The 70935-nt window shown below is 37.9% G+C and overlaps 5 protein-coding genes across 16 annotated transcripts; 2 read left to right on the top strand and 3 right to left on the bottom strand.

Annotated features, from left to right (window-relative positions):
• Positions 1–12776: 12776 nt before the first annotated feature.
• Positions 12777–16765, top strand: LOC142172765 (glutathione S-transferase T1-like). Of its 3 annotated transcripts, none has more exons than XM_075236489.1 (7): positions 12777–12934; positions 13590–13663; positions 13775–13835; positions 14167–14220; positions 14790–14869; positions 15339–15544; positions 16139–16379. In XM_075236489.1, the coding sequence occupies exons 1-7, from the start codon at positions 12870–12872 to the stop codon at positions 16244–16246; spliced, it is 648 nt and encodes a 215-aa protein (XP_075092590.1). In that variant the 5' UTR covers positions 12777–12869; the 3' UTR covers positions 16247–16379. The 3 variants fall into 3 exon arrangements, with proteins under 3 accessions (XP_075092590.1, XP_075092564.1, XP_075092599.1); XM_075236463.1 differs by having other exon boundaries at positions 12778–12934; positions 16236–16765; XM_075236498.1 differs by having other exon boundaries at positions 12846–12934; positions 14790–14909; positions 16236–16765.
• A 223-nt stretch (positions 16766–16988) lies between these two features.
• Positions 16989–27548, bottom strand: LOC142172673 (putative copper-transporting ATPase HMA5). Of its 4 annotated transcripts, none has more exons than XM_075236427.1 (7): positions 21269–21406; positions 20980–21146; positions 19340–20863; positions 18977–19231; positions 18774–18896; positions 18079–18564; positions 16989–17493 (listed from the first exon to the last, which is right to left on the bottom strand). In XM_075236427.1, exons 3-7 carry the CDS (start codon positions 20333–20335, stop codon positions 17482–17484), a joined length of 1872 nt encoding a protein of 623 aa, XP_075092528.1. In that variant the 5' UTR covers positions 20336–20863; positions 20980–21146; positions 21269–21406; the 3' UTR covers positions 16989–17481. The 4 variants fall into 4 exon arrangements, with proteins under 4 accessions (XP_075092528.1, XP_075092456.1, XP_075092504.1 ...); XM_075236355.1 differs by having other exon boundaries at positions 16989–17584; XM_075236403.1 differs by having other exon boundaries at positions 16989–17592.
• On the bottom strand, positions 20570–21601 carry LOC142161925 (phosphopantothenoylcysteine decarboxylase HAL3-like). Its single transcript, XM_075218042.1, has 3 exons — positions 21269–21601; positions 21063–21122; positions 20570–20863 (listed from the first exon to the last, which is right to left on the bottom strand). The coding sequence occupies exons 1-3, from the start codon at positions 21599–21601 to the stop codon at positions 20570–20572; spliced, it is 687 nt and encodes a 228-aa protein (XP_075074143.1).
• Positions 27549–32510: 4962 nt separating the features above from the next.
• LOC142161662 (glutathione S-transferase T1-like) lies at positions 32511–36378 on the top strand. 5 transcript variants are annotated; one of them, XM_075236620.1, is made up of 7 exons: positions 32511–32571; positions 33227–33300; positions 33412–33472; positions 33804–33857; positions 34427–34546; positions 34974–35179; positions 35871–36378. In XM_075236620.1, the coding sequence occupies exons 3-7, from the start codon at positions 33448–33450 to the stop codon at positions 36081–36083; spliced, it is 618 nt and encodes a 205-aa protein (XP_075092721.1). In that variant the 5' UTR covers positions 32511–32571; positions 33227–33300; positions 33412–33447; the 3' UTR covers positions 36084–36378. The 5 variants fall into 5 exon arrangements, with proteins under 5 accessions (XP_075092721.1, XP_075092774.1, XP_075092866.1 ...); XM_075236673.1 differs by having other exon boundaries at positions 34427–34506; XM_075236765.1 differs by having other exon boundaries at positions 35774–36014.
• A 259-nt stretch (positions 36379–36637) lies between these two features.
• LOC142172855 (copper-transporting ATPase HMA5-like) lies at positions 36638–40488 on the bottom strand. Of its 3 annotated transcripts, none has more exons than XM_075236538.1 (5): positions 38953–40483; positions 38590–38844; positions 38387–38509; positions 37692–38177; positions 36638–37197 (listed from the first exon to the last, which is right to left on the bottom strand). In XM_075236538.1, exons 1-5 carry the CDS (start codon positions 40360–40362, stop codon positions 36781–36783), a joined length of 2691 nt encoding a protein of 896 aa, XP_075092639.1. In that variant the 5' UTR covers positions 40363–40483; the 3' UTR covers positions 36638–36780. The 3 variants fall into 3 exon arrangements, with proteins under 3 accessions (XP_075092639.1, XP_075092675.1, XP_075092659.1); XM_075236574.1 differs by having other exon boundaries at positions 36945–37106; positions 38953–40487; XM_075236558.1 differs by having other exon boundaries at positions 37055–37205; positions 38953–40488.
• Between the last annotated feature and the right edge of the window lie 30447 nt (positions 40489–70935).

Consider the following 70935-nt stretch of genomic DNA (forward strand, 5'->3'; position numbering starts at 1 on the left):
TAACCTTGCAGAAACAGCTGAAGGAACAAAATGAGCGAATAGAACAAATCCCTGGAGTTCCACCTGTAATAAAAGGAGTAGACATGGACAAATACTCACAACAGCCATGGAAGCCTAGTGCTGCTCCCCTTCCAATTCCGAAAAAATTCAAAATGTTTGACATCCCGAAATATGATGGTACTACAGACCCACGTGACTGCATTTACAACTGGCGTGAAAGGCAACGACTTGACCAAACAAGAAATTGAATCAGTGTTGGTCAAGAAATTTGGAGAAACACTCACCAAGGGTGCATTAACCTGGTATTCTCTTTTATCTGAAAATTCTATTAATTCGTTTGTTGAGCTTGCAGATTCTTTTATTAAAGCACATTCGGGAGCACAAAAAGTTGAGAAAAGGATGGAAGATATTTTCAAAATCAAACAAGGGGATTCGGAGTTGCTTAGAAACTTCGTTGATAGATTCCAACGTGAAAGAATGACTCTACCTCGTGTGCCAGACAATTGGGCTGCTATAGCTTTTGCAAGTAATTTAAATGACAAAAGTTCTGAAGCCACGAGACGACTCAAAGAAAGTCTTAGAGAATTTCCTGCAACTACATGGAATGATGTTTACAACAGGTATAGCACGAAGCTGCGAATCGAAGAAGATACCGTACCTAAGCTCCATCATGAAGAAAGGGGCGGTACCCGAAGGTCAGATTCCGAAAAAAGATCAGGTAAAAACAGGTACGATCCATATATGGGACCCGCAGGAAAGGACCCACGGTCGAGGCAAGATAACCAGCAATACGATCAAAAGTCAAGGAACCGGGATTCTGGCTCTTCTTCAAAGTTCAGGAATGATCGGAATAGACAGGAATCACGTGATGATGACAGGAGTTTAAAGGCACGATTCGGTGGATATAATTTTAACGTCTCTACCTCCGAGCTCGTAGCTGTTTTAAGAAGCATGGGAAATAAGGTACGGTGGCCGAAAGAAATGCGGTCAAATCCAAGTAGACGCAATCCGGATCATTGGTGCGAATTTCACAACGATCACGGGCACAAAACTTCAGAATGCAGATTCCTGCAAAGTGAAGTAGATCATTTATTGAAGCAAGGATACCTCACTGAGTTATTTAGTGAGAAAGGAAAACAAGCTTATATGAAAAACAGACAAGAACCACCACAACCTCCTTCACCCAAGAGGACAATGAATGTCATAAGCGGGGGAGAAGATATTCATGGCATAACTTACACAGCTTCCAACAAGGTTTCTAAGGTAACGATTACACACGGGAAACGGGTGCGGCAGGTCCTTGACAATGAAAGTATTTCGTTCGATGACGCAGATAACGAAGGAGTGACAACTCCACATAATGATGCACTGGTAATATCTTTACTTGTATATGATACTAATGTAAAGCGAGTTTTGATTGATCCAGGAAGTTCTGTAAATATTATATTACTAAGGGTATTGCAGGAAATGCAAGCTGAAGACAAAATGTTACCCAAGGCGCACACCTTGTCAGGCTTCGACAATTCAAGTGTAGTAACAAAAGGTGAGGTAATACTAACAACTTTTGCTATGGGTGTTGTGAAGGAAACTAAATTTCAGGTAGTTGATATGGAAATGGCCTACAATATGATCATGGGAAGGCCATGGATACACGATATGGATGTTGTCCCATCAACCCTGCATCAGGTTATCAAATTCCCATCACCATGGGGAATTTGTCAAATTCGTGGGGATCAGCAGATGGCCAGAAATGTCAACGCTGTAACAAGTACGAGCGCCGTAAATAAAGCAAAATAGCAATTACAGGAAACAGTTGAAAGTAAAAAAGATCAAACTTCAACTGAACAAGAGAAAACAGATTTTGACTCAATGCCTGACACAATTCAAGAACCTGAAGAGAATGAAAGCATCAAAACGACGATTGAAGAGCTTGATGCAGTGATGTTATTTGATCAACAGCCTGAACGGAAGGTTTATATCGGGGCTAATTTAAACACGAACATGCGAGGTATGATAATCGAATTTTTAAAAGCTAACTTAGATTGCTTTGCTTGGTCCCACGCTGATATGACAGGGATACCACCAAATGTGATGACTCACAAACTCAACGAGGACCCTTCTTTCACACCAATAAAGCAAAAGAAACGGAAACAAGGTGCTTTCAAGAACCGGGTGATTCAGGATGAAGTCCAAAAATTATTAAAAATCGGATCAATCCGTGAGGTAAAATATCCAACTTGGTTAGCTAATACGGTGGTTGTACCCAAGAAAAATGGTAAGTGGCGTGTTTGTGTAGATTATACTGATTTAAATAAAGCCTGTCCAAAAGATTCCTTTCCCTTACCACATATAGATCAACTAATTGATGCGACCGCAGGTCATGAACTTTTAAGTTTTTTAGATGCATACTCAGGATATAATCAAATCAAAATAGATCCTGGTGATGAAGAAAAAACTTCTTTCATCACAGACAGGGGGACTTATTGTTATAAAGTAATGCCCTTTGGTCTCAAAAATGCTGGGGCAACCTATCAAAGGTTGGTCACCAAAATATTCCAAGAACATTTAGGGAAAACAATGTAGGTATATATAGACGATATGCTCGTCAAAACCCAGCAATCTCGTGATCATATTTCTCATCTATCTATTACTTTTGAAATTTTGCGAAAATTTAATATGAAACTCAACCCAGAAAAATGTGTATTTGGAGTTGCATCAGGTAAGTTTTTGGGTTTTCTTGTTTCTAACCATGGTATTGAAGTGAATCTTTCTCAGATCAAAGCAATAGAAAAAATCCCGGATATCCTTACTAATAAAAAGGAAGTACAACGATTAACGGGAAGAATTGTAGCTTTGGGGAGATTTATTTCCAAATCCTCAGAAAGGTGTTTTAAGTTTTTCTCTGCACTTAAAAAGCAAGATCATTTTGAATGGAATGAAGATTGTCAGCAAGCCCTTAGAAATTTGAAAACTTATTTGTCAAAACCACCGTTGTTGGCAAAACCGAAGGTAGGGGAAAAACTTCTCATTTATCTGGCCGTATCTGAAGTCGCGGTAAGTGCTGTTTTAGTCCGCGAGGACCAAGGTAAACAATCTCCTATTTATTACGTAAGTAAGTCCTTATTGGAAGCTGAGACACGATACCCACAGTTAGAAAAATTAGCATTAGCTTTGGTCATGGCATCTAGAAAGTTAAGACTTTATTTTCAATGTCATCCCATTGTTGTAGTTATTGCTTTTCCGCTTCGAAATATTTTGCATAAACATGAACTTTCAGGAAGATTAGCAAAATGGGCTATAGAACTAAGTGAATATGAAGTTATTTATCAACCCAGGACCGCTATAAAGTCTCAAGTACTAGCTGATTTCGTGGCTGATTTTAGCCAGGGGATGCATTTAGAAGCAGAAAAAGAATTATTAGTTTTTAATGGTGCGAACCCGGGGACTTGGGTTTTATACACTGACGGTTCATCTAATGTAAAAGGGGCAGGCTTAGGAATAGTCCTCGTACCACCTGCGGGTGAGACCATTAGACAGGCTATAAAATGTCATTCTATAACTAACAATGAAGCAGAATATGAAGCTGTAATTGCAGGTTTAGAATTGGCACGAGAACTCGGCATAACACAGATTATAATCAAGAGTGATTCTCAACTCGTGGTTAATCAGATGCTGGGGACTTACACAGCCAGAGAGTCACGAATGCAAGAATACCTCGCAAAGGTACGGGAGTTAGTAAAGCAATTCCAAACTTGGAAAGTAGTGTAAGTCCCAAGAGATGAGAATGCAGAGGCAGATGCTTTAGCAAACCTTGCATCCACAGCAGACGTGGCAAACAATACAGATGCTTCAGTCATACATCTATTTCATTCCGTTCTTGAACCTGACAAAAACGAGGTAAATTTTAATCATCTAACATGGGATTGGAGAAATGAAATTGTTGCCTTTTTACAGCACGGAACCGTGCCTAATGACAAAGGAAAGGCTTACGCGCTTCACAAAAAAGCTGCACGATATTGTTTATATCAAGGTAATCTTTATCGAAAAATGTTCGGCGGACCACTAGCAAGGTGTCTCGGCCCTTCTCAAACTGAATATGTCATGAGAGAAGTACATGAAGGACATTGTGGGAATCACGCAGGAGGACGGTCACTGGTAAGAACGTTAATTCGCACAGGATATTATTGGCCTAAGATGGAAGAAGAGGCAACTAGTTTCGTGTCCAAATGTGATAAATGTCAAAGGTACGGCAATAATATGCACAGACCAGCTGAGTTACTACATACTGTTTTAGCCCCTTGGCCCTTTATGAAATGGGGAATGGATATCGTAGGTCCACTTCCACAAGCAAAAGGTCAGGTAAAATTTCTACTCGTACTTACAGATTATTTCACTAAATGGGTAGAAGCAGGGGCATTTAAATAGGTACGAGAAAAAGAAGTTAAAGACTTCATATGGTGAAATATAATATGCCGCTTTGGAGTACCAAAGGAGATCGTATGTGACAATGGACCACAATTCATTGGAGCACAAGTTACAGAATTTTTTCAAAGTTGGCAGATCAAAAGAATAACATCTACGCCATACCATCCGGTGGGGAATAGACAAGCGGAATCAACTAACAAAGTTATTATCAATAACTTGAAAAAGAGGTTACAAGATTCAAAAGGTAATTGGCCTGAGGTGTTACCCGGAGTATTATGGGCTTATCGTACAACGACCAAAACAGGCACTGGAGAAACACCATTTTCGATGGTTTATGGTACAGAAGCCTTAATACCAGTTGAAATAGGTGAGCCAAGCACACGGTACGATCAGGCAACGGAGGAATCTAATAATGAAGAGATGCGGGTTAGCCTAGATTTACTTGAAGGAAGAAGAGAAGCTGCTTTGATAAGGATGGCAGCACAAAAGCAAGTAATAGAACGATATTACAACAGGAAAGCACGCCTCAGATTTTTCAAAATTGGGGACTTCGTGCTTAAAAAGGTTTTCCAATCTACAAAAGCTGTTAACTCAGGAAAGCTAAGTCCAACATGGGAAGGACCATACAAAGTTCGTGGCATTGCGGGAAAAGGAGCATACCAGTTGGAAACAATGGATGGTAAAGTTTTACCCTCACATTGGAATGCTGTCCACTTAAAAAGATATTACTTTTAAGAAAGTACCTACGGTCAGGTATCATCATGTAAAAATTCTTCTCTTGGTTTATTAATATTTTACTAACGATTTTAGATGCTAGGCTAAATATCCTAACTCGTGCCAAATGATGAGTCACAACCTGCAAGGCAAAATGGAGTATGCTTAAATTCCTAGCCCAAGGTTACAATTAATCTGATGGAAATACACACGAGTTAGGCAGTCTTCATCTATAATCACACCGTCGAGTCCCGTATATCTTTCTGTTTCAGGAAAAGGGCCAAAGTAAAAGAAATAAACAAGTGCTCGAGGCTTCATACTTCACCGCTCAAACACTTGGGGGACTACATATTATACACAGATAGGTGCAAAGAAACAGATACGAGTATCGAATAAAAATCGGCCACAAAGAAGCAAGTGTTGAGAAGAAGTTACGAAGTCTTCAGCATTCATCAGAACAACAAAGTCATCTCTCAAACTCATAAACAAAGTCACCTATCAAACCCTTCTTAACATATAAAGATAGGGTCATGACTATGTACTGAAACAGGTTATAAAAAAAACCATTGTTTAGTTTATGTTATTTACAAATCTGTTACAAGAGAAACAGTTACGAGAAAAGTTGTAGATGTATTGTAATACATGTAACAGTCAAACACTTGTTAAAAGTTTATGAATGAAAACTTGCCAAAGTTGTTTCATACAAAACGTGTGTTTTCCTATTACTTTCATCGTATTTTAACACCATTATCAAGTTGAGACGTCTTCTTCATTAAGTATCGATAAAATAAAAGGGCCCTCTTTTATAAGCCTTATGTCAATAAGTCATGGGAAGAATCATAAAGCATTTTCAAAGGATAAAAATGCTAAACTATTCTATAAGTCCTAAATAAGTAAAGAAAAGGCAAGAGTAGAATACATTGAAGTACTAATAAAACTTCTTGATATAATTAAAAAGACTAAGTAGAAACTTAGTCAATAAAAGTTTATACAAGTGCCCCATTATGATAACTGGGGACTTTTACCAAAAAATCCTTTAAAAAAACTAAGGGATAAAACCATCATTCAATTGAGGGGGTTGTCACGGAAGCTTCAACTTCCACAGACTGAGTTGTAGAAGTTTCACCCTCTGAAGCTGGAATAGCAACATTTTCAGGAACTTCAAGGGCAGGAGAAGGAGTATCAGTAGACTGTTGGCTTTTCTCGATGGTATCTATGACCTTGGCCAGTTCAGACTGCAAGTCAAAACCCTCTTGAGCAGCTTCCGTCAAAGCATCACGACGAGAATTCAGAAAAGCCCAACTCACTTCTATGTTAAAGTTTTCCTCTAGAAGTCCATATTCCTTTTCCCACATAGCAAGATCGTTTCTTAAAATTTGATTTTCAGCTAAATGGGAATCAAGGGAAGCTTCAAGAGAAGCATGAGAACTCTTCAAGACTTGAATCTCGTCAGAAGAAGTCTGTAAGTCAGCATGAGCTTGAGTCAAGCTTTGCACTAACTCTCCTGCATATTCTTCCTTTTTAGCCAAAAGTGCCTTCAGCTCTCTAACTTCTTCACTAGCTCTGGATAATTGTTCTGACAAAGAGCATTCCAAAAGCTCTTTGTCTCTTTTCAATTGGCTTGAAGAGGCTTTGACTGTTGCCAGTTCAGAAGTTAAACCACGGTTTTGCTGCTCTAGGAGGTTTTTATCTTCTTGTAACTCTTCTATAGTCCCTTGAGCATTTTTGAACTGTTCCTTCCAGTTGGTTGCTTCAAGTTGGGCTCCCCTAGCTATTTCCTCAGCCTCGTGGACAGACTTTTCAGACTCACGAGCTTTTCTTTCCAGTAAGGAAATTCTTCTCATTAATTCCGTGCTAATAAGGTTAGCCTACAGAGGTAAGTCATGGAAATGAGAAATTGAAGATAATTTAAAAATAAAAAAAAACTTGTTGGTAGAAATACCTTCAAAGTAGAATGAACTACGTCGTTCATCAAAGTTAAGCAGCTATGGCTCTCCATCTTCTTCTTCTCGATATCTCCAATGAGAGGTTCGAGCGAAACATCGGCTCTGCCGGTCTTCCTCAGGAGGCTATGATTGGCAGGAACCTCCAAAGTAACACTTCTCATTGTCATATTTCCGCTGCTGGAACCTGTCTCTGTATGATGAACAGAGGGAAGAGGAGCGGCGGAGGGAATAGAAGGAATGGAGGGAAAAGATGTAGAAACCAACATCGAAGCAGAAGAAGGTGCGGTTGAAACAGCCAAGGGAACAGATATAGGAGCAGTAGAAATTGGCAAACAAACGGAAGTTGTTAAAGCTGGTAAAGAAACACTTACAGCAGGCAGAGGAATGGAGGAAATAGGAACAAATGAGGAAAGAGGAGCTTCATCAAAAACAGGTCCGAGCTCGCCACTCCCGAAACCACTGTCAAAAAGGTGCTGAATTGACTCATTATTATCTCTTGGTTCGGCATCCTCATCAGATTGAATCAAAACAGGCTCGGTGGTAGAGGTACGAGCAGGAGTGTTTTCAATTTCATTATCAATGATTATTCGTCTCCTGGCCCTTGGCCTGGTAATTAGGGAGGTACCCTCCTCTTCTTCTTCAGAACTTTCCTTTGTAGCTTTTCTTTTAGGCAGCAAGGCTCGAGCCTTATCTAAATCCAGAGCAGCATTCGCAGACATGCGAATGGCCATAGCTACTTCAGTTGTCATTCCTCTAATGCCAAATCCTGATTAAAGAATGGATATACATGATTAAAGTTGAGGAAAAAGTGTTTAACATGTAAAATAAAAAAAATAAAAAAAAGGGGGGATACCATGTGTTTTGACTTTCCAGCCATGTAAAGAAGAAATTGATTTCCAAGTTCTCTGCTCCCTAGTAGCAATCTTCAAAAGTGAGTCTACCCAACCACGAAAGTTGGGGATAGGTTCCACATCTCCCATGGTTGCTACAAAAAACCAAGAAGGGACGAGGTTAAAAACAACATTCTTTTGAAATTCTCAAAAGTAGGTATGGTAAACAAGAGGAAACTTACGTTCAAAATTCCACTTCTCAGGAAAGGAAATATTTGTTTCGCCAATCAAATCCACTGTACGGACAGCAACGTAACGGATATACCATCCACGATCTCTGTCATCCTCAGGGTTTACCAAAACTTTTTGCTCCTTGCAGTTAAGGTGAAAACCCCATGGCGTATTAAGTTGGGATGGTATAGATGAATGAGATGAGAAAAGGTGAAATTGACATTGGCCTTGGATGATAAATATCTCAAACAAGCCACTGTTCTCCACACCAATGGACCAATTTGGGCCAAACAAATGGTAAAGAAACGACAAAAATCGAGAATAACTGGATCAATCGGAGGATTAAAACCTAAAGTGAAGGGGTAAGTGTAAACAGAAGAATACCCATTTCTAAAAGAGGAAATTCTTTGATTTGGGGAAGGAATTGACATTCGAAGACTATCCTTCCAATTACAATCTCTTCTTATGGTGGGGATTATAAGCTCGGTTACTAATGTTGGGTAAGTATCGGCTCTTTCTAAATTTTTAATTTGTTTTTGAAGAGACGTTTTGTCACTTTCAAAAGACAAATCGCCGGGAACTATATCATCAACTGAGGGTTCTTGAGAAGTATCAAGAATTTCCCTACTTTTAGAAGAAGGGGCTTTTGGGATAAAACTCCTTGAAGAAGAACCAGAGGAACCGCCTCGCGTAAATTCTAACCCTGTTCGAGGCCTACTTCCTCCGCCTCTTCTGTGTCTAACAGGGGCGTTGGGGAATTGATCTAGAATTGGAATTTTTTTACGGTTAGGGTTTGAAGAAGACATTGTTAAGAAGAAAGTATGTGCTGAAGATTTGTGAAGAAGACAAAGGAAGACAAAGTTATGTGTAAAATGGGAACCGTCAACTTTTCAAGTATAATGATGAAAAGCCTATAATAAAGGCAGTTATCACTTCGTAAATAGTGAGAATGAAGAAGTCTCGAAGAAGGGTATGAATAGCGGAATCAATTATAAAATGACACATGGACAGAACATTAAATGGAAAAGACTGCTGAGACGTTAGTACTGTCATGAGCATTAATTATGGCAAAAGTTTTTTTTACATGAAGATCCACTTCCCAATTATTTAATTGATAAAAAAATGGAAAGTGGGGGGACTATCTGTATTGGAAAAAAACTGAATTTGTATTAAAAATGATGTGGCATGACACGTGGATTAGTTGAATGGTCAAAGAACAGCAATTGACTAAGAGGCACAGTGAAAACAGCCACGGGAAGAAGAATTTAAATAAGCACGAGACGACGTATAGATACGAGTCTCGTACCAATTTAAGTTATTTACAGCCAACGGATTAGAAGGCATTGAAAGCAAGGATCAGATGATAGAAAGGAGTCCAAATTCATTATTAAATGTCTGATACGTTATAAAGTTGGTATTTAATAGGAATGATTGTATAACGGCCTATTTAATGTCATTTATTGCTCATGATTATATCATTAAAGCTGAGGCTTTATTCCTTTACCTAGAATGATCTATAAAAGGAAGAAGTATCATCATTTGTAAGGACACGGAATACTATTGAGAATTCATTGAAATACTTATCTATTTACCTTCTACCATTGTTCTCAAAAGTATTTTATTTTTTGTCTCCTGATTATCAGTAACCCGAATTTCTCTTTTAGCTTTGACCAAGGACTCAGATTTTTGGTTAAACACCGCCATCATCCAAAAAAGAGAAAACTAGTGGGATAAGCTACATGAATTCTCTGTATCCATTGTGCTCTGCTTGAACCAGTCTCATTTTAACACTAAATAATTTATCTGTTAAGGTTAATTAGGGGTTCACAGAAACTAAATGTTCACCAAAACTCAAATACATCCCTATACAATATATAAGTTTCTGACCAAAAAACATCACTAAGCACGGTTCAATAAGACATACTAATAGAGATACTCCTATGAGGTATAATGTACAAATTAATCTTAACCCTGGCCAGTTCCAAATGAGTATTGGTTAACTATCAAAACCTTGAAATAGATAACTTTTCACTAAACAAATAACAAATTTTTACAATCACTACTTGAAACAGATAACTTCCCACTAGAAGTGGCAAAATGGTTAAAACAAAACAGTTATCCACCCATATTATCCATCCAAAAATGGGTTGGATAATGATCCATTTAAAAACGGGTCGAATATGGATAAAGAACCATATTATCCACTTAGAAAATGGTTAACCAAATGGATAACCAATGGATAACTAATGTGTTTAACTTTTACATTTGTAAAGCCTCAAATTGGGGTTCCTCAAGCTTGGAAGACTAGGAATTCTCTCATAAGTAAACATATTTAAGAAGTCATGGATAATATGGATATCTATATTATCCACCGGATAAACCCATTTTTATCCATCTCAATTATGGGTCGGGTCGGATTATTTATCCGTTTATTAAATTACCCATTTTGACTCGCTCATATCCGACCCGCCCATTTGCCACCCCTTCTTCCCACTAAACAACAACAACATCAACTATGTCTCAGTCCAAACAAATTGGTTCGACTATATGAATCCTCAGTCGTTACTTCTTCATTTAAGCTCAACTCATATAATAAAAGAGCAGCTTAGTGCACGAAGCATCCCGCGTTCACGCAAAATCTGGGGAATGGCCACACCCTAAGGGGTTTGATGAAGGCAGTCTACCTTGACACAAGCGCCCGTGGCTGATTTCATATGTCGAACCCGTGATACATAAATCACACTGAGATAACTTTAATGTTGTTCCAAGGCTCCCCTTCTCAACTAATATTATCATATACCAAATAAAATAAAAGTGAAAACTAAGTTAAATATTTATATATAAATTAATAATAATAATATTAGAGGTTCTCTAACAAGTCTAAATAAAGAATGAATCTTTACAATCACAATCTTGAAACATATAATATAATATTTCCCTAAACAAGGAAATGAACTTTTGCATAATCATAAGAGACCAGTTATCACCACCAATGCATAATTAAACATACCAATTACAAAATAAATAAATAAAAACAAAATCAACTCCCATAAAATTGGAAAACAACTACCAACGAAAAAAAGAATGAATCCAACAAAATTGAAGCACAAGAAGTGCAAGAAAAGAATCTTTAACAATTGAAGCTCAAGAAGAGTAAGATATAGAGAAGAAAATTTACCTAATTGAGCAAAGATTTTCAGCAAATTTAAACCCAGAAGATGAAAAACCAAGGGCGTAGCTCAATTGATTGAGATCTGGAAAATAGATCAACAGTAGCAAGAGCCAAGAATAATAGTTTTATGTTGAAAATGCCAAATTAGAGTAGCTAAGTGGAAGTACAAAAAGTTACCGAGACTTAAGCTTAAATATTTTTGAAACCCAACAAAGTATACTTTGTTATACTTGCTCCGGCATAGTCCGACAATGTCTTAGAAACACCGACGGTTATCGGAGTTGGAGTCCGGCGCCAATCAATTGTAGTCCTTCAAAGGGCGGGATACACAAAGAATAACTTTTGTGCTTTTAATAGCTTTTTGTAAGTGCTACTTATCATATACTTCAGTATTTTTAGCAAAATTAAAAAATAACCACATTTACAAGCGGTCATTCAAAAATAATCACAGTTTCAAAAGTAATTGCAATTTAATCACTTTTTATATAAAGAAAACCTGAACGAAAGAAATTCAAAAATAGCCAGATTTACAACTGGTCGTTCAAAAATAGCCCAGTTTTAAAAGTAATCGAATTTTAGCCACTTTTTATGTAAATAAATCTGAGCAAAAACACTATTCAAAACCCAGAAAATACGCCAGTATATTATACTGGAGTTCCAGCATAAGTATGCTGGAACTCTAGCATATTATGCTGGAGTTCAGAATAAGTATGCTGGAACTCCAACATAATATGATGGAGTTCCAGCATAAGTACACTAGAACTCCAGCATAATATACTGGATTTCCAGCAAGTATAATTGTCCAGTATAATATACTGGAGTTTGGAGCACCGGTGCTCCAGTCTCCAATATATTATACTAGAGTCAGCAAAGTATACCGGTCCAGAATAATATACTGGAGTTCATAAACAGGTGCACCTAACTCCAGTATATTATGCTGGACCGATCTCTGTTGTAACAAAATAGTGGTTATTTTTCATTGGCTTCGTAAACGCTGGCTATTTTTGAATGACCAGTCCGAAAACTGGTTATACCGTGCTATTTTTACCGAAAACACTGTTCAGAATCCGAAAAATACTCCAGCATATTATATTGGAGTTCCAGTATAACTATACCGGATTTTCAGCATAATATACTGGACTTTCAGCATAATATACTGGAGTTCTAGTATAATATATCGGTCCAGCATAATATGCTGGAAGTTTATAAATAGGTGCTCCAATCTCTAGTATATTATGCTGGATTTTTTGTGTTGCAGAAAAATAGTGGCTACTTTTTAATAACTTTGTAAACACTGACTATTTTTCAATTACAAATTCAAAAATTGGCTAGCCCGTGCTATTTTTACTGCATAAAGGTTGCCCAAGATAAATGGGCTTAGCAAGCCCCAACCAATATTGGACCTCAACCTTATCTGACCCGTAAAGGTGGATCCCACCTTAGCTACCAACGCCAACCGCAGCAAATTTAGCTGTGGCGCTAATTCCATTTCTCAACACTATAAATTTAGCAAACTTAGCAGTTGCAGCAATAAAACATTGATTGAAAAAGATGACGCTGAAATTATACGTAGATCGTATGTCCCAACCTTCTCGTGCACTTCTCATCTTCTGCAAGTAAGTATTTTTTCTTTAATAATTTCTCTCCTTGAAATCAAGATTCAATCTTTTCTTCTTTTCCTTGAATGCCCTTCATTTTTTGCTAGTTTTAAAGCTCAAAATGTAGTTGTAATGATTAATTCTCCAACAGGTTAGATGGGATAGTATTTTTTTCTCTGAACACACTTAATTTTATATGCAGTTTTGAAGCTCATAATGAGATTTTTTTAATTGGTTAAAAGGGACAGAAAGTTTTTATTTTTTTGAATAATCTTTATTTTGTTTCTAATTTCAAAACTCAAAATGGAGTTTTAATGAGTAATTCTCCAAAAAGTAAAATAGTATAATTTTTGTTTGAACACCCTTAGTTTTGTAAGTATTTTTGAATCTCAAGAAGGGGGTTTTTATTATTAATTTTCCTTGAATACTCTTAATTATGTTTCTAATTTCAAAGCTCAAAATGGAGTTTTTTAATGATTACCAGAGAGTTAAGTGGCGAGAAAATTTTCTTGTTTTCGTTGAATTCCCATAATTCTTTTTTCTAGCTTCAAAGCTTATAATGTGGTTGTTAATGATTAATTTTAATTTTTCTTGGTATTATTTTTTGGGGATACTCTTTATTCTTGTTTCTAGTTTTCAAAATAGAGTTTCTAAAGATTAGTTTTTTTAAAAGGTTAAATGGGATAGACTTTGAGGAGGTCTACATAAACCTCTCCAAACGCCAGCACTTGTCTCCTGAATTTAAAGGTTTGTCATTTTATTAACTCTACTTTTTCCTAAAAAAATGTTTCTAAATTATTATTTATTAGTACTTAATTTCAAGATAATTTCAATAGTTTCCTGTGAATTCATCTTCAGAAGTTAACCCCTTGAAGCAAGTACCAGCTATAATGGATGGAAGATTTAAGCTTTTTGAAAGGTAATTTTCAGCTTGAGCTGAAATTTTTTGCATTTTCCAATATTACAACTTTGTGGATGATTATTTTTCTTTGTATGTGTTGCATGCATCCTAAAGCTTAATATTTAGTGATTTATTCATGTAGAAGTTCATAGTTTGATGTGTTCACCTGTGCATATATCCTACAAGAAGCAAAAATTCTGTTAAGTTTAGAACGTTTTTGTGAAGATTGATATGTGGTGTGCTAGTACAATGCAGGCACAAGTAACTACTATGGAGACAGGACTGTGTTAAATTATCTTTTATGTTTGATACGTTTAAAAGCTAGCTAACTAATTTTGTCTGCTTGCAGTCATGCAATTCTTAGATATCTGGCTTGTGCATTTCCAGGAGTTGCAGATCATTGGTAAGTGCAGCAACTTCAGGTTTTCCACTAATACCTGAATCAAATGTTTTTTATCATGGAAATGAGTACCCTTTAAAGCTCTTCTTCTTGACATGGAACATGACCCGACCAGGTCCACGGTTTAAACTTGGTATTTCAATTTTTATGTTCTCATCGCTGGACCCATTGCACTTTTAAAGTTATGGATTCATAATTCAACACTCCCTCCGGTTCACAATAAGTGACCAATTTGCTTTTTCATTTTGGTTCAAAATAAGTGTCCAGTTATGTAATCAAGAAAGAATTCAATTTGTTTTTACAAAATAACGCATATGTACATATCCCTAAAAAGTTTTCTTACTCCTCACATTAAATGTTTAATTAGGGGTAGTTTAGCCATAGTAGGTATTTTTGTTTAGAATTTAGTATTTTCTTAATGGGCGTGCTAAAAGCAAATTGGTCACTTATTGTGAACCGGAGGGAGTAGTTATTAAAAATTTGGTATTTTTCTCATATATATCTAAGTTCCATATAAAAAATGCTGGGTTTAGCTGCTATTAAGTCTTGTGTCTTACTCCGTCCTATTGAAGGTACCCAGCTGACTTATACAAAAGAGCAAAGGTCGACTCTGTGTTGGATTGGCATCACTCTAACTTGCGTCGTGGTGCAGGTGCTTATATCAGAGATTGAGATTATTTTGTTTCCAGTTGGTAATTTTTTACTTTGCCTTAGCCTTACCTGAGCTAATTTAACGAGGAGGCTGGTTTTTTCGAGCCAAAATGAGATTAATCGGGGAATTTTGTTTGCATGATCACTTTGAAAGAAGAACAACTGGCTTGTTATAGTGCTTTTTACCAAGATTCTTGCTACTAACCTAATGTTAGACAGTTGCTGCAAGCCTGCAATTTTCGTGGACTATCTTAATAGTAGTTTCTTGTGATTGAAACAATTTACCTTTCTCAAACCTCTAATTGTGAGTCTATCCACTTAATCGTGGTGACTTTTGTATTCAACAATGGAGGTGACTAAAACACTATGATTAAGTAGTCATTTCCAAACGTTTTGTGATTACTACTTGTTGATATGCCAAACTTTTAGCTGTTTCCTACAGTGTTCTGAAGCAGTGCTTATGTTTTCAGCTGTATATGTCTTTAGTACTGTTCTTGCTCCTGCATTTGGGTTGCCTTTGAATCAACAAGCAGCAGCAGAAGCTGAGAAAGTCCTCTTAGCATCTCTTGCAAAGATCGAGTCTGTTTGGCTCCAGAAAAAAGGACGGTTTTTGCTTGGGAGTGGCCAACCTTCAATTGCAGATCTTAGCTTAGTTTGTGAGATTATGCAACTTCAGGTATAGAGATTTTCCCTTTTCCTGCTGTTGCTTTACATCTGTTGATCCAAAGCATAAATCATCAAGAGGAGTTTAGGATGTTATTTGAGCTCTCTATAAGCAGATATTTTCAATAAACTATCATGTCGAAACTTGCCCCTGGAGGAAAATGATGCGTACATGCAAAACCATGACTTAGTTGTTTTTTCTCAAAATGTGGTTATTGACATTCAGAACTGTGTTAACTGTTGCTTTCCCCTCCATCAGCTTATACAAACTTCCATTTAAATTCAATAATAATGCACATGGTGGTATAAGTGTTACCCTTTTAAGTCTGTATTCTAATAAACAAAGAGGTAATAATAATTCTATTTTCTTTAGATTGGGGTAAAGGGTTATAGTCTTATAGATACTGGTCATGGCCACCAATTTTTTCCTCCGCTCATCCTTTCCTTGGTTCTCTACTTGTTCTCTCACTTCCTCTATGAGTAGTTTCAGTCAACCAGTCGTTTTCATTTGAACAGGCAAAATCTTTTTATATAATGAAGTGTCTTATAGATGCTTCTGAATGGTCCTTACTAGTATAACTGATGACAACATGATGATTTTCTCTAGGTTGTGGTTCTTAGGATGAAAATCTATCCACTCGAGTGGACTTGGAGAAAGTCCTTGTTCTCACATTTTGTGGAATCTTTTTTTCTGCTGAGTTTAGGTTCTGGATGAGAAGGATCATAAGCGGATAATCGGCCCATACAAGAGAGTTTTGAAGTGGATTGATGACACAAAGAATGCCATGGAGCCTCATTTTGGAGAGGTACATTTAATCCTTTTCAAAGCTAAAGAGAAGTTCCAAAAGCAAAGAGATGCTGTAGGAAGTAGCATTCCTCAATCGAGCAGAAAACTTGACTTGCATTCAAAGATGTGAGACAGCAATTAGGAGTCAGGCGCTGCATTGTGCTCGCAGCATCACCGTGCAGCATGGCGGATAATGGGATAACTATTTCCTAAACATTGTGTATGTGAAAGCTCACACAGGAAGGAGAATTCTGATCCAAGCTTGCCTGATTCATTTTCTTTATGTATTTGTCCTTATAAAATAACTGTACAATGTGATAATCATAGTTCACAAAATATGTAATCACACAAGCTGAGAGTCCCTTAATCTTGGCTATACATCTGTTATTTCTTCACTGTATCAAATGTATGAATTTTGAACTTTATCTAAGAATGTCACTTGCAAGTGAACTATTTCTAGCGCCTCTCTGGTGCATCTTCGTTGTTTCCTATGGAGAAGGATCATAACGGAATATTTTGGGTCCAGAAAATAGTGTTGAGAGACCTGATTCTTGTCAATAAAATCTGTTATATTACTTTACTGTATCAGATGTATGAGTTTGGAATTGCATTCAAGATTATGACTTCTTATAGTGATTGATATAAGGGGTTTTTAAAAGAGCCCAACCAGTTGTTTCAATTGTCCTTTATTTGCTTTCCCAGTTTTTTCTTGTTGAACATAATACATAAAGAATATGACTTAACAGAAAATAATCCACTGGCTGTATTTGTTTTCTCCCATTGGCCAAAAATCTAAAGAGTTTGGCTTGCTACTAAGTTAGCAGCCAAGAATTACTCGACAATGATTTTGTATAAATCAAGAGTGTTCAGCTTCTTAGGTTTTCTGTACTTCTTCAGCAAAAGAGAGCTGCAAACAACACTCACTGAAGAAGCAGCCATTGCAGCCATTGCAGCCATTGCAGCCCCAGCAATCCATGGTGGTAAGCGAAAACCAGTAAATGGGAACAGAACCCCAGCAGCAATTGGGATGCTGAGGAGGTTATATCCCAAAGCCCAAAAGTAATTGAGGTGGATTCTCTTAAAGGTTTTCTTGGAAAGATCGATTGCTGTAATCACATCTTTCAAGCTGCTCTTCATAAGAACAATGTCAGCTGCCTCAATTGCTATATCTGTGCCTGCACCAATCGACATTCCTACATCAGCAGCTACGAGTGCTGGTGAGTCATTCACTCCATCTCCCACCATTGCCACAACTTTGCCTAAATGCTGGTCGACTAAAATGGAACATTTGAATCATGCGAAGAAGATATAGATTGAATGATGAAAAGCTCAGTAACTAAACATTAGGAGTTAGTTTCACGTATGGTCATTGAAAAATTACAAACTACTTTTTGTCATATTTAAGTCACTGAACTTACCCACTATAACAGTAAATTCACAAACTTTACTCACTATAACAGTGAAATCACCTTGATTGGTAGGTTTTGTCGTTATAGTGGGTAAAGTTAAGTGACTTTACCCCGTTGTATTGGGTAAGTTCAGTTACTTTAATGTGATAAATTTTGCGACTCTACTGTTACAGTGGGTAAAATCAAGTTACTTTAAAGTGACAAAAATAGTTTCATGACTATGCTGTTATAGCAGATAAAGTTCAATGACTATACACGAGATTAACCCCTTAACTGGAAGAGTTGAAGCATGTGAAGAAGATAGATGTTTGAATGATGAAAAGCTGAGAGTAACTAAACATCAGCTTCTACCTGTAGTTCCTTCACTTTTTCAGCTTTCTGCTCAGGTTTGGCTTCTGCAACAACATATTTTGAGTCAATTCCAACTTGCTTGGCTATGGCATTTGCTGTTCCCCAGTTGTCGCCTGTTACTATCATACTCTCAATGTTCATGGATTTTAGAATGAAGATGACTTCTGGAGCCTCTGGCTTCAATGGATCGGAAATGGCAAGAACACCTATCACCTCTTTATCGATAGATACAAGGACGCCGATTTGAGCCAGTCCTGTTGTTTCTGCTAATGCTTCTTCAGCTTCAACTGGAATGGCAATGCCCTGCTCCAACATCAAGCTCTTATTTCCCACAATCACTTCTTTGTTGCAGATGATAGCCTTCACACCTTGACCAGTTATGGACTCAAAGTTCAAGGCTTCAGGCCAGATAAGTTTCTCCTCACTTCCTCTCATTTTTTTCGCGTTCTCAACAATTGCCTTGGCTAAGGGGTGATCACTATTTACCTGTCAAGTCAAAATGCAGTAGAAGACACTTAAATTGTTGGCATTTTTGTAACTAAGCTATCTCCTTTTCTTGGCATTGTATCCTTTCAAATTCCAAAAGATAGCTACTACTAAACATTTATGTTAGTTTTACTATGAAGAGGCTAAGTTTTATTAAGGGTATGAATTGACCTTCCCAATGATGAATCGTAAACAAGACAATATCCTACCTCAGCAGCAGCTATAAGTTCATAGAATTCTTGAGGTACCATAGTTTTGAAAAGCCTAGTATTGACAACCATAGGCTTACCAATAGTAAGAGTGCCCGTCTTGTCAAAAACTATACAGTTCACCTGTAGAATGAAACAGTTTACAACAAAGTTCATTGACAAAATTAGGATTGTTATTAAGAAGAAAGAGTTTGAACTCAGACCTCTTGTGCACTTTGCAATGCTTGTCCACCTTTAATAAGGACACCAAGGGAAGCGCCAACTCCTGTACCGACCATAACGGCAGTGGGAGTAGCTAGTCCGAGTGCACAGGGGCAGGCTACCACCATTACAGAAATGCCGAACTGCAGGGAAAGCTCAAAGCTATCCATAGAAGAAGGAATCCAAGTTCTTGGATAAGCTTTAAACATTCCAGCTAAAAACCAAGAAACCCAAGTACAAAATGAGAGAGCAATGACCTGAGAAATTGGAATCAATCACTAGTTTTCAGCCAAACCTAGATATAATTGGTTAGTTATATAGTTATACGTAGACAACAATGACATGTAAGGGGTGCTTTATCTCACAAGAGGCACAAAGTACTTGGAAATGTGGTCTGCAAATCTCTGCACAGGAGCTTTAGCCATTTGTGCTGACTCAACCAACCGAACAATCTGTGAAAGAGCAGTCTCTGACCCAACCTTTGCTGCCTTGATATGTAACACCCCATTCTCATTCAAAGTCCCTCCTATCACTATGTCGCCAGTCCTTTTGGTGACCGGACGAGATTCTGCTGTTATCATGCTTTCATTTATAAGGCTTTGTCCCCAGATGACAAGACCATCACAAGCTACTTTTGAACCTGGAATGGTTTTAATCACATCATTCTTTTGTATCAATCTGCTATCAACTTCTTTTTCATTTACCACAATGCCTTTATCATCTATTGTTAACAGTGTTGCAGTCTTTGGGGCCAAATCCATGAGCTTGGCGATGGCCTCCGATGTCTTTCCTCTAGCCAAAACTTCCAGATATTTCCCAAGTAGAATGAACGAGATAAGCATCGAGCTAGTCTCAAAAAAGTCACTAGCGTTGAAAGCTGGAGAAGTAGCAGCTCTTAATACTGAATAGACTGAATAAAAGTAAGCTGCATTTGTTCCTAATGCAATAAGAACATCCATATTTGCATAACCATGGCTTAAGGCAATATAGGCACCGATATAGAATTTTTGACCAATGATGAACTGTACTGGTGTAGATAATGCCCATCTTAGAACCTCTCCAACACTTAGCATGTTGACAACCTTAGTTTCCAACACATTTTTCAAACCAGGAATATACATAAACACCATTGAAGTAAAAAAGACGGGAACTGAAAATACTAAACTCCAAAGAAAAGCTCTATGATAGTCCAAGAATGCAATCAAAAGAGTTATATGGCACCTATATTGGTAAAAGGTAACAAGTATCTGGTCAAATAGTCGAACTGCACGCAAATTGGCCCAAACATCTTTGTTATTGAATAATAAAATGAATGCAGACGAGGGAGGGGGAATAAATATATAACCAAATAACAGCTGCATCAATTTTCCCCATTACACACATTTGTTTTTTCATGATCATGATCACATCCATTAGTAACAGCAGTTACGTGATAATGTCATTTTATCGACAAAAATGAACATGAACCTTGATTGAAAGTAGCTAGGGAGGTGAAGAATTTAGGAGAAAAATAACACAGCTGGGCTCCTGGTCCTGAATTTCAACAACTTCTATCACTTGTACAAACCGATGAATGAAATTTCATGACCTGTGGATCACGACACGTTGCTGCCACCTGATCGTAATTGTGCGTCATAATAGATTCTTACAGCTTGATAGATCAGAGACGGTTCAGCCATTGCTCCATTCCCGTAATCTCCACAGGCTAGTCTCTTTGATACTGGTGGTATGAGAGATATCCCAAGCTCATCAATTACCATAAGGTGCTTTTCTGTGAATGGATTATTCCACATCAATGTATTCATTGCTGGTGCCACGAAAAGGGGTTTATCGTAGTCCCATGCTCGTACGATGCAGGTTAACAAGTTATCACATAGTCCACCAGCAATCTACAGTACAGAAGGCATATATCAGTTTATCTGCAAAGTAGAAAACAATATAATCTATCGACACCAAACAAATCAAGAACTATAAGATGGGAAATTGTATCGATATCTCTTAACACCTTCCATCATGGAAGTATTCACATTGGCAATATCTGACAATTCTGCAAGTCCGTATCACAGAGAATTTCGCAACTCATGCTACAAAACTCTTCTCAGCCAAACCCAATTTCGTTGCATCTTCAATAAATTGTCCTTTTACTGCCTATATTAAGCTTTAAAGCATTACCTGAACTAAGCAGTAATACTGTTGTCAATTAGAATAAGGGAATAAATTGCGTCTTTGCGGCAGAACGTGCGTTATCATGAAAGAAGATTTGAGCATCTAAAAAATGTAGAAAGATACATCACCTTCCCAAGTGTGTTTGCTGACAAAGGGGCAATAATCATAATATCGGCCCACCTCCGGAGCTCGATGTGTAGCACACTGTCACCTATCTTCGTCCAAGTTGACCATTCATCCTCATCAGTATAAAGAATGACATCTTCTGGAAGTGAAGCTTTGTCTATAAAATGAAGAGAAGCTTTTGTAGCAACCGCTTTAACTTCAGCCCATTCAGTAAAGGAACGGCATAGATTGGCAAACTTTATAGCAGCCACACTTCCACTTGCTGCAAGCAGAATACGAGGTCTCCTCGGTGCATTGTTCTGAACCGGCTTCATCTCTGAAGTCATAGGCTCCATATCTACCCTAATCTGTGAAACATCGAAAAGGATTCTTTACTGCACCAAGAGAAAGATGCAAGTAATTGTACATGAGTGCAACTAAGGGGAATGGCAGAAGTAGAAAAGAAAGAGATATCCCCTGGTAACTTCTTCACAATCGTAACTCTTTGGACATAGCTCACCCTAGGTGTGGTCAAATCCATGCTTATCTGAATTATTCAAACACATTTAACCCTAACTCATCTTCATGAAGAACCAAACAGTTGCCCACCAGCTGCAGCAGATGTAGAGTCAAGGATTTGAATTTTGACTTACTTAAAGGTCATTTTGCTCACCTGAACTATACATCAGCTCAATTAAACTAACCTCAGCTCGACTAATCTTTTTCGCCTAGGGTCAGATCGGCTCGTTTTATTGGATGTTCCAACTGATGTCCATACATTCTTATTCTTGTAGAGAACTAGTTGCTGACAGAGTCACTGACTATAATAACCTTCATTTTTTTATAAGGATCACAAAAACCTTCTTGTTGAAAATGCGAAATCAAAGACATTATGTTCAAAGGTACTATATTAATGACCTTAGCATTATTTTCAAGTAGACTTGATCTAAGGTTGTAACTCTCCTTCCACCATGGTAATTCTAGATTTCTCATCTTTAAAGTTGAGGTACGTGCAAGCTAGCCCGGGCACCGCCATCATCCAAAAAAGAGAAAGCTAGTGGGATAAGCTACATGAATTCTCTGTATCCATTGTGCTCTGCTTGAACCAGTCTCATTTTAACACTAAATAATTTATCTGTTAAGGTTAATTAGGGGTTCACAGAAATTAAATGTTCACCAAAACTCAAATACATCCCTATACAATATATAAGTTTCTGACCAAAAAACATCACTAAGCACAGTTCAATAAGACATACTAATAGAGATACTCCTATGAGGTACAATGTACAAATTAATCTTAACCCTGGCCAGTTCCAAATGAGTATTGGTTAACTATCAAAACCTTGAAATAGATAACATTTCACTAAACAAATAACAAATTTTTACAATCACTACTTGAAACAGATAACTTCCCACTAGAAGTGGCAAAATGGTTAAAACAAAACAGTTATCCACCCATATTATCCATCCAAAAATGGGTTGGATAATGATCCATTTAAAAACGGGTCGAATATGGATAAAGAACCATATTATCCACTTAGAAAATGGTTAACCAATGGATAACTAATGTGTTTAACTTATATGAGCGAGTCAAAATGGGTAATTTAAAAAACTGATAAATAATCCGACCCGACCCATAGTTGAGACGGATAAAAACGGGTTTATCCTGCGGATAATATGGATATCCATATTATCCATGACTTCTTAAATATGTTTACTTATGAGAGAATTCCTAGTCTTCCAAGCTTGAGGAACCTCAATTTGAGGCTTTACAAATGTAAAAGTTAAACACATTAGTTATCCATTGGTTATCCATTTGGTTAACCATTTTCTAAGTGGATAATATGGTTCTTTATCCATATTCGACCCGTTTTTAAATGGATCATTATCCAACCCATTTTTGGATGGATAATATGGGTGGATAACTGTTTTGTTTTAACCATTTTGCCACTTCTAGTGGGAAGTTATCTGTTTCAAGTAGCGATTGTAAAAATTTGTTATTTATTTAGTGAAATGTTATCTATTTCAAGGTTTTGATAGTTAACCAATACTCATTTGGAACTGGCCAGGGTTAAGATTAATTTGTACATTGTACCTCATAGGAGTATCTTTATTAGTATGTCTTATTGAACTGTGCTTAGTGATGTTTTTTGGTCAGAAACTTATATATTGTATAGGGATGTATTTGAGTTTTGGTGAACATTTAGTTTTTGTGAACCCCTAATTAACCTTAACAGATAAATTATTTAGTGTTAAAATGAGACTGGTTCAAGCAGAGCACAATGGATACAGAGAATTCATGTAGCTTATCCCACTAGCTTTCTCTTTTTTCGATGATGGCGGTGCCCGGGCTAGCTTGCACGTACCTCAACTATTCCACCGGGCACCTTCTAGCTCCCACCTGTACAGGGCCTATCCCACTAGTTTGGGATTGAGATCTAGTTGATTATTGATCACTTTTTTCTTTCTCTTTTCTTTTTTTGGCGGGTGGGGATTACGAGCTCTCTCTTCTCCCCACCACCTTTTTAAAATTTTAAGATAAAGAAGTAAAAGATTTTGGCAATATAGACTCTTTTGTATCTCCCCACCCTGGGTTGGTGAATCATCGGCGCAGACCTTTGACATTTATTGCATTTTCAAATGAACTCTTTTGTATCTTTATCCATATTGGTCCAGTAGTACCCTGCTCTGATGACTTTGTCAACCAATGCTTCGGCATCGGAGTGTTTCCCACAAGTGCCTTCGTAAATTTCCCGTAGGACGTAGTCGGTGTCTCCTGGTCCGAAACATATTGCCAATGGCCCATCGAACATCCTCCTGAATAAAGTTCCATCCTCGGCCAAAGTGAACGGAGTTGCCTCGGTGCGTAGAGTCCTTGACTCCTTCGGATCTATTGGGAGTTTCTCGTTCTTTAAATACTCAATTTACTTGTTCCTCCAATCCCAGGTCAGACTCATAGAGTTTATTTCGGTGTGGCCTTCTTCATTTATTGGTCTCGAGAGTTGTACAACAGCCCCCGAGCTAAGTTCGTCATCCTCGATCAATGACCCCAAGTTTGCAAGGGCATCGGCATCACTGTTCTATTCCTGAGGTATGTGTTGTAAGGTCCATTCTTTAAATCGATGTAAAGTTACCTGTAGTTTGTCCAAGTATCTCTGCATTCGATCTTCTCGGACTTCGAAAGTTTTGTTGACTTGATTTACCACAAGTAGGGAATCACATTTGGCCTCGATGACGTCTGCTCCCAAACTTTTAGCCAGCTCGAGACCTGCAATCATGGCCTTATACTCGGCCTCATTGTTAGTTAACTTCAAAGTTTTGATAGACTACCTAATTACGTTACCCGTGGGTGGCTTCAAAATGATGCCCAGCCCGGACCCTTTCACGTTCGAACAACCGTCCGTGAAGAGGGTTCGCACCCCCGATGATGTACCCGATTTTGATAGAGTTCCTTTTCGACCTCGGGTACGAGGGCTAGCATAAAGTCAGCCACGAAATCTGCCAAGATTTGGGATTTGATATCTGTTCGGGGTTGATACTCAGTATCGTACCCGCTGAGTTCCACAACCCATTTGCCCAATCTCCCCGAAAGTTTAGGTTTATGCAAAATATTACGAAGGGGATAGGTAGTTACAACACATATTGGGTGACACTGGAAATATGGTTTTAATTTCCTAGAGGCGCTTATTAAAGCAAGCACTAATTTCTCTAAGTGTGGGTATCGGGTCTCGGCATCACCTAAGGTCCAACTAATATAGTAAACAGGGAATTGCGTACCTTGCTCTTCTCGAACTAGGACCCCACTTACCGCTATTTCCGAGATCGCCAAGTATAAGTAGAGGTTCTCGTCCGCTTTCAAGGTACGAAGTAGTGGAGGGCTAGACAGGTATCATTTTAGTTCTTCTAAAGCTTGTTGGCATTCCGGGGTCCATGTAAAATTGCTCTTCTTCTTAAGTAGTGAGAAGAACCGGTGACTTATATCTGAGGACCTCGAGATGAATCACCCTAGGGCGGCTATGTGCACGGTCAGCCTCTGCACGGTCTTCACATTATCCACGGCTTTGATATCCTCGATAACTTTGATTTTATCGGGGTTGATCTTGATCCTCCAATTGGACACCATGAAGCCGAGAAATTTACCCGAGCCAACCCCGAATGCACACTTTTCTGGGTTGAGTTTCATGTTGTACCTCCTTAGAATGTCGAAAGTCTCCTGTAAATGTTTCAAATGGTCCTCTGCTCGTAGGGGCTTAACTAGCATGTCATCAATATAAACTTCCATAGATTTCCCTATTTGTTCTTCGAACATTCGATTTAGTAGGCATTGATAAGTTGCACCAGCATTTTTTAGTCCGAATGACATTACATTATAACAATATGTGATGTATTTGGTAATAAACAAAGTCTTTTCCCGATCCTCCAGGTTCATTCGTATTTGATTGCATCCAGAGTATGTCACACCTCCTTTTTACCTACACCTCCGGAAGGGGAGTATAAGGGAGTTTTTTCCAACTTAAAATGACAATCGAAACGGGATTATTTTTATGTAAAATTCAGAGTCGCCACTTGGGATAATTTATGATGTCCCAAGTCACCGGTTCAAATCCCGAATCGAGGAAAAGATTGACTTTGTATTACAGTCCGCGAACACAGAAATCAGGGTAAGGAATTCTGTTAACCCGGGAGAAGGTATTAGGCATTCCCGAGTTTCATGATTCTAGCACGGTCACTCAACTGTTATAATTGGCCTATTATCTGATTTTAAACATGTTTTAGCCTATGGTATAATTTTAAATTATTAACCGCTTTTAATTAATTTTAGGGAGATTCAACGTCATCTAAAACATGTCTTGAACCACGTCACATAAATGCACCCGCAGTCCACGACACATTTTATCTAACGTTGTTGAGATTTGGATTTGGGTCACATAAATGCACACCCGAGTTTAAGGAAGTTAATTCAAATTACACGATAAAAGCAACTACGCAATTTCAAATTTGTGAGGGCCATGGAAAATTCAACTAAATGGCACGCCTCGATTTCTAAGGACAAGCAAAATTAATTAAACGAGGGTCATGCAATTGAGTTTTTTGTTCGGCACGGCACACTTCGATTGTAATTTCAAAGGATTGTAATCAACTAAAGCAAACTACGGATGTTCGAGAGTTGTTTATTATCTCATTGACCTACTCAAAGTTGATCTTTAATTAGTTCTTCAAGTACATTTATCTCTTAATCTAATTCTAGGTTCCGTGAACTCTACCAAACCAACAATGATAAGATTCAAAAGAAACATCTTTTATAGGCATGCCCGCAAAATACATCAACTGCTTCATCTAAAAATCCGTTTTTGACATACACCGTGATCACGGAATTCCATGTCACCACATCTCGATGCTCCATAGATTCAAAAATCCATTTTAGCACCTTCTACATTCCCTACTTGAATCAACCTTGAAATCATACTGTTGTACGAAAACAAATCACGAGGCGGCATTTCAATGTACAAACACACAGCTTTTTCAACATTCCGATTTTGAAAATACCCTCAGATCATTGCATTCCATGTGATAAATTTCGTCATAGATTTGAATACTCAACGCTAAACTAAGAACATATTCAAACAGTTTATATTTCTTCAAGTTTCAAGAGATTCTACCGGAAAAACTCAACACACACACAATCGGACACAATTTTATACTCTTCCGGAAAAATTCAACACAGAGATGAACACAAAGTAAACTTCCATGAAATTCAATTCTTTACGGAGTCAATCACATAAGAATAACACCTGAAACAGAGGGAGAAGAAAGGATAAACCTCGATTAATCTAAAATTTAATTGACTTACAATCTGAAAATGCTAATCGACGGAACGAACAGGACCGCGAACAAGATCTAAGCCAGAAAATCTCGCCGGAATCTCGAACGGAACTGAACAGACCCAACGAATAGAGCCAGCGACCTGAACAGGCTTAAATGGGACTCGATCTCAATAGAAACGTTACTCTAAATGGAACGACGAACTTGAAATTCAGTCGACCCCCAAACGAACTCTCCACGAGCTTTAAACGAACTCCATTGAAGAAACAAACTTCCGTCGCCAGTTTCCGGCGAGTTGAAGAAGAAAAAGGGGTCAGCTTGAAATAAAGGGGGTCTGATTGTTGATGAAGTGTAGAAGCAGATGGGTTTTTGTTTTTCTGTGAGATGGGGTGTGTGAGGAAGATGATGATCTTTAGGGGGTGGGTCTCTTTTTTGCGCAGCTTTTCAGCTTTTTTTCCCAGAGTTATTTTTTTTTGGTCTATATTTAGGTGTTAGGTACTATTATCATATAGGATACGGATCAGGTTAGGTCAGCAGTATGGGCCTAGCAATTATGGGCTAGGTAATTGGTCCAAGATTAGAAAAATGGACTACAAGATTTATAAAGACGGGATAAACCAACCTAAAACTAATTTCTCCTTCTAAAATTACGTACAATTAAAATATAAAACTAATTTTAATTAATTGAACTAAACTATAAAACATAGAACTATTTTTTGTGTTTTCAAGATTATATAAAAATAAAGATAAGGTACTATTTTTGTATATTTTTTATTTAAATTTACGAAAGATACGTAAACTAAAATATTTTTTGTAATTATTATTTTTTTGTGTCGAAATAAAGTAAAAGAGTCAAAATTAGCTGAAATAGCGATATTAGGCTTAAACTAAATATTTACATGCTAAAACGGGTGAAATTTCGGGGAGGGTCAAAAATCACATGTCTACAGAGTAGGCATCAAGAAAATTGAGAATCCCATGATCGGCCGTGGCATCGATCATGTGATCGATGTTAGGCAAAGGAAAAGAATCGTTAGGGCAGGTCTTGTTCAAATCCTTCTAGTCTATGCACATTCTAAGTTTATTTTCCTTCTTAGAGACTACCACTACATTTTCTAACCATTCCGGATATTTTACTTCCTGAATGGAGCCTATTTTGAGAAGTTTGGTTACCTCATCCTTGATGAATGCATGCTTAACCTCGGACTGGGGCCTTTTCTTTTGCTTTACTGGACGGAACTTCGGATCCAATCTCAATCGATGGGTAGTGATCTCTGGTGGGATCCCTGTCATATCGAGATGGGACCAAGCAAAAAAAATCTATGTTATCTAAAAGAAATTGAAGGAGTTTTTTCCTGAGCTCGGGAGTTAATCCCGTGCCCAAGTATACCTTTCGATCAGGCAGATGCTCGATCAGTATGATTTGTTCCAGCTCTTCGACCGTCTACTTCGTTGCATCAGAATCACCGGGGATTATGAAGGTTCGAGGTATCATATAATCATCATTCTCGAAAGTTTCCTTATCCTCCAATCGGGCCGAGGCCAGTGACTGTGGTTGCTATTTGACTACCTGGTTTCCCTTCGACTACGATCCCTTTATTGATGAAAGCGTCGATACCGGTACTACTTCGTCAATTGCAAACATTTCTTTGGTGGTGGGTTGTCCATCGTACACCGTTTTGATTCCTTTTGATGTTGGGAACTTCAGGACTTGATGAAGCATCGAGGGCACTGCCCTCATGTTATGGATCCAAGGCCTTCCGAACAGTGCATTGTACCTCATGTCACCTTCGATCACATGGAACTTTGTTTTTTGGATGGTCCCGGCCACATTTACTGGCAAAATGATTTCCCCTTTGGTGGTTTCACTTGCCATGTTGAAACCGTTAAGTACTCGAGCTGCGGACACAATTTGATCTTGGAGGTCGAGTTGCTCTACGACCCTTGATCGAATAATGTTTGCCGAGCTACCTGGATCAATCGACACACGTTTATCTTGAATTTTATTCATAAGGATAGATATTACTAGTGCATCGTTGTGAGGTTGTTCGATCCCTTCTACATATTCGTCGCTGAAAGAAAAGGTTTCTTTTGGTAAGTAGTCCCGAGTTCGCTTTTCCCTTGTGATTGTCACCTTGGTGTGTTTAAATACCGGTCCTTGAGGAACATCGACTCCTCCAACGATCATGTGAATCACATGTTGTGGCTCTTCATGCTCGTTCTGTCTGTTTGAATCTCTGTTTTTGAAGTGGTTCTTGGCTCGATCACTTAAGAATTCTCAAAGGTTCCCCTTATTGAATAATCGGGCTACTTCCTCTCTTAGTTGTCTGCAATCTTCTATTTTATGCAATCTTCTATTTTAAGGTCTGAAGTTATATTCTGACAATCGAGGTGCTTCTTTGGACCTGGTATCTCTATCGAAACCACTCTTGCTCATGAGCCCTCGGGAGCTCTATCCCCGATCATTCCTTCTATCATTTCGAACAGGGTTGCGCCCTGGCCCGTTATTTCTTCAATCTCCACCGTATGGCTGGTATCGGTCTCTGTTCGATCGTGATTCCCCATCAACGTCCCTTTTAACTCTGTCCACGGACCTGTTGGGATAAATCAAACCAATCGGACCCCCCAGCTGATCGTCTTCGACCCTAATCTTCGACTGATATCGATTATGCACATCGGACCAGGTGACGACTGGATATTCGATCAAATTCACCTTTAATTATTGCGAAGCTATGGAACTTCATTCATTGAGACCTTTAGGGAAGGCTTGAACAGTCCAATCATTAGTGACAGGTGGCAAATTCATCCGTTTCATTTAAAATCGAGATACAAATTCCCTGAGCATCTCGTTGCCTTTTTGCCTTACCTTAAATAGGTCTGATTTTCTAGTTGCAACCTTAATAGCTCCAGCTTGCACCTTCACAAAAGAATCTACAAGCATACCAAATGAATCAACAGGATTAGATGGTAAATTATGGTACCATATCATGGCACCCTTCGATAGAATTTCTCCGAATTTCTTTAGTAACATAGATTCAATCTCGTCATCTTCCAGGTCATGTCCCTTAATGGCGCACGTATATGAGGTGACGTGCTCGTTTGGATCTGTTGTCCCGTTATACTTCGGAATCTAGGGCATACAGAATTTCTTTGGGATTGGCTTCGGAGTCGCACTTGGGGGAAAGGTTTTTGGACAAACTTTTTGGAATCAAGTCTTTTCAATATCTGTGGTGCCCTCGGGATTTGGTCGACCCTGGAGTTATAAGTTTTCACCTTCTTATCATTTTCCTCGATCTTCTTTTTCCCTGTCTCGATTTACTTCGTCAGTTCCTCAAGCATTTTTACGATAGTGGGATTAGTCTCTGATTCTCTCTCGTTCGATCTCTTTGGCACTGATTCGGCTCTAAGAACAACTTCTTGCAATGGCTCGAGCTCGATTCTACTTGGTGCTCGATTCTGGTTTTGGAGTTGTGCTATCGCAGCTTGTTGAGTCTGCAACATCTCGAATATCGTTCGAAGGTTAATTCCTCCTTCTTCATCGCTCTGTGCGTTCTGACGTCAATTGGGTCCACGGCCGGAGGTCCATTAGGGTTGACTGGAGGCACTCCGTTTCCCGGGGTGGTTATGTTATCATTTTCGTTGTGGAAGCCAAGGCTATTGTCTGTATGTGTGGGTGCTACTTGAGAGTTTGACATGTTGATCCTGAAATTAAAGATACTTACAAGAACAAGCGTAAAGCAGTGTGTGTTATGAGAATTTATACCAAGCAATCACTATTATCCTTAGCCCCACGTTGGGCGCCAAACTGTTTACCCTTAAAATCAGATAATTATTAAACTTATATGTGGTTTTAAGGATACGTAATTTCACCCAGCACCAGTTGATAAATATGACTAAAATAAACAAAAAAAATAAAATAAACCAGTATTGAAGTGCAATTCAGCCTTCGAGCTATGTTACCCTCGAACTGAGAGTAGAATTATGAATTGAACTGATGAACAAGAGAAACATAAAATTGTCTTATTTTTATATGCGTCAATGTAAGGTGCTTAGAAAGTGATTAGGACCCCCTTTATATAGTAGAGGAATCCTATTAAGATAAAATTCTAATTACAGAAGGAGATCATGATTATCTAAACAACCATCCTTGACTTGATTTGTTCCAAGATTTCCACCATGATCTTCGATCGATCACGAATATCTCGCCTTTCCATTATCATGATATCTTCGGTCCTGTTGTACGTCTATCTCGTTCTACCTCGATTATTACTGGTTTCGATCTTGCTAAGTATCTTGAATCCCAAGCTCAATGTCTTATCCTCATATCTCGGCCAGATATGCTATGGGGCTGATCCTCGATCATTCTCTGGTTTCGATCAATCGGTAAAATAGGGTGGGCCCGATTTTAGCAGTATACAATGCCACCCTAGGAGATCCACAAATGGTCACAAAAAGACAAACATTAATATAACCACACATAAAAATTAAATTAAATTATATTAACTAATAGAAACCTGTCAAGAAAACAAACTCACCTTATCCGCAACTTATAATGCATGTATAACTCGAAATAGGACACACGTAAATTACTCAATTTTCATTTTTAAAGGCTAATTACCTGTTAATGTAAATAATCGACTTTTATAAGTTATCAAATTAAGTTTGTTGTTACGTGCTACCTCAAATTAATAGCCTGATAGATCAGAGACGGTTCAGCCATTGCTCCATTCCCGTAATCTCCACAGGCTAGTCTCTTTGATACTGGTGGTATGAGAGATATCCCAAGCTCATCAATTTTCAATATATATATATATACTTCAATAAATTATTAAAATTATAGATTTGACAGAGTAAATTTATATAAAATTAAATTTTCAAGTATTTTGTAATTTATTACTCGTATTAATTAATTAAATTTTATATTTGTTTTGACTACATAAATTAACATTTGTAATGAATATTTGTCACATGGAGTGAATAGCAGTATTACAACGAGAACGTAGAGTAAGTTGAACAGATGGGGGATCTAAGCAAGTATAAAAGGCAATGATACTTTAGCAAATTCAACCTGCTAGTAATTGCTCGATCGCAACATCGATCACCACTACCATCAATATAAATTTGTTTAAATATAATGTATCATTGCTTGTAAATGAAGTTATTCAATATAATGTAGTTTAATTTGTTTGAGTACACATACCATCAATATTTGAGCAATTTTTTAAAAATTTATTTAACCGTTTACAAATAAATTATTTCAAAATCAGGTACTCTTTCAGTTTCTGACGAGGGAAAAATCATGAGGTGCCAGAGCTTAATTTCCCTAAGTCTATCAGCCCTATAGCCAAAAACACGTAAATTTAATGAAATTGATAGCATGTGCATCAGTCGTGCATCTTATGCGTTACACATGCATCTCGTGCATCACACGTGCATCCATGATAATTAGTAAAAAAAATTATTTAATTATTTAACCTTCTCGTGCACTTCTCATCTTCTGCAAGTAAGTATTTTTTCTTTAATAATTTCTCTCCTTGAAATGAAGATTCAATCTTTTCTTCTTTTCCTTGAATACCCTTCATTTTTTGCTAGTTTTAAAGCTCAAAATGTAGTTGTAATGATTAATTCTCCAACAGGTTAGATGGGATAGTATTTTTTTCTCTGAACACACTTAATTTTATATGCAGTTTTGAAGCTCATAATGAGATTTTTTTAATTGGTTAAAAGGGACAGAAAGTTTTTATTTTTTTGAATAATCTTTATTTTGTTTCTAATTTCAAAACTCAAAATGGAGTTTTAATGAGTAATTCTCCAAAAAGTAAAATAGTATAATTTTTGTTTGAACACCCTTAGTTTTGTAAGTATTTTTGAATCTCAAGAAGGAGGTTTTTATTATTAATTTTCCTTGAATACTCTTAATTATGTTTCTAATTTCAAAGCTCAAAATGGAGTTTTTTAATGATTACCAGAGAGTTAAGTGGCGAGAAAATTTTCTTGTTTTCGTTGAATTCCCATAATTCTTTTTTCTAGCTTCAAAGCTTATAATGTGGTTGTTAATGATTAATTTTAATTTTTCTTGGTATTATTTTTTGGGGATACTCTTTATTCTTGTTTCTAGTTTTCAAAATAGAGTTTCTAAAGATTAGTTTTTTTAAAAGGTTAAATGGGATAGACTTTGAGGAGGTCTACATAAACCTCTCCAAACGCCAGCACTTGTCTCCTGAATTTAAAGGTTTGTCATTTTATTAACTCTACTTTTTCCTAAAAAAATGTTTCTAAATTATTATTTATTAGTACTTAATTTCAAGATAATTTCAATAGTTTCCTCTGAATTCATCTTCAGAAGTTAACCCCTTGAAGCAAGTACCAGCTATAATGGATGGAAGATTTAAGCTTTTTGAAAGGTAATTTTCAGCTTGAGCTGAAATTTTTTGCATTTTCCAATATTACAACTTTGTGGATGATTATTTTTCTTTGTATGTGTTGCATGCATCCTAAAGCTTAATATTTAGTGATTTATTCATGTAGAAGTTCATAGTTTGATGTGTTCACCTGTGCATATATCCTACAAGAAGCAAAAATTCTGTTAAGTTTAGAACGTTTTTGTGAAGATTGATATGTGGTGTGCTAGTACAATGCAGGCACAAGTAACTACTATGGAGACAGGACTGTGTTAAATTATCTTTTATGTTTGATACGTTTAAAAGCTAGCTAACTAATTTTGTCTGCTTGCAGTCATGCAATTCTTAGATATCTGGCTTGTGCATTTCCAGGAGTTGCAGATCATTGGTAAGTGCAGCAACTTCAGGTTTTCCACTAATACCTGAATCAAATGTTTTTTATCATGGAAATGAGTACCCTTTAAAGCTCTTCTTCTTGACATGGAACATGACCCGACCAGGTCCACGGTTTAAACTTGGTATTTCAATTTTTATGTTCTCATCGCTGGACCCATTGCACTTTTAAAGTTATGGATTCATAATTCAACACTCCCTCCGGTTCACAATAAGTGACCAATTTGCTTTTTCATTTTGGTTCAAAATAAGTGCCCAGTTATGTAATCAAGAAAGAATTCAATTTGTTTTTACAAAATAACGCATATGTACATATCCCTAAAAAGTTTTCTTACTCCTCACATTAAATGTTTAATTAGGGGTAGTTTAGTCATAGTAGGTATTTTTGTTTAGAATTTAGTATTTTCTTAATGGGCGTGCTAAAAGCAAATTGGTAACTTATTGTGAACCGGAGGGAGTAGTTATTAAAAATTTGGTATTTTTCTCATATATATCTAAGTTCCATATAAAAAATGCTGGGTTTAGCAGCTATTAAGTCTTGTGTCTTACTCCGTCCTATTGAAGGTACCCAGCTGACTTATACAAAAGAGCAAAGGTCGACTCTGTGTTGGATTGGCATCACTCTAACTTGCGTCGTGGTGCAGGTGCTTATACCAGAGATTGAGATTATTTTGTTGCCAGTTGGTAATTTTTTACTTTGCCTTAGCCTTACCTGAGCTAATTTAACGAGGAGGCTGGTTTTTTCGAGCCAAAATGAGATTAATCGGGGAATTTTGTTTGCGTGATCACTTTGAAAGAAGAACAACTGGCTTTATAGTGCTTTTTACCAAGATTCTTGCTACTAACCTAATGTTAGACAGTTGCTGCAAGCCTGCAATTTTCGTGGACTATCTTAATAGTAGTTTCTTGTGATTGAAACAATTTACCTTTCTCAAACCTCTAATTGTGAGTCTATCCACTTAATCGTGGTGACTTTTGTATTCAACAATGGAGGTGCCTAAAACACTATGATTAAGTAGTCGTTTCCAAACGTTTTGTGATTACTACTTGTTGATATGCCACACTTTTAGCTGTTTCCTACAGTGTTCTGAAGCAGTGCTTATGTTTTCAGCTGTATATGTCTTTAGTACTGTTCTTGCTCCTGCATTTGGGTTGCCTTTGAATCAACAAGCAGCAGCAGAAGCTGAGAAAGTCCTCTTAGCATCTCTTGCAAAGATCGAGTCTGTTTGGCTTCAGAAAAAAGGACGGTTTTTGCTTGGGAGTGGCCAACCTTCAATTGCAGATCTTAGCTTAGTTTGTGAGATTATGCAACTTCAGGTATAGAGATTTTCCCTTTTCCTGCTGTTGCTTTACATCTGTTGATCCAAAGCATAAATCATCAAGAGGAGTTTAGGATGTTATTTGAGCTCTCTATAAGCAGATATTTTCAATAAACTATCATGTTGAAACTTGTCCCTGGAGGAAAATGATGCGTACATGCAAAACCATGACTTAATTGTTTTTTCTCAAAATGTGATTATTGACATTCAGAACTGTGTTAACTGTTGCTTTCCCCTCCATCAGCTTATACAAACTTCCATTTAAAGTCAATAATAATGCACATGGTGGTATAAGTGTTACCCTTTTAAGTCTGTATTCTAAAAAACAAAGAGGTAATAATAATTCTATTTTCTTTAGATTGGGGTAAAGGGTTATAGTCTTATAGATACTGGTCATGGCCACCAATTTTTTCCTCCGCTCATCCTTTCCTTGGTTCTCTACTTGTTCTCTCACTTCCTCTATGAGTAGTTTCAGTCAACCAGTCGTTTTCATTTGAACAGGCAAAATCTTTTTATATAATGAAGTGTCTTATAGATGCTTCTGAATGGTCCTTACTAGTATAGCTGATGACAACATGATGATTTTCTCTAGGTTGTGGTTCTTAGGATGAAAATCTATCCACTCGAGTGGACTTGGAGAAAGTCCTTGTTCTCACATTTTGTGGAATCTTTTTTTCTGCTGAGTTTAGGTTCTGGATGAGAAGGATCATAAGCGGATAATAGGCCCATACAAGAGAGTTTTGAAGTGGATTGATGACACAAAGAATGCCATGGAGCCTCATTTTGGAGAGGTACATTTAATCCTTTTCAAAGCTAAAGAGAAGTTCCAAAAGCAAAGAGATGCTGTAGGAAGTAGCATTCCTCAATCGAGCAGAAAACTTGATTTGCATTCAAAGATGTGAGACAGCAATTAGGAGCCAGGCGCTGCATTGTGCTCGCAGCATCACCGTGCAGCATGGCGGATAATGGGATAGCTATTTCCTAAACATTGTGTATGTGAAAGCTCACACAGGAAGGAGAATTCTGATCCAAGCTTTCCTGATTCATTTTCTTTATGTATTTGTCCTTATAAAATAACTGTACAATGTGATAATCATAGTCCACAAAATATGTAATCACTCAAGCTGAGAGTCCCTTAATCTTGGCTATACATCTGTTATTTCTTCACTGTATCAAATGTATGAATTTTGAACTTTATCTAAGAATGTCACTTGCAAGTGAACTATTTCTAGCGCCTCTCTGGTGCATCTTCGTTGTTTCCTATGGAGAAGGATCATAACGGAATTTTGGGTCCAGAAAATAGTGTTGAGAGACCTGATTCTTGTCAATAAAATCTGTTATATTACTTTACTGTATCAGATGTATGAGTTTGGAATTGCATTCAAGATTATGACTTCTTATAGTGATTGATATAAGGGGTTTTTAAGAGCCCAACCAGTTGTTTCAATTGTCCTTTATTTGCTTTCCCAGTTTTTTCTTGTTGAACATAATACATAAAGAACATGACTTAACAGAAAATAATCCACTGGCTGTATCTGTTTTCTCCCATTGGCCAAAAATCTAAAGAGTTTGGCTTGCTACTAAGTTAGCAGCCAAGAATTACTCGACAATGATTTTGTGTAAATCAAGAGTGTTCAGCTTCTTAGGTTTTCTGTACTTCTTCAGCAAAAGAGAGCTGCAAACAACACTCACTGAAGAAGCAGCCATTGCAGCCCCAGCAATCCATGGTGGTAAGCGAAAACCAGTAAATGGGAACAGAACCCCAGCAGCAATTGGGATGCTGAGGAGGTTATATCCCAAAGCCCAAAAGTAATTGAGGTGGATTCTCTTAAAGGTTTTCTTGGAAAGATCGATTGCTGTAATCACATCTTTCAAGCTGCTCTTCATAAGAACAATGTCAGCTGCCTCAATTGCTATATCTGTGCCTGCACCAATCGCCATTCCTACATCAGCAGCTACGAGTGCTGGTGAGTCATTCACTCCATCTCCCACCATTGCCACAACTTTGCCTAAATCCTGGTCGACTAAAATGGAACATTTGAATCATGCGAAGAAGATATAGATTGAATGATGAAAAGCTCAGTAACTAAACATTAGGAGTTAGTTTCACGTATGGTCATTGAAAAATTACAAACTACTTTTTGTCATATTTAAGTCACTGAACTTACCCACTATAACAGTAAATTCACAAACTTTACTCACTATAACAGTGAATTCACCTTGATTGGTAGGTTTTGTCGTTATAGTGGGTAAAGTTAAGTGACTTTACCCCGTTGTATTGGGTAAGTTCAGTTACTTTAATGTGATAAGTTTTGCGACTCTACTGTTACAGTGGGTAAAATCAAGTTACTTTAAAGTGACAAAAATAGTTTCATGACTATGCTGTTATAGCAGATAAAGTTCAATGACTATACGTGAGATTAACCCCTTAACTGGAAGAGTTGAAGCATGTGAAGAAGATAGATGTTTGAATGATGAAAAGCTGAGAGTAACTGAACATCAGCTTCTACCTGTAGTTCCTTCACTTTTTCAGCTTTCTGCTCAGGTTTGGCTTCTGCAACAACATATTTTGAGTCAATTCCAACTTGCTTGGCTATGGCATTTGCTGTTCCCCAGTTGTCACCTGTTACTATCATACTCTCAATGTTCATGGATTTTAGAATGAAGATGACTTCTGGAGCCTCTGGCTTCAATGGATCGGAAATGGCAAGAACACCTATCACCTCTTTATCGATAGATACAAGGACGCCGGTTTGAGCCAGTCCTGTTGTTTCTGCTAATGCTTCTTCAGCTTCAACTGGAATGGCAATGCCCTGCTCCAACATCAAGCTCTTATTTCCCACAATCACTTCTTTGTTGCAGATGATAGCCTTCACACCTTGACCAGTTATGGACTCAAAGTTCAAGGCTTCAGGCCAGATAAGTTTCTCCTCACTTCCTCTCATTTTTTTTGCGTTCTCAACAATTGCCTTGGCTAAGGGGTGATCACTATTTACCTGTCAAGTCAAAATGCAGTAGAAGACACTTAAATTGTTGGCATTTTGGTAACTAAGCTATCTCCTTTTCTTGGCATTGTATCCTTTCAAATTCCAAAAGATAGCTACTACTAAACATTTATGTTAGTTTTACTATGAAGAGGCTAAGTTTTATTAAGGGTATGAATTGACCTTCCCAATGATGAATCGTAAACAAGACAATATCCTACCTCAGCAGCAGCTATAAGTTCATAGAATTCTTGAGGTACCATAGTTTTGAAAAGCCTAGTATTGACAACCATAGGCTTACCAATAGTAAGAGTGCCCGTCTTGTCAAAAACTATACAGTTCACCTGTAGAATGAAACAGTTTACAACAAAGTTCATTGACAAAATTAGGATTGTTATTAAGAAGAAAGAGTTTGAACTCAGACCTCTTGTGCACTTTGCAATGCTTGTCCACCTTTAATAAGGACACCAAGGGAAGCGCCAACTCCTGTACCGACCATAACGGCAGTGGGAGTAGCTAGTCCGAGTGCACAGGGGCAGGCTACCACCATTACAGAAATGCCGAACTGCAGGGAAAGCTCAAAGCTATCCATAGAAGAAGGAATCCAAATTCTTGGATAAGCTTTAAACATTCCAGCTAAAAACCAAGAAACCCAAGTACAAAATGAGAGAGCAATGACCTGAGAAATTGGAATCAATCACTAGTTTTCAGCCAAACCTAGATATAATTGGTTAGTTATATAGTTATACGTAGACAACAATGACATGTAAGGGGTGCTTTATCTCACAAGAGGCACAAAGTACTTGGAAATGTGGTCTGCAAATCTCTGCACAGGAGCTTTAGCCATTTGTGCTGACTCCACCAACCGAACAATCTGCGAAAGAGCAGTCTCTGACCCAACCTTTGTTGCCTTGATATGTAACACCCCATTCTCATTCAAAGTCCCTCCTATCACTATGTCGCCAGTCCTTTTGGTGACCGGATGAGATTCTCCTGTTATCATGCTTTCATTTATATGGCTTTGTCCCCAGATGACAAGACCATCACAAGCTACTTTTGAACCTGGAATGGTTTTAATCACATCATTCTTTTGTATCAATCTGCTATCAACTTCTTTTTCATTTACCACAATGCCTTTATCATCTATTGTTAACAGTGTTGCAGTCTTTGGGGCCAAATCCATGAGCTTGGCGATGGCCTCCGATGTCTTTCCTCTAGCCAAAACTTCCAGATATTTCCCAAGTAGAATGAACGAGATAAGCATCGAGCTAGTCTCAAAAAAGTCACTAGCGTTGAAAGTTGGAGAAGTAGCAGCTCTTAATACTGAATAGACTGAATAAAAGTAAGCTGCATTTGTTCCTAATGCAATAAGAACATCCATATTTGCATAACCATGGCTTAAGGCAATATAGGCACCGATATAGAATTTTCGACCAATGATGAACTGTACTGGTGTAGATAATGCCCATCTTAGAACCTCTCCAACACTTAGCATGTTGACAACCTTAGTTTCCAACACATTTTTCAAACCAGGAATATACATAAACACCATTGAAGTAAAAAAGACGGGAACTGAAAATACTAAACTCCAAAGAAAAGCTCTATGATATTGCCTGATTTCTTGATGTCTATGTTCTTCTCTTTCTCTTCCCTCTGGAAATATAGATGCTTTGAAACATCCTGTTCCAGCTGATTCGATTGCACGAATAAAGTCTCTCGGTCCTGTTACATCTGCTCTATAAGTGACTGATAACTTTTTGAGCTGCAGGTCATAGTCTATCTCTTGAACTCCTTGAAGTTCAAGAAGAGAATTCTTTATCAGTTTAACACAATTCTCAGTGTTAGCTCCATCAACTTTTAGCAGTATACGACTCTTATCGTCTCCTGTACTAATCAATTTGCCTTCAAATCCTGTATTTCCAATAGCTTCTAATAGCTGATTGTAATCTACTATTTTTGGATCATAACAGATTTCAGCTTCTTGAGTTGCTAATGCGACTTGTGCTTTATGTACACCAGGGATTACCTGCAATGCTGATTCAAGAGTTGTGGAACAAGAAGTACAAGTCATTCCATTTACTTGAATCCTGCATACTTGAGAGGACTTCTGATTCATCTCTTCTTTTAACAATTTAGCCTGAAATCCGACGTCCTCTATGGTCTCGCGGATCATCTCCTGCTGGTCATATTTTAACATGAAGCATTTCAACTATGTAAGAATAATTCTTGGAGATTTTCTTATCCTCACAAGATTATATAGCTGTAAAAGCAAAGTGCCTAGTAGAAGGAACCCCCTTTTGAGATATTGAACTAGTTTCTGTACCAGGATAGTGTTATATTACCTTATTGCAGCATAATTATTAAAGTTAGCAACTTTCAACTTATTAAAAGGGCAGCCCGGTGCACGAAGCTCCCGCTGTGCGCGGGGTACGGGGAAGGGTCGGACCACAAGGGTCTATTGTACGCAGTCTTACCCTGCATTTCTGCATGAGACTGTTTCCACGGCTTGAACCCGTGACCTCCTGGTCATATGGTAGCAACTTTACTAGTTACATCAAAGTTTCCCTTCCAACTTTCAACGTATTAAAGTTGTTAAATAATGGGGCATTTAGAATAAGATGTACAGATTTTCATATATTTTACTTAACAAGTCCATTAGTGTTTGCCTAATTAAAGTGGGATTTGTGGATAATCTTTGATAATGATATCAAAACCAATGTCCACTTTCTGAAAAAGAAAGAGTTTTTTTCTACATGCACTTCAAAGTTTCTTAACTATGTATAAGGAATCTGAGAGGCTGGCACAAAACATTAGAAAGAAAAAAAGGTAAAAAAATCTTCAGAAAAAGAAGATGCAAATATTTCTCCACTAGAGAGCATGGATTCGGTTAATGCTTTACAGTCAGCAACTTCCAATCATATCTTAAACTAGTTAATAGGTTCGCGCTGTGCGCGATCAACATTTCTGTTTAATAAATTTAGTAATTAAAGTTATAATATTATAATAAAGAAAAAAGTATATAATATATGTCATACAATACTATCAACTACACTCAATGTAAGTAAGCTGAGAAAAATATTGTAGAAGTTAGAAATCAAATATTTAAGCAAAGAAATTAAACATATATGCGAAAAATAAACCATTGCCCCACGATGAACAATCCTTTCAATTGGAAAGGCTCATCATATAGTGAAAATAATTAGAAGTAAATTTTATTCATAACTAAAGACTAATTGTGTTCTTAGTTAAGTGTTGTTCACAAATAATGTCATATTATTACAAGTAATAGCATTTATGAGTAAGGAAAAAGAAAATAAGTGGAAATCATATACACCTTCCGAATCCTGCTTCAAAAATCAAACTCTCTGTCTAATGTTGAATATAATAGTTATTCCCCTTCTCATACTCAATTGGGTTTTTTTAAATGCTTATTTTATCCTTTATATTATTAACATTTATCTCTTTTTTTTTATATTATCGTGATACTATTTCATTAGCACATCTTTTAAGTTTTCTAAAATTGCAATAAAAAGGGGGATTGTTACTCAAATTGCCAATCAGATTTACTGTTTACTTTTTCTAGTTGATATACATAAATTATATATATAATTATACACATATTATATATGTATTATATATATATTACACATCTATTGGCTATTATTAGTTATATATATTACACATCTATCGGCTATTATTAGTTTAAGAGATTAAGTGGACAACTATTTGGATTAATTCTTCATATAAAAGATGAACAATTTCTAACATTATTTTATTCTCTCACATATTATTGCTTTATTCATTCATTTATTTTTACTAAAAGATAGAAATATTTTTACACCTTTTTTTTTTGCGAAAAGTTATCAAAGTAAAAGCTACCAAATACGCGACGACCGTTAAAACCAAAATGGTAAGATAATTGTGGCTTTAGACGGAAGAATCGTTCTTGTAAATCAAAAAAGTCATGGTTAAGAAAGTTTTAAACTTTTTAATCATTCATATGACTTCGGCAAAATATATAGGCACATTATTGCTTCTTTTTTTTATGCATTTACTCTTACTCCCATATTTTTATAGGCAATTCATTAATGATGACCCTTATCATTGGTAGATGATTAGTAATATCAACCAAAAAATACTTAAATATAACAAATTTAGAGGAAAAATTAAAATGGAGGCAATATATAAGTATAAATATGTATATTTACTGGAAAGAAAAGAAGAAAAACAAAAGAAAAAGATTTTTATACATGTAAAATAAAAGCATTAACATTAGAATCTACACTTAGTTTTACATATCGTTTCCCAATTAAAAAGAAAAAGCTTTTTATACATGCAATAATAAAAGCATTAAAATTAGATTCTAACTTTATAATTTTAAATGTTTGTTTCCCAATGAAAAAAGAAAAAGCTTTTTATATATATAAAATAAAGGCATTAACATTAGATTTTACACTCAATTTTAAATATTTATTTACCAATTAGGCAATGACATTTGACAATATAGATATCTAAAAAATAATGCTGACATGGTAATAAGCATAAAAATTTAAAATTTAATTGAAAAAAGGGAAGAAATACTGAGGAAGGGGTAATAAGAACAGTATTTATTAGCCTTAGGCCAACCTTTGAGTGCATCTACGGAACAAAAGCAAAAAAAAAAAAAAAAAAAAATGAAAATCCAAGACAGTACAACCCATAGGTAAAATGTTAAAAACAAAAAGAAGTACAAACCAAATTAGCACAAAAACTGGAAAAATAAAGCCATCCAGATTAATGGGGTGACGCTGAGGCAATAATTTTTTTTTTTTTTTTTTGACAAACAAAGATAAGTACTTATATAAAGCTAAGTCACATAGTTCATTACACCATTCTCAGCATTAGATGTACTGAGAATATTCATATTGCCCAGTCTGGCAAGCTTACGCAAAACAGTAGTAGAGAGTTTCTTAACTAGATAAACATGGCCAAACCTATCTGCATCTAGCTTATTTATGATATAACTAGGGGGCCTAAATAGTAGTTGGTGATCAGAGAACTTCTGCAATGCTTCCTTAGCCAGTCCATGCGCCACTTGGTTGCCATCTCTGTAATTATGGATTACTTTCGGGTCCCTCAGTTGGTGCATTAGCCACCTGCAGTAGTTAACAATCATAAAATTAGATTCGTTGACATTGTTTAGTGATTTGATTACCTCCGTAGAGTACGTTTCTATCACTAGAGAGTTGAAGCTATACGATAAAGCTATTTGTAACCCTTCTTTTAGAGCTTCCAATTCCCCTTGTAGTGGAGTTGATGCTGGACAATGGTGCTGAAATCCCATTATCCAATGACCATGACTGTCTCTGAAACAACCTCCCACACCTGCTAGGTTTAGGTTTGTATTGAAAGCCCCGTCTATATTGAGCTTTAGCTGTCCTATTAATGGTTTATGCCATATGATGTTTATGGCATATTTTTTATGATAGAATCATTCCTTTCTGTAAGCAGTTTAAATTCAGTGGCCAGCTGAATTGAGCTTTTAATGGAGAATTTAAGCGATGTGTTGTTCACATTGTTATTATTACGATTTAGCCAAATGTTCCAGACCACAAAAGGGAAAAGGTCAGGCCAATTAAGCAAATTGGGGAGTAAAGGGGGTTGAAGGTCTCGTAGGGTCGTTAACCAGTGGTTCTTAGTGTTCTTGGAATCTATAGAGTTGTACTTGTCTAACCTTAATCTCTCCCAAGCTTCATTCACTATGGGGCATGTAATAAAAATATGTTCCAAATTTTCAGTGCTCGTTTTGCACATTGGGCACGTAGGGTCTATATTGATCCCTATATAATTTAGATAAGCACGAGTTGGAAGTTTATTGTGAAGATACTTCCAAAGGAAGAATTTGATCTTGTTTGGTCAGCGGAGCGCCCAGATCCAATTAAAGTCTGCCAAAGGAGGGTTAGATTGGTTAACAAGGTTAGAGAAACTTCGTGCAGTGAATTTACCATTGCTTGTCAAAGTCCAGGTGGCTGTGTCCTAGGGTACAACTTTGGTTGAATTGAGAGAATACTATTCATCAAGGGGTCGTGGAGGCAGAAGGGAATTTTTTGAAGGTCCCATTTGTTATTAGCCCAAATATCTCGTATGATGAGGTTTATAGATTTTTTGGTGAGGGGACCTATAAGGACTGATCTAAGGTTAGGGAAGTGAGGAATCCAATTTGAGTCCCAAACTAGAAGGTTTGAGTTGGTGTTGGGAATCCAGTTTATGCCCCTGTAACATACCTCCCATCCTTTGGCTATACTTTTCCAAATGAAGGAACAATTTCTAATATTCGAGGTATGGCTATATAGGGAAGATAGAGTTACTTTTCCAAGGAGAATTCACCTCATGGATTAGTCTCCGTGTCAGGCTGGATAGATTGATCAAATTTTTATCCTTAGCTGCTTGAATGCCTAATCCCCCGTGGTCTTTTGGGGAACAAACAATTTTCCAATTTATAAGGTGGAGATTCTTTTTACAAGCAGTGGTACCCATAAAAAATTCCTTTGAATCTTATCGATATGCTTGAGGATGTTAGAGGGCAACATATTATATTGCATAACATGGTTAGGCAAGCTATTTAAGACTGATTTCACTAGGGTTGCTCTACCAGCCATGTTTAGGAAATTTGATTTCCAAAGAGCTAACCTGTTAATTAAGTTATCCAAAATAAATTGATAGTCCGATAGTTTAAGTTTTGAATTAGTAATAGGGAAGCCCAAATACTTACCAAAAGATCTACTAGTTTTAATGCCAAATAGGTTGGATAAATAATTTGTTGTAGGGATTGGACAGAATTTAGACACCACTATTTTTGGATTTTTGATAATTTATTTTTTGTCCTGATAAGGAGCAAAAATGAGTAAGACATGAGAGGATGGTTGTAGGAGAGCACCTATTTGTATTACACATTAATGTAAGGTCATCAACGTAGAATAGGTGGGAAATAGGATATTTGTCCCTTCATATTTTTATTGGGGACCAAAGATTGATGTCAACCATATAGGAAATTTGAGTAGAGAGCATGTTCATACAAAATGTAAAGATGTAAGGGGACAACGGGTCACCTTGTCTTATACCCGTACTAAGGGTAAAGTATGGACTAGTGTTCCCATTTACTAGCACGGAAATTTTACTGGTCGTTACACAGGTCATAATGAGCTTGAGGATCTTAGGGGGAAATTTGAAGTGCCGAAGAGTTCTTTAAATAAATGACCATTCTAAGTGGTCAAATGCCTTTTCAAGGTCTATCTTTAGTAAAATATTTGATTTTGAGCTTTTGTATTTATCCATTCTTAAAATAAGCTCTTGAATAACAATTGCATTATCACTAGCTCGTCTACTCTTAAGGAAGCTCGATTGATAGGGACTAACGAGCTTGACTAGGAAAGGTTTAAGTCTATTAGCTATGATTTTTGAAATTCCCTTGTAAATGGTATTACAAAGACCTATGGGGCGAAAGTTCTTTAGATGATTAACATTTGGGAATTTTGGAATGAGGCACAAATATGTGTCGTTTAGACCCACTGGCAGTGAACCTGATTCAAATACATCATGGTAAAGGGTTACCACTGATTTGTTAATCACATGCCAGTATTTTTGGAAGAAGAGCGAATGTAATCCATCCGGGCCAGATGATTTATTAGGCTTGAAGGAAAATAAGGCTGCCCTAATTTCGTTGATGTTCAAGGGACTATCTAACGAAGATAAATCTATTAGGCTGTGACTAGTCGTATCATTTTTCATTTCCTTCTAGTTGGAAGATGTATGATTTATTGAGAATATATCTTGGAAGTAGGAAGTAGTATGATCCATAATTTTTAACTGGTCATCTATCCAATTCCCCTCTAAGTCTTTGAAATAAACTATTTTATTAATCCGTCTTTTGTTTGTGGCATTTATATGGAAAAATTTGGAGTTACAGTCACCTTCGTTTAGCCAATTTATTCTAGCTCTTAGTTTTCAGTAGTCTTCCTCCATCCGGAGGCAATTGTTAAATTCCACTCTGAGGTTAGCCTCTAAATTGGACAAGAATACACTATAACCATAGGCTTTGGAATTTTGGATGCCGTTAATTTTGGCCAATAATTTTTTCTTTATTTTAGGAAGATTACCAAAGGTGATTTTATTCCAATTAGTGATGGAATTCTTAAAGGAGTTAACGGCCTCAGTATAGAAATTATTAGCCCAACTTGTTTTAACTAATGAAGCAAACTCTGGGTGTTCTGTCCAAAAAGTTTTCAACCTGAAAGGTCGAGGTAGATTATAATTATGCTTAGGAAGTAGTTCTAGTTTGATGGGGTTATGGTCAGAGTGTGTTTTTGGGAGGTGAACAACACTAGCTTTGGGGAATAGATTGATCCAAGAGTCGTTGTAAAGATTTATCCAACCTTTACATAATGCGACTCGAAATTAATTTTCTATTATTGGACCATGTGTATTTAGGCCCCTTAAAGCCAAGATCTATAAGATTGCAGTAATTTAACCTATTTCAAATTTTATTAGCCCGATTTCTGTTGACTGGATTACGCCCCCATTTTTCATTGGCATGTAACACATCGTTGAAGTCCCCCTCCCCCCAAAGCCAAGGGCCTTTATAGTGATCAAAGATGTTGCATATATTATCCCACATTAAATTCCTTTTGCTAATATTTGTACTAGCGTAAATTGAAGAAAAAAGTCAAGAGTGACGGATAGGGAGTACCTCAATTAGATCATGAATTTCATTTTTCCTTCTAACAAAGTTATGCACATTAACCATGGTTGTGTCCCATAGCACTGCAAGACCTCCTGATTGACCCTTAGAGGGCACCTCGATCATGTCAGAGAAGCCAAATTCATGGATGAGACTGCTATGGGACGTCATTCTAGTTTCAAGGAGAGTGACCATGCATAGACGGTAAGTATTGACCAATTCACGAAAATTCATTTTAAAATCATCATTTTCCCTCCCCTAATGTTCCATATAATCATAGTCTTAGCACGATTCATTTGGAGAGGTTGAGATTATTGGTGCCCATTCACTAAGTTCTCTGTCCGGAATACTGGATTCCTTCTCAAGCTTGGCACAAGGATCATAGCATTCTTTCCCGCAGTGGGATTTTGTGGTGGACGGATGTCCATTGTACATTTGAAGAGCGAATTTAAGCAGGCGAGAATATGCCTCTTCTCTTGAATCTCCTCGAAGAGAAAGACCTTGACTTCGTCTAGGTTTGATGACTCCACCATCGATTCTCCTATTAGGTCTACTGGCTCGACTATTTCTTTCCCTATCCGGTTTCCTACCTCTTGGGGAATGGGAGGTTGTGGAGGTTCCTGCTCCATGTTCCCCACGTTCATGGGCACTTGAAGTTGTTGGATGGGAACCATGGGGTCCCAAACCATTAGGAGTGGATTCAAGGCAGTTAACTCTTGAGGGGAGGGGGAAGAAGGGAAGGTCTAATCCCATATTCTGAGGGAGATATGGGTTCTGATTAAAGGGGATGTGAGATTTCACTGGGCATGCATGTTTTGGAGGAGGTTGTTGTTCATTCCTGGGGCAAGTGGTTGCATAATGTTGTTGGCCCAAATTTGGTTTATGTAATTGTTCATCGCTAGGTGTAGCCCCTCCGCTACTAGTTAAGGAAGAAACTGGGGGTTCTGAATCAGGATAATGCTTTCTTGGCCATTTGGGTTGAGTTGTAGTGACACTCCCCTCCCATTAATCCCAGTTCCAATCAAGATGTTGGGTGGTGATCCTGGGGAAGTGGAGGTTGTGCATAGTAGAGAGGAATGTTTTGCAACTGTGGAGGGAGGGGAGGGAGGTTGCCCATAGTTGGTGGACGATGGTTCCTTAAGATTTGGATGAGCATGTACCTTCTCCTTGGGTTGATGGTGATTCTAGGCATTGTGATGGGAGTTGTAGGTGGGATTTAAGGAGTCCGGTGCGTGAGAGCAAGTAATGATTGATTCAATTTAATTTGCATGCAATTTGGATCGCTTAGCGTGCTAGGTTTAATAGAGGATTTTGCATGAATTTGTTTGGGCACGTGTTCCCAAGTATTAGACAAATGGGAGTTGATAGTAGGACTGTCAGCCGTTAGGGATTGAGCATGCTGATTATCTAGACTATTATGGTCTTTAATTAGTTGAGTAGAGATTATAGGCTCGTTATTACTTGTGTTAAGGAGCCTTTGTCAGTATCTAACGGGTTATAGTAGTTATTAGTGTTATGAGGGATAGGGGTATTATTTTTGTCTTTGTAGATACATGTATTGGTTTAGCTGGATGGTTTGGGTTCATGCAAACCGGGTTCGTAGGGCTTAGGTTAATTTGGTCGGAAGTATTGTCCAAAACCATTTGATGGTTTTCTGATCCAAGGATAGAAAAACTGTTTTTATCACAAAAAGAATTCCTATGGTCGTTGGTTTGAGAGATGTAAGAGTCATTTGTAGAATTTGACATGTAATTTGCAGAGTTTACTGCAGTGTTTTTTGCAATGTATTTTAATTTCTTTGTGATTAAATACTTACCTGTGGCAGCATCGAATAGTTTTACCTCAATGTTAGGATCCTGATTTGTAATAGCTACTGCCTTGCTTTTCCTTTGATCCTGCTTCTTTTTATTTCTTGAAAAGGCGATTGTGTGCCAACCATCTAGTGTGACTGAGGTTTTGTCACTGGATTGGGGGTTCTGTGGTTGTGTAACATTAGAAACTTTTTTGGTGTCTAATATTATGGAGCAGTTTTTTGTTAGGTGTCCTAGTTTACCACAGTTTTTACATAGGAAATGATCTGCCTCATAGAGAATAAGTTGTTTATGAGTGCCAATGTAGATGAATTTTGATACTGGGACTCCCAATGGTAGCTCTATGCAGAGCCTGGCGCATCTTCCTCTCAAGGAGGATGAAGTGCATGCATCCACCTTAAGTAGTCTTCTTAAGGCAGTACCTATTTTCTGTAAGTTGGCCATCATAGAATTCCGTGGGGAGTTGAGGTAGTCTCACCCACACCGCTGAGTATGCTTGGGTAGCTTCTGTTGCTACAAAATTTGGTTGCCATCTTTGGATAGAAAGGAAATAACCAAATATAAAATATGGTCCATTTCAAAGGATCGAGATCATACTGTCTTCGTTTTGTAACTTGACCACATAAATAATCATTTCCTAAATCTATCAGCGGGAAGTTTTCCTGTAATTTCCAAAGGTCATGTACTTTACGTTTAAGGATATGATGGAGGGTTCTTTTGCCTTGGAGTTTAATAATGAGAGAAAATTTCCAGAGTTCATAGATTCTCAGTTTATCTTCTTGAGAAATATGAACCGTAATTGGATTGAATTCTTGTCCATCTTCTGAGAAATATGGACCAAAGTTATTGCTGGCTAAATGACCTTGCAGGACCAATTTCCTTTTTTCACAGACGTACCATTTGATTCCGTCACTCTTTGTAAATTCCTATTTAGTACAATGTTTTTCATATGCACAAAGCAACTTAGTAAAAAAAAAATCAAGCAACAGGGAATAAAAAATCGAAAAGAAGAGTAGAAAATACCCATAAAATGGTAACAGAAGAGGAGAACTTGTCTCTTCTTCAACAATAATAAAAGTAAACTGTGATGCAGCATGAGTAAAAAAAGAAGGAAAGATGCAATTTATAACACACTAACTAAACGGAGGTTATGGAGTCGAAAAGTTGCAACCCAAGATACAATTTATAACAAATTAAACAATTGGAGGTTAGAAACTTAAAAAGTCACAATGAATGAAGTGATGTGAGTTATGGATATGAATTTTTAAATTAAGATAAATGGTTAAAATGAAGGGGAGAAGTCAAAAAATAAAAAAGAAGAAGATAAATAGGATTGCTACACTATAAGAGATGTCACATTATCTTGTCAAGTCTCATATATATATATACTAACTCTTTATATACACACACGAGTCTTTTTTTTTAATATAAAAATATTTACTTTATAGTAGCAATTTGTTAAATATATAATAGTACAGTCAGACCTCTCAATAACATCATCCCTATATAACAGCCATTCATTATAAAAGTCAAGCTTTTCTTGGAACCAATTCTTATGTTATGTTATAATATATGTCCTGTATAACAACACTTCTTTATAGCAACCCAAAAATATCGGAACAAATGAGGTTGTTATAAAGAGGTTTGACGGTATATCTTTTTATAATTTCAAGTTTTGTGTGAACATTGGGGCTCTAGTATTTGGTGTTTGGGGTTTCTTTGTAATGGTGCATAAAATAGTCACGTTGTTTACTTTATTATTTCTTTAACTTACATGGTTTAATATTGATTATGAGTTAGAAACTTAAAACTACAATCTAATTTTGTTGATGAAGTTGGTGTTTTTTTGCTTCGTGAATTTTTTAATTTTGATATGTTGGTTAATCTTAGTTACTTTATTTGTTAGTGAAAAAACTCTGATTTTGTCCTAACTTCTTTATTTCTTATTCATTCTCAGGATATTCTATTTTTTATATTTTCTCATTCATTTTTTCGTTTTAGGGAGGTCGGGAGGAATGAAAATCATAAATGGGTGCCACTATTATAATATTGAAGAATTACATTGTCCTGGATATGTTACTAATTTGTTTTGATTTTCTCATCTAGTGTCCGGTATTTATACTTTGGGATCCGACTAATCAAGACAACTGAAAATCAAAATTTGTAAAAAATAAATAAGAGAGAGATGTTGCAAACTAACATTGACAAGACAGGGGTAAAAAATAACTTGGGTTTTGTTATTCAAAACATCAACTACAGCCGGTTTAGTTCAAAGAAGATTTTTTATGGCATTTTCCACAGAAGCTGCACATGCAGAACAAGTCAATCTAATGACTGAAAACAAAGCATTAGTGTGACGACCAAAGGGTCATCATCGTAGTTCTTCCTTGTTCCGCGCTTCCGAGGCCTTGAAAACCTTGCTTTTAGTTGCTTCGATTTGCGTGCACAATTCGGGCGCGTAGCCGGAAAGTTTTTATGTTAGAATATGTGAATTTTGTGAAAACTTTGATGAATTTTGATATTAATATGCATAATATTGACTTCGGTCAACATTTTGGGTAAACGGACCCGGACCCGTGATTCGACGGTCCCGGAGGGTCCGTAGAAAAATATGAGACTTGGACGTATGCCCGGAATTAAATTCCGAGGTCCCAAGCCTGAGAAATGAATTTTTGTGTAAAATTGTTTTCTGAAATTAATTAAGGAAAATGAAGACGAAAATTGATCACAAAACTGTGGTATCGGGCTCGTATTTTGGTTCCGACGCTCGGTACGAGTCTTAAATATGTTTTAAGCACTATCTGTAAAGTTTGGCTAAAAACGGACGTCATATGACGTGTTTCGGACTTAAAATGGGGAATTTGAGTTTTATGAAAGTTGAAAGAAAATCATGTGTTTCGAGGCTTGATCCTATGTATATGATGTCGTTTTGGCAATTTGATCGCACGAGTAAGTCCGTAAGGTATTTTCGAGATCATATGAATGGTTGGTTTGGAGCCCCGAGGGCTCGGGTGAGTTTTGAGTGGGGGCCCGGAAGGGTCTTAGACATTAAAAATGCTGGTTCAGATATTGCAGGCTCCAGTGCGGCCGCGGCCATTTCCACGCGGTCCGCGCTGGCAGCCACGCGGCGACGGAGCTTTTCTGTGCGGTCCGCGTGGTGGGGTTCAGAGGGTCGACCAGCGCGGCCGCGCACCAAATCAGTGCGGTCCGCGTTGGGTGGGTTCAGAGAAAGCCCACTTCTTCCCTCCCTCGGCGCGGCCGCGGTGCATTTCTGTGCGGTCCGCGCCAGCCCCCAGCATATACATAAATTCTATATATATATATATATATATATATATATATATATTCGGGATTTTCAGTCATTTTTCCACTTTTCAAAAACCCAAAACCTAAGAGGCGATTTTCCAAACAACCTTTCTTCTCCAAAACGATTGGTAAGTGATTTCTAACTTAATTTCTTTATTCCTTGACATCTTTTAACATGATTTCAAATTCAAAGCAAAGATTTTCATGGGGGAAATTGAGTGTTTTGGGTAGAACCTAGGTTTTCTACAAATTGAGAAGTTGGACCTCAATTTGAGGTCCGATTTCAAAACAAATCATATATTTGGATTCGTGGGAGAATGGGTAACCGGGTTTTGGTCCGAACCTCGAGTTTTGACCATGTGGGTCCGGGGGTGTTTTTGACCATTTTGGGAAAAACCTTGTAAAATTTATTTTCATGCATGGGGAGTGATTCATTTAGTAATTATTAATGTGATTAAGTAACTTATGACTAGATTCGAGCGGATTGGTGGTGGAATCAAGAGGTAAAGCTATACTAGAAGCGTGAGTTGAGTTGGAGCATTCGAGGTAAGTGTTTGTTCTAACTTTGGCTTGAGGGAATAGGATTAGGATGTTATTTGCTACTTGCTAATGTGGAGTACGGTGTATAGGCATGATGACGGTTATCTATGCACCGGAGTCTAGCATGACCGTGAGTCTTAATTGCTTTTAATTCGAATAACGAGACACAATCTCCTTGGTTATTTGATGAGTTTCATATAATGTGAACGGTTGAGGTAAAATTGTGATTGGTGTACTTTTAGAGCGTTAGCTCGAACATGAATGTGTTAGTTGAGGAAGAAGGGATTTAAAAAGAGAATGTGTTTTGATTACTTCCTTGCCGGGATGTGTAGACCGATATTTATACTCTCCCTTGTCGGAATATTTTGGGCTGTTAGTTGTACCCTTGTCGGGTTAGAGTGACATGTTGTTGATTTCCCCTAATGGGACTCTCCTTACAAAATCAGATGTTTCGAATGATATTATGGGATCGTGTGGCACGCCGTCCACTTATATATAATATTATGGGATCGTGTGGCACGTCGTCCACCTATATATGATATTATGGGATCGTGTGGCACGCCGTTCACTTATATATGATATTATGGGATCGTGTGGCACGCTGTCCACTTATAAATGAAAATTGGGATTGTGTGGCATGCCGTCCACTTATATATGATGTTATGGGATCATGTGGCACGCCGTCCACTTATATATGATGTTATGGGATCGTGTGGCACACCATCCACTATATATATACATCTATATCATGGGAACCGGAGTTTCTTCTGTTTATTTCCGATATTTCATTTTTATCTGTTACTCCCCGATAGCATGTCCCCTCCTAGCTTTACTTTGTATTATCTTGTTATTGTTTTCTTGCACTTGTATATATATCTGTACAGGTTAATTATGGTAGGTCCTGTCTAGCCTCGTCACTACTTCGCCGGGGTTAGGCCAGACACTTACCAGCACATGGGGTCGGTTGTGCTGATGCTACACTTTGTGCATTTTTGTGCACAGATCAGGGAGCAACTTACGGACCACAGCAGTAGGATTTCTGGGAGCTATCTTCAGTCCAGGGACTCTCGAGGTAGCCTAGCTGGCATTCGCAGGCCGAAGTCCCTTTCCATGTTTTTCGTTTGTTCATCTTGTATCAGACAAACATGATGTATTTCCTTTCAGACATTGATTGTAGTATTCTGTAGTAGTCCGTGAGCTGGTGACACCAGACCTTGGGTAGTGATGTGCATTAAACTTCCGCACTTTTGGTTTTCAGTTGCTTTAAATTTAAAGTCTTCCGCTTAATTTTTGCCTCGTTTATTATATTGTTTGAAAGAAAGCAGGAAAGGTGTTTTAAATATTTGGCTTGCCTAGCTCCGATAGTTGGTTCCATCACGACACTTGATGGTTGGAAATCCGGGTCGTGATAAGTTGGTATCAGAGCCCTAGGTTACTTAGGTCTTACAACTCATGGACAACTCGGTAGAGTCTGAGGGATCGGTACAGAGACGTCTGTATTTATCCCGCAGAGGCTAATGAGTTAGGAAAACTTCACCTTGTTCATTTTTGTCGTGCGATTCTGTTTCTCAAGTACTGATTGTCTTTCCACTCTATTCTTTCGGAGATGGCGAGGACACGTGCTTCCTCTTCTACCGCGCAGCAGCCCGAGCCCCCAGCATTAGCTCCTATCAGGGGCAGAGGGCGAGCCCGAGGCCATGCCAGAGGCCGAGGCCAGGGCAAAGCTCAGCCCCGAGCGGCAGTCCCAGAGGTGGAGCCTCATGTTGACTACGACGAAGGGGTTCCAGCTCCAGCAGCTCCGGTGGGCCCAACTCAGGTCCTAGAGGGTTTCATAGCCATTCCAGTGCTTCAGGACGCTTTGGTCCGACTGGTAGGCTTTATGGAGGGAATTTCTAGAGCGGGTTTGCTTCCCGTAGATCCAGCCACATCTCAGGCTGGGGGAGGAGTTCAGACTCCCGATACTCGTACTCCAGAGCCGGTAGCTCCTCAGGCTCATGTTCCAGCAGTTCAGCCAGCGGTGGCAGCCCAGCCAGGTATTGCGGTTCAGTCCAGCGATGGTTCGGCTATGTCCGCGGATGCTTCGTGGGGGCTTGATCGTTTCACCAAGCTCTTCACAACCACATATAGTGGCACCCCCTCAGAGGATGCTCAGGATTTCATATTCAGCTGTCATGAGGTTCTACGGACTATGGGCATTGTAGAGACCAATGGGGTCGACTTCGCCACTTTTCGCCTGGCAGGATCCGCCAAGACTTGGTGGAGGGATTTCTGTTTAGCCAGGCCAGCAGGGTCTCCATCATTGACCTGGGATCAGTTTTCAGAGTTATTTCTGGGGAAGTTTCTTCCAGTTACTCAGCGAGATGCTCTTCGCAGGCAGTCTGAGCGTCTCCAGCAGGGTCCTATGACGGTCACCCAGTATGAGACCCGGTTCATTGATCTTGCTCGTCATGCCATTGTGATACTCCCCACATATAGAGAGAGAGTGCGGAGGTTTATTGATGGGTTGGCCCAGCCGATCCGTGTTCAGATGGCCATGAGTGCCGGTAGTGAGATTTCATTTCAGGAGGCGGCAGATGGTGCCCACCGGATAGAGATGGCACTTGCTCAGGGAGGTGGTCATGGGTCTGATAAGAGGCCCCATCATTCTGGAAGATTCAGTGGTACCTCGTCTGGAGGTAGGGATTCTTATGGTAGAGGCCATCTTTCGAGGCCCTTTCAGTCAGCTCTCCAGGCTTCTCATGGTACACCAGGTGGTCGTGGTTCTCAGCCGCAGTATTCTGACCAGCAGCTCTTCAGTTCACCATCAGCACCTATCAGTGCACTACCACTTCATTATTCTCAGCAGCCGAGGGCTTGTTATACTTGCGGCGAGATGAGTCATATTGCCAGATATTGCCCTCGAGCTTCCAGCAGCTCGCAGTAGCAGGGTCCTCGCCCGATGATCCAGGCACTAGTTGCCCCACAGCCTGCCCAGCCAGCTAGAGGTGGGGGTAGAGGACATAGCGGTGGAGGTAGATGTCTTAGAGGTGGAGCTCAGACCGCTAGAGGTAGGGGTCAGCCAGCAGCAGATCATCCCAAGGATATGATTCAGGGAGGTGGGGCCCAGCCCCGTTGTTATGCCTTGCCAGCCAGGCCAGAGGCTGAGTCATCAGATGTTGTGATTACAAGTACTATTCTGGTCTGTGATAGGGATGCTTCTGTGTTATTTGATCCCGGATCTACGTATTCATATGTGTCATCCTATTTTACACCCTATTTGGTTATGCCTAGTGAGGCCTTGAGTATTCCTGTATATGTGTCTGCGCCAGTGGTGGATTCTATAGTGGTGGATCGGGTTCATCATTCATGTGTTGTGGTATTCAGGGGTCTTGAGACCCGTGTTGACTTGTTGCTCTTGGATATGGTGGATTTCGACGTCATACTAGGGATGGATTGGTTGTCCCCGTATCATGCGATCTTGGATTGTCATGCCAAGACCGTGACCTTAGCCTTACCGGATCTGCCCCATTTAGAATGGAGAGGGACTCCTGGTCATTCTTCTCGCAACGTTATTTCTTATGTGAAGGCTCGACGCATGGTCGAGAAGGGGTGTCTAACTTATCTGGCTTATGTTCGCGACTCCAGCGCTGAGGTCCCGTCTATTGATTCTGTTCCTATTGTTCGGGAGTTTCCCGAGGTCTTCCCTTCAGACTTGTCGGGCATGCCACCCGACAGGGATATTGATTTTTGTATTGATCTGGCTCCGGGCACTCAGCCCATTTCCATTCCGCCGTATCATATGGCACCGCCAGAATTGAAAGAGTTAAAGGGTCAGCTTCAGGATTTGCTTAAGAAGGGTTTCATTAGACCCAGTGTTTCGCCTTGGGTGCACCGATACTATTTGTGAAGAAAAAGGATGGTTCGATGAGGATGTGCATTGATTACCGGCAATTAAACAAGGTGACGATTAAGAACAAGTACCCACTGCCGAGGATCGACGATTTATTCGACCAGCTTCAGGGTGAGAGGGTGTTTTCAAAGATAGATTTGAGGTCTGGCTACCACCAACTGAGGATTAGGGCGTCCGATGTCCCTAAGACAGCATTTCGTACTCGGTATGGGCACTATGAGTTTTTGGTCATGTCATTTGGATTGACTAATGCCCCAGTAGCGTTCATGGAGTTGATGAACCGAGTGTTCAGACCTTATTTGGACTTGTTCGTGATAGTCTTCATTGACGATATTCTTATATACTCCCGCAGTCAGGGGGAGCATGAGCAGCACCTCAGAGCGGTTCTTCAGACCCTGACGGATAGTCAGTTGTATTCTAAGTTCTCGAAGTGCGAATTTTGGTTGAGTTCGGTCGCATTCTTGGGTCATGTCATATCAGCAGCAGGTATTCAGGTAGACCCGAAGAAGATAGAGGCAGTCAAGAACTGGCCTCGACCAGCTTCAGCTTCGGAGATTCGGAGTTTCCTGGCGTTAGCAGGTTACTACCGTCGGTTCGTGGAGGGGTTTTCATCCATTGCAGCCCCTATGACCAGATTGACCCAGAAAGGTGCCCAGTTCAGATGGTCAGACAAGTGTGAGTCGAGCTTTCAGAGGCTCAAGACAGCTCTGACCACGACACCGGTGTTGGTTTTGCCCACAGGTCCAGGGCCCTATCCAGTCTATTGTGTTGCATCTCATATTGGACTTGGTGCAGTGTTGATGTAGGATGGAAAGGTCATTGCCTATGCCTCGAGGCAGTTGAAGGTTCATGAGAAGAACTATCCAGTGCATGATTTAGAGTTGGCAGCCATTGTTCACGCATTGAAGATTTGGAGGCACTATCTATATGGTGTAGCGTGTGAGGTGTTCACGGATCATAAGAGTCTTCAGTATTTGTTCAAGCAAAAGGAGTTGAATTTGAGGCAGATGAGGTGGTTGGAATTGTTGAAAGATTATGACATCACTATCTTATATCACCCGGGAAAGACCAATGTGGTGGCCGATGCCTTGAGTAGGAAGTCAGCCAGTATGGGCAGTCTGGCTTATATTCCGGTCGGTGAGAGACCGCTTGCTTTGGACGTTCAGGCTTTCGCCAATTAGTTTGTGAGGTTGGACATTTCTGAGCCTAGTCGAGTATTAGCTTGCACAGTCGCTCGTTCTTCGTTATTGGAGCGTATCCGTGATCGGCAATTCGATGATCCCCATTTGTGTGTCTTGAGAGACACGGTGCAACGTGGAGGTGCCAAGAAAGTAACCTTAGATGATGATGGCATATTGAGATTGCAGGGGCGAGTTTATGTGCCCAATGTTGATGGAATTCGAGAGTTGATCTTAGCAGGCCCACAGTTCTCGGTATTCTATTCACCTGGGCGCCACGAAGATGTATCAGGATCTGAGGCAGCACTATTGGTGGCATAAGATGAAGAAAGACATCGTTGCGCATGTGGCTCGGTGTTTGAATTGTCAGCAGGTTAAGTACGAGCATCAAAGACCTGGTGGTCTATTTCAGAGGATTGCACTTCCCGAGTGGAAGTGGGAGAGGATTACGATGAATTTCATTACTGGACTTCCGATGACTCGGAAGAAGTTTGATGTAGTTTGGGTCATTGTTGATAGGCTGACCAAGTCAGCGCATTTTGTTCCTGTTGCAGCCACCTATTCCTCCGAAAGGTTAGCCGAGATTTATATCAGGGAGATTGTTTGCCTTCATGGGGTGCCGCTATCTATCATCTCGGATCGGGGTACGCAGTTCACCTCGCATTTCTGGAAAGCGGTTCAGCGAGAGTTGGGCACCAAGGTTGAGTTGAGTACAACATTTCATCCCCAGACGGACGGTCAGTCCGAGAGGACTATTTAGATTCTTGATGATATGCTCCGAGCCTGTGTTATTGATTTTGGAGGTTCGTGGGACCAGTTTTTGCCTTTAGCAGAGTTCGCCTACAACAACAGCTACCAGTCCAGCATCCAGATGGCTCCGTATGAGGCATTGTATGGTAGGCAATGTCGATCTCCAATTGGATGGTTTGAGCCGGGAGCGACTCGATTATTGGGTACTGATTTGGTTCAGGAGGCCTTGGACAAAGTCAGGATTATTCAGGATAGACTTCATACAGCTCAGTCCAGAAAAAAGAGTTATGCAGACCGTAAGGTCAGAGATGTTGCTTTCATGGTTGGGGAGCGGGTATTGCTCCGTGTATCGCCTATGAAGGGCGTGATGAGATCTGGGAAGAAGGGCAAGCTCAGCCCTAGGTTCATCGGTCCATTTGAGATTCTTGATCGTGTGGGAGAGGTGGCTTACAGACTTGCCTTGCCACCTAGCTTGTCAGCTGTGCATCCCGTGTTTCATGTATCTATGCTCCGGAAGTATCGCAGAGATCCATCGCACGTGTTAGGTTTTGGCACTGTCCAATTGGACAAGGATCTGTCATATGAGGAGGAGCCGGTGGCTATTCTAGACAGGCAGGTTCGACAGTTGAGGTCGAAGAGTTTTCCTTCGGTGCGTGTTCAGTGGAGAGGTCAGCCTCCTGAGGCATCGACCTGGGAGTCCGAGTCCGATATGCGGGGCCGTTATCCTCATTTATTTCCCGACTCAGGTACTTCTTTCTTTTGTCCGTTCGAGGACGAACGATTATTTTAGAGGTGGAGAATGTGACGACCCAAAGGGTCATCATCGTAGTTCTTCCTTGTTCCGCGCTTCCAAGGCCTTGAAAACCTCACTTTTAGTTGCCTCGATTTGCGTGCGCAGTTCGGGCGTGTAGCCGGAAAGTTTTTATGTTAGAATATGTGAATTTTGTGAAAAATTTGATGAATTTTGATATTAATATGCATAATATTGACTTCGGTCAACATTTTAGGTAAATGGACCCGGACCTGTGATTCGACGGTCCCGGAGGGTCCGTAGAAAAATATGGGACTTGGGCGTGTGCTTGGAATTAAATTCCGAGGTCCCAAGCCTGAGAAATGAATTTTTGTGTGAAATTGTTTTCTGAAATTAATTAAGGAAAATGAAGACGGAAATTGATCAGAAAACTGTGGTATCGAGCTCGTATTTTGGTTCCGATGCCCGGTACGAGTCTTAAATATGTTTTAAGCACTATCTGTAAAGTTTGGCTAAAAACGGATATCATATGACGTATTTCGGACTTAAAATGGGGAATTTGAGTTTTATGAAAGTTGAAAGAAAATCATGTGTTTCGAGGCTTAATCCTATGCATATGATGTCGTTTTGGCGATTTGATCGCACAAGTAAGTCTGTAAGGTGTTTTCGAGATCATATGAATGGTTGGTTTGGAGCCCCGAGGGCTCGGGTGAGTTTTGAGTGGGGTCCCGGGAGGGTCTTAGACATTAAAAATGCAGGTTCAGATATTGCAGGCCCCAGTGCGGCCGCGGCCATTTCCGTGCGGTCCGCGCTGGCAGCCACGCGGCCGCGGTGCTTTTCTGTGCGGTCCGCGTGGTGGGGTTCAGAGGGTCGATCAGCGCGGTCGCGCACCAAATTAGTGCGGTCCGCGTTGGGTGGGTTCAGAGAAAGCCCACTTCTTCCCTCCCTCGGCGCGGCCGCGGTGCATTTCTGCACGGTCCGCGCCAGCCCCCAGCAAAAATATATATATATATATATATATTCGGGATTTTCAGTTATTTTTCCACTTTTCAAAAACCCAAAACCTAAGAGGCGATTTTTCAAACAACCTTTCTTCTCCAAAACGATTGGTAAGTGATTTCTAACTTAATTTCTTTATTCCTTGACATCTTTTAACATGATTTCAAATTCAAAGCAAAGATTTTCATGGGGGAAATTGGGTGTTTTGGGTAGAACCTAGGTTTTCTACAAATTGAGAAGTTGGACCTCGATTTGAGGTCCGATTTCAAAACAAATCATATATTTGGATTCGTGGGAGAATGGGTAACCGGGTTTTGGTCCGAACCTCGGGTTTCGGCCACGTGGGTCCGGGGGTGTTTTTGACCATTTTGGGAAAAACCTTGTAAAATTTATTTTCATGCACGGGGAGTGATTCATTTAGTAATTATTAATGTGATTAAGTAACTTATGACTAGATTCGAGCGGATTGGTGGTGGAATCAAGAGGTAAAGCTATACTAGAAGCGTGAGTTGAGTTGGAGCATTCGAGGTAAGTGTTTGTTCTAACTTTGGCTTGAGGGAATATGATTAGGATGTTATTTGCTACTTGCTAATGTGGAGTACGGTGTATAAACATGGTGACGGTTATCTATGCACCGGAGTCTAGCATGACCGTGAGTCTTAATTGCTTTTAATTCGAATAACGAGACACAATCTCCTTGGTTATTTGATGAGTTTCATATAATGTGAACGGTTGAGGTAAAATTGTGATTGGTGTACTTTTGGAGCGTTAGCTCGAACATGAATGTCTTAGTTGAGGAAGAAGGGATTTAAAAAGAGAATGTGTTTTGATTACTTCCTTGCCGGGATGTGTAGACCGATATTTATACTCTCCCTTGTCGGGATATTTTGGGCTGTTAGTTGTACCCTTGTCGGGTTAGAGTGACATGTTGTTGATTTCTCCTAATGGGACTCTCCTTACAAAATCAGATGTTTCGAATGATATTATGGGATCGTGCTCCACTTATATATAATATTATGGGATCGTGTGACACGTCGTCCACTTATATATGATATTATGGGATCGTGTGGCACGCCGTCCACTTATAAATGAAAATTGGGATCGTGTGGCACGCCGTCCACTTATATATGATGTCATGGGATCGTGTGGCACGCCGTCCACTTATATATGATGTTATGTATATATATATATACATCTATATCATGGGAACCAGAGTTTCTTCTGTTTATTTCCGATATTTCATTTTTATCTGTTACTCCCCGATAGCATGTCCCCTCCTAGCTTTTCTTTGTATTATCTTGTTATTGTTTTCTTGCACTTGTATATATATATATCTGTACAGGTTAATTGTGGTAGGTCCTGTCTAGCCTCATCACTACTTCGTCGGGGTTAGGCCAGGCACTTACCAGCACATGGGGTCGGTTGTGCTGATGCTACACTTTGTGCATTTTTGTGCACAGATCAGGGAGCAGCTTACGGACCACATCAGTAGGACTTCTGGGAGCTATCTTCAGTCCAGGGACGCTCGAGGTAGCCTAGCTGGCATTCGCAGGCCGAAGTCCCTTTCCATGTTTTTCATTTGTTCATCTTGTATCAGACAAACATGATGCATTTCCTTTCAGACATTGATTGTAGTATTCTATAGTAGTCCGTAAGCTGGTGACACCAGACCTTGGGTAGTGATTTGTATTAAACTTCCGCACTTTTGGTTTTCAGTTGCTTTAGATTTAAAGTCTTTCGCTTAATTTTTGCCTCGTTTATTATATTGTTTGAAAGAAAGCAGGAAAGGTGTATTAAATATTTGACTTGCCTATCTCCGATAGTAGGCGTCATCACGACACCCGATGGTGGGAAATTCGGGCCGTGACAATTAGGTTCATTTTCTTGAATATTGTATTTTTCTTCATATTTAGAGTAAATGGAATTCCCTTTTGGAAAATGAGGTTTTGAGAATATGTTTTGGATAATTTTGGCTACTGCTCCTCGTTTTACTCTCTTTATATTGTTTTGGTTGAAACAAGTAGACATGTTTTCTTTTTGGTCATTAGTTTTTTGTTGAAAAGTTTTTGCCATATGTAATTCACTACTAAAAATTCGGTAAAAAGCGACCACAAAAAGCGACCAAAATTGGTCGCTTATAGGCCTAAAAGCGACCAAAAAGCGACCAAACATGCCTGGTCGCAATATTGCTGGTCCCTTTATTTTAGGGACCAAAGTTGGTCGCTAATTAGCGACCAACTTTGGTCTCTAAGGTAAAAGGACCAAATATTCCGGGTAAAGACTATAGCGACCAACTTTGGTCGCTTTATTATTTTAATAATATAATTTTGGCGACCAAAGTTGGTCTCTAAATGTAAAATACGTTATTTATTTATTTATTATTAATCATAAAAAAGCGACCAACTTTGGTCTCTAATCCAAATATTATATTTTAAAATCTGAAAAATAGAGACCAAGATTGGTCGTTTTTTTATTTATTTTTTTATTTTTTTTAAAAATAAGCGACCATAGTTGGTCGCTAATTTCAAGAAATATTTTTTTTTAATTATAAGCGACCAACTTTGGTCGCTATATTTCCAGAAATTATTATTTTTAAATAGAATAGCGACCAAAGTTGTTTGCCTTTGAGAAATCTGGGTTAAATAGCGACCAAGGTTGGTCGCTATTGCCCAGAAAATTGTTTTTTTAAGGGAAAAGCGACCAATTAGCGACCAAAGTTGGTCGCTTTTCTTGGTATATTTTTGCCAGAAAATGCCTGTTTTGGCAACTACACCACCTGCCAGCTTACCAAAAATCCTAAACATGCATTTTATGCCAACAACAACAACAACAAACAAACAACAACAACAACAACAATAAAAAGCAACAAAGTATAAAGTTCAATAGAACTAACACATTAAGCTAACAAAACTAAGTTAACGCTTATTACAAGCCCATTCGAAAACTGGTTCTATTGTCTAGTTCAAAGTATATAAAGTACTCAAGGAGTGTTCTTTCAGTATCCTCATCCGAAAGTTGGATTGCCTTGCCCGACTCATTAGGTGGCTGACTGCGTATGAATTCCCCCACATCAGCTGTGAAGCGAACCTATAAGAAAAATTATATTGAATTAGTATTTCAAAATTTATATAAAAGTAAATCAAAATACTTAATGAAAAGTAAAAAACTTACATGTATAGTCGAGGCTCGACCCTCGACCCACCTTTCTAGACCAGTCTCTTTCTTCTTCTTTACAATACGAGTCTCATTGAATAACTCATCTTACTTCATTGGCATCATAAAGTTGTCTGGTGGCTTTGGTGATTCGTGGTACTATTACTCGGGATGAACTTAGATACAGAGAGTAACTTGGATACAGTACCCGACAGGGTGTGTCTTTGATCAATTGTTGTTCTCATTAGCGACAATGATGATGAGAAGGCAATGACATGTGTTTCAAACAGTGATGGTATAGGTAAGAATTTAACATTTCCTAAGCAGATAAAAGAAGAGGTTATAGCGGAATTCTCTACTTCCTCTTGGAAAATGAAGTAGAGAATTCCTCTATAACCTTTTCTTTTATCAATTTAGGAAATGTTAAATTCCTACCTACACCATCACTGTTTGAAACACATGCCATTGCCTTCTCATCATCATTGTCGCTAATGAGAACAACAATTAAAGGCACACTATGCCAGGTACTGTGTCTAAGTTATTCTTGGTGGAAGTTGCATTGCATGTCTAATAAAGTCATCAACCCCTTCTACAAAATCCTCCCGCAATCCTAAATTTCAATTCATATCCTAAAGGCTCAATTCATATCCTAAAAGTTTAATTCATACACAAAAATTTCAATTCATATCCTAAAAGTTCAATTCATACACAAAAATTTCAATTCATATCCTAAAGGTTCAACTCATATCCACAAAAGTTCAAGTCATATCCTAAAATTTCAATTTATAAACTAAAATTTCAATACATAAACCAAAAATTTCAATTCATATCCTAAAGGTTCAATTCATATCCTAAAGGTTCAACACATATCCACAAAAGTTCAAGTCATATCCTAAAATTTCAATTTATAAACTAAAATTCCAATACATAAACTAATATCCTAAAGGTTCAATTCATATCCTAAAGGTTCAACTCATATCCACAAAAGTCCAAGTCATATCCTAAAATTTTAATTTATAAACTAAAATTCCAATATATAAACTAAAAGTCCAATTCATATCCTAAAGGTTCAATTCATATCCTAAAGGTTCAACTCATATCCACAAAAGTTCAAGTCATATCCTAAAATTTTAATTTATAAACTAAAATTCCAATACATAAACTAAAAGTCCAATTCATATCCTAAATGTTCAATTCATATCCTAAAGGTTCAACTCATATCCACAAAAGTTCAAGTCATATCCTAAAATTTTAATTTATAAACTAAAATTCCAATACATAAACTAATATCCTAAAGGTTCAATTCATATCCTAAAGGATCAACTCATATCCATAAAAGTTCAAGTCATATCCTAAAATTTTAATTTATAAACTAAAATTTCAATACATAAACTAAAAGTCCAATTCATATCCTAAAGGTTCAACTCATATCCACAAAAATTCAAGTCATATCCTAAAATTTTAATTTATAAACTAAAATTCCAATACATAAACTAAAAGTCCAATTCATATCCTAAATGTTCAATTCATATCCTAGAGGTTCAACTCATATCCATAAAAGTTCAAGTCATATCCTAAAATTTTAATTTATAAACTAAAATTCCAATACATAAACTAATATCCTAAAGGTTCAATTCATATCCTAAAGGTTCAACTCATATCCACAAAAGTTCAAGTCATATCCTAAAATTTCAATTTATAAACTAAAATTCCAATACATAAACTAAAAGTCTAATTCATATCCTATTCAATTCATATCCTAAAGGTTCAACTCATATCCACAAAAGTTCAAGTCATATCCTAAAATTTCAATTTATAAACTAAAATTCCAATACATAAACTAAAAGTCCAATTTATATCCTAAATGTTCAATTCATATCCTAAAGGTTCAACTCATATCCACAAAAAATCCAAGTCATATCCTAAAATTTTAATTTATAAACTAAAATTCCAATACATAAACTAATATCCTAAAGGTTCAATTCATATCCTAAAGGTTCAAATCATATCCACAAAAGTTCAAGTCATATCCTAAAATTTCAATTTATAAGCTATATATATATATATTAATTGATATAAGTCGAGACGTTTTTATTTATTGTTAATATATATACATCTATATGAGTAGGTTATAAGTCGATGAATCAATTTACAAGTGTATCAATACCTAAAAGAACCCGTCCCTGTGTTTCGAGCGCTTCATGTTCTTATATATACATACCTAATATTATATCGAATATAGCTTATATATATATATATATATATATATATATATTAATTGATATAAGTCGAAACGTTTTAATACCTAAAAGAACCCGTCCCTGTATATATTGGAGTATATAGTGTATATATATATATATCGAATATACCTTAATATATAATACACTTAGTATATATAGGTGATAAGCCAATCATAGAAGAGGAATAAGACTTGACACGTTTATGGGATTTAAAGTTGATGGCATGCGTGTTGAGTTGGGAAATGAGGTTTCTTCCAGGATTTGAACATGATAGGTCTAAGTTTAGTATTATTCTACCACAAGTCATTTGATTACTGAGTTCGTGATCTATTATTTGTAGTTGTTTACTACACATGCATATGTTCTGGTAGAATAGAAGCGATGCAGGTAGAGGCGGATCCAAAATATATGCTATATGAGTTTAATCTTTAAGGTTTTAGCAATAGAGGCTTCATAGACACAGTCGGTAAGTTAAGATTCAGATGTTTTTGATAATAACTTAGCAGTATTTCATTGGTTACTACGAATAAAGTTTTGGAATTGGTTTATTTTAGATATTTAAATTAATTAAAAGTATTTGGTTAAAGTATTGCTTTGTTGAATATAAAGTTTGAAGTTATAATAGATTTGATAAGCGCAGATGGTTCGCTTGGTCAGGTTTATTTTCCTTTTGTGATGGCCATTTTATATTACTTCCTTCTTTCCATTATTCATAATTAATAATGTCGTGGCTGATGATTGGCAAAATAGATTCTTTGGAGAAGTTAGAATGTTGCTTTTGCGGGAGAGTTTTATGAGATTGAAGAATAAGCTAGACGGAGAAGGTGTAAGAAATTAAATACGTCAACTAATATGTCATTGTAAAAATTTACCTATACTCGATATTTATGTAGTGAGATTTTTCATAATAAGTAAACGTCAAGCTATCATTAGAACATATGAAGATATCTATATACTTTAAATAAACATATAGGATATGTTTGGTACGAAGGAAAATATTTTTCGGAAAATGTTTTCCAATTTTTTCATGTTGGGTTGGCTTAAATGTTCATTTTTCTTATGAACTCATTTTCCTTCAATTGAAGGAAAAAATTTTCCTTATCAAAAGAAGGAGAAACATTTTTCAAAACTCCTTCTCAACCTTTCGCACCATATTCCCCATCCTCACCAACCCACCCACCCAACCCCAACCCCTCTCTCCAAAAAGACTTTTTTTCTCTTTCAAATTTTAGTTTTTTTTTCCGTCACCACCCAACCTGCTACCCCTCCCGTAAAAAAATTACTTTTTTTACTTTTTTTATAATTTTAAATTTCTGTTTTCGTTTTTCTGCACCACCCATCGGCCACTCCCACCACCTTCCCCCCCCCCCCCCACACACACACACACCTGCACAATTTTTTTTTGGCTTTTTTTGTAATTTTAAATTTCTGTTTTTCGTTTTACTGCATCACCCCCCACCATCCACCCCACCCCACTGCCCTTATCTCGCACAAAAAAAATGTTTTTCTTTTTTTTTTTTGCTTTTTTTTTTGTTATTTTTAAATTTCTATTTTTTTCGTTTTACTGCATCACCCCCACCCCCTCCCGCACATTTTTTTTAAAACTTTTTTTTGTAATTTAAAATTTCTGTTTTTTATTTTTCTGCACCCCTCTCCCCCCGCTCCTGCCCCCTACCCCTACTCCCTACCCCCAGGGAAAAAATATTTTTTTTTATAAATTTCAGTTTTAATTTTTTTATCTTTCGGTTTACAGGTTCGAATTTTACAAGTTTCAGAGGTTTATGTATTTGGAAGTTTACGGGTTTAGAAATTATAAAGTTTACAGGTTCGAAAGTCCGCGGTTTCGAAAGTTTAGCGGTTCGGAAGTTTATGAAATTTGTGGGTTCGAAAGGTTATTGGTTCGAAAGTTTATGGCTTCATATTTATTGTATCTAAATTATTTATGAATACTCTTGAGAAGTTATTTTCCTTAATTTGCTTACCAAACACCGAAAAATGAATACGATTACTACTTGTTTTCCAAGAAATTCCACGAAAAATATTTTCCGTTATACCAAACACACCCATAATGCATGTCATTTCGTTTTCAAATTAATTTGAGGATGATTTCTCTTTTCTAGTACTTGCAGATTAATCTCTAGCAATGTCTTTATCAAGAAGATAGCTAAAACAATGGAGAATTTAACATCAATAATCAGCACCAACATGTAAATAGAATAGTAGTGAATCAAAGCATATGTGAAATCTGAATTTTGGCGTTAAAGACAAATCATGATTTGAAGATCCTTTCCAAAGCATAGCCCATTAATTACTCGAAACTACATTTAACAAAGTACAATTGCAGAAATTAAGCAGGAGTGGAACAATGCAGAACATTATTGACAACATCGTATTGAAAAAAAAAAAATTAAGGAAAAAAAAACGACAATAATACTTTTCCTTGTAAATAAATTCTGAGTCTCACCGAAAAATATTGCTCAAAGTGGTTCCCTTTTCCATTCAAAAGGTTAGGGGGATATCTATATTAAGTCTCATATATAACCTAATAAATAAAGTAATAACTTGTTTAAGTTACATTGATCATATAAAAATTCTTTACACTGTCACTGTCTATAGATTTAATTAGACTAGTTTAAGGCGGTATTGTGAGCTGGGCCCGGACCTAAATGGGCTAAACGGGCCGGACCAAACAGTCCCGGGCTTAGCGGTCCTGGAGGGTGGAACCGGCCCACTACGGGCCTAAGCCCACATGATTTTGGGCTAAATGGGTCGGTCCCACGGGCGTAAACGGGCTAAACGGGCCTAAGTATTCCGAGCTATTTTTTTTTGAATTTTTTTTCTTGTAAATTATATAGCTCTTATATATATATATATAAGAGCTATATAATTTACAAGAAATTGTCTTAGATAAAAAAAATTTAAAAAAAAAATAGCCAAGGCTCGTTTCTTCTTTATTTTAACAGTACAACACAAACACAAACATATAAACTTAACATAACTTAAATTCAGTACAACTAATGAAAACACATGACACGGGCTAGTATTCTCTGCTCCAACCACTTAAATTTGTCTTCCAGCTTATTTTTTTCTTCTTCCACCTCTTTGAGTTTCTCCTTCAACTCCGCAACTTCTCGTTTGAATAGTCGCTCTCTTTTCCACAGTTTCAAACACAAACAATGAAGATACTGCAACTTTTCTTTGTAGTATTCTTGCTGACAGGGTTCATCAATCAATACCTCAAAATTGCAAACAGGTTCGTCGGGAACCCTATAAAACTTGTTCATACACGCCCAGTAGCGGCGTCCAACTTCACCATCATCCCAACAGTCTTGCATCACACATTTTTTGCCGCACTCGCATCTTGGCACATAAAGGCGTTCAGACATTTGTTAAAGCGTAAAGAAAAACTTTGCTTTTATGGAAATATTTGCTATTGGCTATTGTTAAGCGCAGAAAATAACTAGAATGCGCCCGTTATTTGTAGACAAGACAACACATAAAATGTAGTATTGTACCGCGCTATACATATTCACTTTTTCTGAAACGAAACAACTTTTTTGCAGTCGGTCAGCTTTTCAAACCGACAAGACAACACATAAAAAATAGTCCACCACCACCTATACATATTCACTTTTTCTGAAATGAAACAGTTTTTTTGCAGCCGGTCAACTTTTCAGACCGACAAGACAACACAGAATTTATGCTATTAAGTTGATTTGAGACATTTTGTGTTAAATTATATAGCTTGTATATATATTTTATAGCTAACGTTATATCGAAATTCGAATATAGCTTATATACTATACACTTAGTAGTTAGTATATTGCCGTATATAGTATATTGCCTTATATAAGATTGTATACATTAGCTATATATATTAAGATGAACTTATATAAGATTGTATACATTGACTATATATATATGCTTAAGATGAACTCGGTATCAAAGCTGCAAATTAAAGTTTACATTTAATACTTCAAATTAAAGTTCAATGCTTTCAACATAATACTTCAAATTAATCTAACAAACTAAAAATTAAGCATAATACGTCTAATAATTTTAAAATAACACAAATTGTCTCAAATCAACTTAAAATCTTAAATACGAATGTCTGGAGAACGCGCAAGACAACTCTTTATATGCCTCCTTAAACAGCCCGTGCCCTCCTTTGGACGACGAGTGTAGACTCGACCACAGTTCTTGTACTTTATTATGTAAACTTCTTCATTTTCTTCTACCACATTAAAGTGTTTCAAAACAAATGGGTGCAATCTAGAATCACCGGGAATGATTTAACTTGAACTAAGAATTTGAGTTTGAGAAATGAGAGATGAGTGTTGAATACTTCAATTTGAGTTTGAATGAGAGAGATTGATGATTTTGTGAGTAAAAATGAAAGAATGAGGGGGTATTTATAGTTGAGAATAGGGAAAAAGTGTAATTATAAAAAGTTTGGGGTTAAAACAAAGTTTGGGGGCCAAATGGTTATTTTTTAAAAAGCCAAACGACTAAAATGGTAGGCCAACGACTAGTTTTTAAACTTCTAACCGTTGGCTTTTTTTTTTTTAAAAAAAATTGAAAAATAACCGCTGGGCCCATTTGGCCCGGTTGAACCGGCTCACGCACGCTTTCCGGTCCCGGGCTCGCGGTCTATTTTGGGAGGACCGACCCACAGTGGACTTTTAGGACCGTTAAGGACTGGCCCGTTTGGCCCATTAGATAGCGGTCCTGGAACGGTCCCGACTGGGCCCGGCCCACAATACGGCCTTAGACTAGTTACATAGCACTGCAATTGCTAACATGAACATCTCTGGAATCAAGTCCATAAAATGCAGGCGGCAGCGGCCCAGGCCTGGAATAAGGCGCCAAGGGCGGCGGAGGCGGAGGCAGAGGCAGAAGCGGTTGTAGGCCGTGGTATCCGCCGTGCGGGGGCAGAGCAAACCTGGGGTGATTGAAATTACGAAATGGTCCTTGACTAACGGGTCCTTTTTCTGGTGGTTTTGGAGGTTGTGAAGGAAGAAATAAATTGCTGGAACATTGACCAAATTGAATCCATTCTAATTCTGCAGATTTTCCTGATTTAGCAAGATTTCTCATTAATAAAGCTGGATCCACTATCCCTGATACTTCCACCTTTCCATCTTCTTTCAATTTGAATTGACGCACTCCTGCATTTAAAAATAAAAATTATGATAAGCCTCTCAAGAAACAAGCCCAAGATCTCTCTCTCACAGATAAGCCTTTCAAGAAACTAGCCCAAGATCTCACACACACACACACATATATATATAGTGTACCAAATAACAAAAAATTAAAGAATTTAACTAATATACACAAACGATATAAAAGAGATTTTATATTTATATCAGCAAAAAGATAACTACGTATACGTAACCATCTATAAAAAAAAGTGAAATTAGTAATCTCGAAAACAAAA

Source organism: Nicotiana tabacum, chromosome 1 (genome assembly GCF_000715075.1).
Source record: "Nicotiana tabacum cultivar K326 chromosome 1, ASM71507v2, whole genome shotgun sequence".
In the NCBI taxonomy this organism is placed as follows: domain Eukaryota; kingdom Viridiplantae; phylum Streptophyta; class Magnoliopsida; order Solanales; family Solanaceae; genus Nicotiana; species Nicotiana tabacum.

Excerpts from the sequence above, each read along its gene's own strand:
- LOC142172765 (XM_075236463.1), top strand. The coding sequence starts at position 12,870 with ATGACGCTGAAATTATACGTAGATCGTATGTCCCAACCTTCTCGTGCA. Across the intron at positions 13,664-13,774 it reads CTTGTCTCCTGAATTTAAAG|AAGTTAACCCCTTGAAGCAA; the intron begins GTTTGTCATTTT and ends ATTCATCTTCAG. Across the intron at positions 13,836-14,166 it reads AGATTTAAGCTTTTTGAAAG|TCATGCAATTCTTAGATATC; the intron begins GTAATTTTCAGC and ends GTCTGCTTGCAG.
- LOC142172855 (XM_075236538.1), bottom strand. The coding sequence starts at position 40,362 with ATGTTAAAATATGACCAGCAGGAGATGATCCGCGAGACCATAGAGGAC. Across the intron at positions 38,510-38,589 it reads CATTGCAAAGTGCACAAGAG|GTGAACTGTATAGTTTTTGA; the intron begins GTCTGAGTTCAA and ends TTCATTCTACAG. Across the intron at positions 37,198-37,691 it reads AAAAAGTGAAGGAACTACAG|GATTTAGGCAAAGTTGTGGC; the intron begins GTAGAAGCTGAT and ends TTAGTCGACCAG.
- LOC142172673 (XM_075236380.1), bottom strand. The coding sequence starts at position 20,335 with ATGCAGCTGTTATTTGGTTATATATTTATTCCCCCTCCCTCGTCTGCA. Across the intron at positions 19,232-19,339 it reads CCAAGTACTTTGTGCCTCTT|GTCATTGCTCTCTCATTTTG; the intron begins GTGAGATAAAGC and ends CCAATTTCTCAG. Across the intron at positions 18,897-18,976 it reads CATTGCAAAGTGCACAAGAG|GTGAACTGTATAGTTTTTGA; the intron begins GTCTGAGTTCAA and ends TTCATTCTACAG.
- LOC142161925 (XM_075218042.1), bottom strand. The coding sequence starts at position 21,601 with ATGGAGCCTATGACTTCAGAGATGAAGCCGGTTCAGAACAATGCACCG. Across the intron at positions 21,123-21,268 it reads CAGCAAACACACTTGGGAAG|GCAGTAAAAGGACAATTTAT; the intron begins GTGATGTATCTT and ends AGCTTAATATAG. Across the intron at positions 20,864-21,062 it reads GTTTGGCTGAGAAGAGTTTT|ATTGCTGGTGGACTATGTGA; the intron begins GTAGCATGAGTT and ends TCTGTACTGTAG.
- LOC142161662 (XM_075236620.1), top strand. The coding sequence starts at position 33,448 with ATGGAAGATTTAAGCTTTTTGAAAG. Across the intron at positions 33,858-34,426 it reads CCAGGAGTTGCAGATCATTG|GTACCCAGCTGACTTATACA; the intron begins GTAAGTGCAGCA and ends GTCCTATTGAAG. Across the intron at positions 35,180-35,870 it reads GTGAGATTATGCAACTTCAG|GTTCTGGATGAGAAGGATCA; the intron begins GTATAGAGATTT and ends TGCTGAGTTTAG.